General features: G+C 37.2%; 1 protein-coding gene across 1 annotated transcript; it reads left to right on the top strand.

Annotated features, from left to right (window-relative positions):
• The first annotated feature begins 25,964 nt into the window (after positions 1 to 25,964).
• Positions 25,965 to 58,053, top strand: LOC121967091 (probable serine/threonine-protein kinase PBL11). Its single transcript, XM_042517107.1, has 8 exons — positions 25,965 to 26,021; positions 26,235 to 26,656; positions 40,104 to 40,185; positions 42,196 to 42,503; positions 42,871 to 43,006; positions 56,124 to 56,257; positions 56,334 to 56,457; positions 56,744 to 58,053. Exons 2-8 carry the CDS (start codon positions 26,243 to 26,245, stop codon positions 57,085 to 57,087), a joined length of 1,542 nt encoding a protein of 513 aa, XP_042373041.1. The 5' UTR covers positions 25,965 to 26,021; positions 26,235 to 26,242; the 3' UTR covers positions 57,088 to 58,053.
• The last annotated feature ends 14,036 nt before the right edge of the window (positions 58,054 to 72,089 follow it).

Genomic DNA, 72,089 nt, shown 5'->3' with positions numbered 1-72,089 from the left:
GTGGACGAACCCTTGATCTTTCGGTGGATCAATCCCCGGCAATCTTCGGCTAGATCTTACTCCTTCTCAATGGAGTACAACCTCTCACAAAGCTCTCTTCCTCTTACAAGATGGAACTTAGGTTTGGAGAGGAATAGTGGACTTGGAAGCTTTGGACAATAACAAAGGAGTGATTCAACAATGATCAGTAACCTCCTTTATGCCCCCAAAGCTCCTCTTTTATAAGTGGAGATAGTTGATCAACAAATCAACTCAACCCGACACCAGTCAACTGATCCATGCATCAGTCGACCGGTGTGACCGTTGGACACAGCCAACGGCACTCCGTAGAATCCGTGATCCTACCAACGGTTATGTACCAGTCGACTGGTCTCGAGACCAGTCTGTTGGAGCAATCCCAATGGTCCGCGGGACCATGTGTTTTGGTGTTTGGGCAAAGGGTTTAAGTTAGGTTCACCCTTGTATTTGATATGTGTATTTGAGTTGTGCAGGTTTGCAGGATACACATGTGACCCAGGTTGATGGCTTCGGGTCCGGTGAAGGATGGAGCATCCGAGGGACCGTGGACAAGACAGCGAGGACAAGGGCCGATGGAAGCGACTTCGAGGCATACGCGAAGGATGGCATTGGGGATGAGCCGCGGGCTTGAATGCATCCGAGGGACGAGAGCCAAAGGAAGTAGGCTTGAAGGCAAAATGTCAAAGCTGCAAAGGAAGCGTCAAATGAGTCATAAGGGTGAGGGTACGAGTGCATGAGAGATTGTACTCGAAGTAAAATCCTAGTTTTAGGGGTTTACTGCAGCAGCACTGTAGCGCTACTGTAGCAGTCGACTGGGGCAGTCGACTGGCAGCGAACAGAATGTGTGGAATCGAGCCGTTGGGATGTAACGGTCGAATTTCCACTGAGGGCAGTCGACTGCATGTTTTAGCAGTCGACTGGTAGGCGGGATTTTCCAACCCGTGGCCTATAAAATCAAAGCTTGGGAGCTTGGTTTGAGTTGACGAAATAGAGGTGGTTAATCTCTATTAGTAGTCTACCTGTGCCCTAGCGTCAAAGGAGCTCTTGTGAGGGTTGTGGTGAGGTTTCTCCACCCACAAGGAGGTTTGAGCTAGCCGGAGATCTTCCGGGGAGTAATCCACCGACGGATAGGGATCGTCCACCTTACGGACACGCCGTGGAGTAGGAGCTTTATCTCCGAACCACGTAAATGATCGTGTAGCTTGGTTTGCATTCTTTCCTTTAGTATTTAGCTTTCTACTTGCTTTGTTTGCATTTCCGCTTGCGCACTAACGTTGTAGTAAGAAGCGAGTATTTGGGGGTGCCGTCTATCCAACCCCCCTTCAAGCCGGCCGTCCGATCCCCAACACAGTCGACTGGTCCCCGTAACCGACAAGAACAGAAGCATTTTGTGCTCTTCATGAATTTGGACCAGTCGACTGGTCCAAGTACCAGTCGACGGGTACCTTACATTCACTCACACTCATCCTCTCCAGAGTCGCCTTTAAAGTCCTTTTTATTGGCCTTCGTCCCTCAGATGCACCCGAGCTCGCGGCTCCTCTCCGTGTCATCCTTCACGTTGCCTTGAAGTCTGCTTCCTTTGGTTTCACTCTGTTGCTCCTCGTCCACGGTCCCTCGGATGCACCATCCTTCACCGATCTCATGGACCCGAGCCATAGGATGAGCTTCCCAAGCCTAGCCGCACCAAACTCCTCATGTGTGTTTCACCAAGTCCTGCAAGACTCAAACACATATCAAATACATATGAAAGTCTAACTTAAGCTCTTTAACACACACATCAAAACCATGATCATACCGATCAAACTTAGGTCAATTGCACCAACAATCTCCCCCTTTTTGATGTGCGGCAATATGTTTAAGTTAGGCACAAATAATAACTTTGAAGATTACAGGCAATATGTAAACATGAAGCATAAAACCAAGCTCCCCCTAAACATATGCTCTCAACCTTAATTTTCAAGTTTTGCACACAAGTATGGAAATAAAGGTTTCTAACTTAAACCTATCCATTTCTCCCTCTTTGACACCATCAAAAAGAAATGTACCAAACAATCATACATTCTATGGCATCAAGTCTGACCAAATTTTGACCAAAAATTTGATTTTAGAAAACAACAGTATGCTGGAAAGCTGGTACCAGTCGACTGGTAACTAATGCAATCGACTAGTACATTTTAAAATTGAATTTCAGCCTTCTGCAGCCAACTTCAGAAATGCATAAAAAATTTCAGAAAATTCAAAAAATCATGAAATTTGGACAACATATTTCTTGAAATGTCTTTTAACTAGGAAAAATATGCTTCATAAAAAGTCAAAGTATTTTTGAAATTTTGACCAAATCTCAAAAATCATAAAAAAAACATGCAAGTTTGTATCAAATTAAACCCTAGTTTTGAATTCATATGTTTCAAAATAACTGCTCACTGTAAATAAAGCACAGAATTATTTTCAAAACATTTGAAATGCCCAACTATGATCTATGGGCAAGAAGCTCATTAATTAAACATTTACTTTCCCCATAGTTGGTCTATGATTACTCAAAAATTTGATACATTTTATAACTCATCAAAATGTCATAAGCATAAGTGAATTATTAGTATTATCCTATTATCTCACATTTATATTTAGAAAATAATGCAAGTCATTGTAAGATGAGATAAAGGTAACCTCTACTTAGCCCTCTTTATCATGAATTTCTATCAAGGCTAAGTGCTCCCCCTTAAGGTCTCAAGTTAACCACAACAAATTGGAATTATGATTTCCATGGTTGACTTGACCTAAAATCCTCTAACCCTTGAGGATTGATTTTGGTACCCAATAGAGATTTTTTTTAATTGGGTTTACCAAATACTCCTTAGGAATTCATTTCATATCTATGGTCTTTGTCTTGGGTTGCCCCCTAGCAATTAGACAATGATAGACTTTTTCATTATTATATTCCTTATACCCTAAACCCTTTTTGTTGAAACTTGCCCTTTGACTCCCAATTATCATGTTAGGGTTTTGGATCCAATTTTAAATTTTTGAAGGGCATTGGTAAGGTATTCTACCTTTTCCCTTAAAACCTTATTTTCTTCTTCTAAACATGAATCATTTGAATTTGTAGAAGAAGCATACATATCATTGTCCTTAGAACATATGGATTCTAATTTTTCTTTAAGGCAAATAATATCATTTTTCAAGGACTTATTTTTTCTTTTTGCCTTGAACAAATCCTCATTTGTACTTTTAATAATCTTCATTAAAACATGAGAAGGAAGATTGTATACCTCACTTACTGAGACATCCGAATCCAATGTTTGGCCTCCCCCTTCACTTGAGCTCCTTTCTTCATCTTCACTTGAGCTCCTTCCTTCTTCTTGTTCGGATGAGGTGGAGGCTATATCGTCAATTCCCATCAAAGCAAAATGGGACACATGGTGCTCTTTTTCCTCCGATGATGATGGATCATCCCATGTTGCTTTTAGGTTTTTGACCTTCTTCCCCTTTTCTTTTGACTTCCTCTTCTCTTCCTTCTTCCTTTCTTCTTTCTTCTTCAAGAGAAGGCATTCATCCCTCATGTGACCTTCTCCTTGGCAATTGTAGCAAATAATCCTCCTTGTTCTACTTTTGCTTCTTAAGTTTTTCCTAGTATGAGATTTGTTAGTTGAAAACCTTTTAAACACCCTTCTCATTTTCCTTACCATATATGCCTCTTGATCGCTATCCATTGAGGCACTTGATTCTTCGGAGTCGGAGGATGGTGGGGATGAAGACTTCTTCTTCTTACCCTTTCCCTTGTTTGCCACAAGAGCTACTCCTCTTGATTTATTGGCTTCTCCATCTAATCCTTCAACTCGAGTCTCGTGAAGCTCCATGGTTGAAAAGAATTCATCTAGAGAGCTCTTCTCTAGATCCTTTGAAATGTAGAATGAATCTACAATGGAGCTCCAAGTTGTGGTTCTTGGGAAAACATTGATGGCTTTCATCAAGATATCTCGGTTTGAGAATTTCTCACCTATACTTGTTAGTCCATTCAAAATTTCTTTAATCCTAGCGTGAAGTATTGATACCTTTTCTCCTTTTTCGAGTTTGATATTGTTGAGTTGAGTTCGGAGAAGATCCCTTCTTGCTAGTTTTGCTTCCGATGTCCCCTCATAAAGTTCTACTAGTTTTTCACATAACTCCTTGGCGCTTGAGTAGTTCCCAACCCTTGTTACTTTTTTGGGGGGAAGGATATTTAGTAGATGATGTAAGGCCTTTGAGTTTGCTAGATGCTCTTCCCTTTGGTTCTTATTCCATCTTATTTTCTCTAATATCTCATTGTTTTGATACCTAGGCATTTCGAAACCATTTTCCATGATTAGAATAATGTCAAAATCGATTTCGAAAAATACCTCCATTCTCTTTTTCCACCAAGAGAATTCTCCTTCGAATTTGGGTGGATGAATGCTTGAACTGGCCATTTGATGATGTTGTTCTTCTTGGCGATTAGTCCGATGGAGAGCATCCTCACTCTAATACGACTTGTAGGGGATCGGTGGCCGGCTAGAAGGGGGGTTGGATAGATGACACACCCAACTTCAATTTCTTCTCTACAAAAGATTAGTGTGTAGCAGAAATACAAAACTAAAACAATGAAAGCAAACAAGAGAGAATACAAACGCTAACACGATTCCTTTACGTGGTTCGGAGATTGCTTTCTCCTACTCCACAGTGTGTCATTGAGGTGGACGAACCCTTGATCCTTCGGTGGATCAGTCCCCGGCAATCTCCGGCTAGATCTTACTCCTTCTCGATGGAGTACAACCTCTCACAAAGCTCTCTTCCTCTTACAAGATGGAACTTAGGTTTGGAGAAGAAGAGTGGACTTGGAAGCTTTGGACAATAACAAAGGAGTGATTCAACAATGATCAGTAACATCCTTTATTTCCCAAAGCTCCTCTTTTATAAGTGGAGATATTTGATCAACAAATCAACTCAATCCGACACCAGTCGACTGATCCATGCATTAGTCGACTGGTGTGACCGTTGGACACAACCAACGGCACTCCACAGAATCTGCAATCCTGCCAACGGCTATGTACCAGTCAATTGGTCTCGAGACCAATCGATTGATCCCCGTAGCTGACAAGCACAGAAGCATTCTATGCTCTTCATGAATTTAGACCAGTCGACTGGTCCAAGTACAGCCTACTGGTACATTACATTCACTCACACTCATCCTCTCTGGAGTCGCCTTTGAAGCCCTCTTCCTCGGCCTTCGTCCCTCAGATGCACCCGAGCCCGTGGCTCCTCTCCGTGTCATCCTTCACGTTGCCTTAAAGTCTGCTTCCTTTGGTTTCACTCTGTTGCTCCTCATCCGCGGTTCCTCGGATGCACCATCCTTCACCGATCTCATGAACCCGAGCCATAGGATGAGCTTCCCAAGCTTAGCCGCACCAAGCTCCTCATGTGTGTTTCACCAAGTCCTGAAGACTCAAACACATATCAAATATATATATATGAAAGTCTAACTTAAACTCTTTAACACACACATCAAAACCATGATCATACCGATCAAACTTGGGTCGATTGCACCAACAGGGACCTCATGGAGTTTAGCCAATTTGCTCCATAGCTCCTTGGCATCTTCAAATTCTCCTATTTGCTTCAAAATGTTACTCAGCAATATGTTGACCAATACTTTGGTCACTTTGTCATTGGCCTCGCTTTTTTGAATTTTCTCTTGGCTCCACTTGCTCTTTTTGAGAATTTTGCCTTTTGAATTTATTGGAGCTTGGAAATCTTCCATTAGAGTAAACCATTGCTCTATGTTCGCCATGAAGAAATTTTTGATCCTTGATTTCCAAATATCAAAACTTGTTGATGTTTATAGTAGAGGCACCCTCGTGTCGAATCCGAATCCATCTCGAAATTCCATCTGAAGTTGAGCCTTGAGGAAATCTTTGACTTGTTAAATTTGGTGCTTCAACCTCTTCTCCCTCTAGCTTGTTGCCCTTTCTGGCAGTGATTCCGGTGAAGAGTGACCTCGCTCTGATACCACTTGTTAGGGTAGATTGATGCTAGAGAGGGGGGGTGAATAGCTCGTCGGGCTTCGTTTGCTTACTTCAGTGTTGTTGATATGCAGCGGAAAGAACTCAAAATAAGACTCACAACGCTAACACATAGATTTACTTGGTATCCACCTTAAGAAGAGGTGACTAATCCAAGGATCCACACGCAACCACTGCGACGAAAGAAAGAAAAGAAATATAAAATGCTACCACTGCGACGAAAAAGGGTAATGTGGGATGAAACGTCGTTCGAGTCGGAGATCGAAGCCCTCGCCTGACTTGCGCTAATAGCAAGTCACCAAGAAAAAAAAGAAGAAGTAAGCTCATTCGAAATGAGCATCAAGAGCATCGATGAAGGGGGAGCAACATCAAAAGGAAGCAACACTACAGGGGGAGCTTCAGACAAAAGAGAGGTAAGTCAGGTACGGTCTCTACCTCATGACCAATTATTTAAATTTATTAAAATTTTATCAAAGAATTCTTGTCAATTAGAATTAGAGAATAAGAAGTTATTAAAAGAAAATAATGAATTAAAAGGAACATTATCAACATCTTGTCAATTGGAAGATTTCGACAAGATAAAAATAGAAAATGAAAATTTTAAATTAGAAATAGAAGGTTTGAAAAATTGTGTGGGCTCACAGGTTCAATAAGTTAGAAAATATAATGGACTAAATTGGCACTTTAAATATCATAAGGGTCAAATTAGAAAAATATTATAAAAATATATTCTGAGGAAATTTTTGATAAATTCGGTAGGAATGAACCTTTATTGGATTACAAAAGCATGCCTAAAGTAAATTTTTATGCATATCTTACTTTTCTGATTTAACATTTTTTTCTAACAATTATCTAATTCCTTTTAATTGTCTCGTATAATTTCTAGTTGAAATTAATTTGATCTTAATTTTCTGAGAAAGAAATTTTCATTACTCATCTATAGAAAAATTTTAAATTTTTTGACCTTTGTATTATTTTTCTATAAAATATTTAACAAAATTCATATTTTTTGATTTAAAAAATATCTTGTAGTGCTATTTTTTGTAAAATTTATTTTTCTATGAAACTTTATTCTTTGAAAATTTTCCTGAAATATTTTAACCGTTGTGAATTTTTTATGAATTATTTATCTAAATATAAATTTTTAATATTAAAATTTTTCAAAAATGTAATGCTTGAAAATTTATTTTTTCTGTAAAAATGCATGCTCTGTTACATTTTCAGAAAATATTTCAAGATTTGTTAAGCTTAATAACTATTTGTAAGCATTTTTTAAAAATATATATATATTTTTATGTAGAAAAGAATTTATTTATGCTTAAAATAATATACCTTTTTAAAAAAAAATTATATCTACTTTATATATGACTGTTTAAATATTATAAAAAAATTTCAAAATTTTTTCCAAGTCTAATTTTATTTTCCAAATATAGTTTATAAATTACAAAATCCAGATTAGTGAAACTTAAACTTCCTAATCTCTTCTAGATAATAGTTAGTTTTTTTAACCCTTAGACTCTATTTCATTTAAAGTTATTTTTCTTGAACAACCCTATTTTTAATGTGATCAATGGGAGAGAAGTGGAGATTAAGTCTAAGGGGAGGGTAATTATCTAGTTTTTACACATTTTGTACTTGCAAAATTCATTACCTTACTGTTATTTGTTTCTTGATTTACCCTAACTTAACTTGACTTGCTTACATCAAAAAGGGAGACATTGTAAGTACCCCGTGGTAGTTTTGATATGATCAACCAAGTTAAGTTAGGTCCTGTTATGTTTTAATGCCCTGTGTCTAAGTGTGCAGGAACTTAGGAGCACAGGAAGTCAAGCGAAAGACACAGCTAGTGAAAAGGATGGCACAGGAGAGAGTCGACAGGCTCGGTGCGTTCGAGGGACGAGGTGCTACGGAAGAGCACACTAGCGGATGAGAAGGAGACGTGATGTTTCCAAGGGGTGAGAAGCAAGAGCAGAAGTTTACTCAAGAAGATCGGAAAATGGGTTTGGGTGAGCCCTATTCCGGATGACCGAAATCACCCAAGCGAGCGGAACTGGAGCGGAAAATCGAGAGAAAATGTCAACTAGAAGTTGACTATGCTCCAGGCGCCCAAAGCTATTATGAGTGCCCGAACTGGGTCTGGGCGCCCGGATCGCTCGGACCTAGAGGGCCCCGCGAGTGCCCTGGTCGTGGGCTAAACTAACCCGGTCTGGCGCTCAGACCAGAAAAGTTATCAAAATGCCAACTGTCATGATCCATTGCGACGGAGATAAAATTTTATCCCCCTCCAGATGCCTATAATCCTTCCAGGCGCCCCGATCAGAGCTATAAATACAGCCCTGATCCTAGAAGCTAAAAATAACACTTGTAATTGATTCCATTCAAGTTTAGCTTTGTAATTGTGAGCTTTGACTACTGTAAGAGGCTTCTTCGCCCTAAGGAGACTTTTGTGAGCCTTAATTTCCTTGGATTAGCAATCTGCTGATTGCAAACCAAGCTACTCTTTTTGTACCTTTTACTTTTAATTAGCTTCTTAATTTTTTTTATGCAAGTGTTAATTTTAATCGAGCTGTAAAGATCAAGAAAGGTGTTTTGTTCATTTTTATTTGCAGGGCTATTCACCTACCCCCTCTAGCCGATCGCCAAGGGTCTTATAGTTACCTCATTAGAACTTTCGAAAACGAGTACGAACTAATGGTTTGACTTGTACTCAAACTCACTTTCTGATTTTGACTCACTTTTTGATTCTGGTCTGGTTGCCATCAGTGCAAAGTAGTTATTCTGTCTCAATTCATCATTGTTCGATTCTTCTGAAGATGACTCGTCCCAAGTTGCTTTGAGGGTCTTCTTCTTCTTCCACTTCTTTGACTTGTCTTATTTGAGATTCGGACATTCATGTTTATAGTGCTCATTTTTGTTGCATCCATTGCAAGTGATGCTTGATTTGTTGAAGTTGGGCTTTATAATCTTCTAAATGTCCTTCTTGCTGAAGTCCTTCTTCCTAGTGAATATCTTCCTTACCATGTTCACAAGTTGCTCTTCTTCATTTGAGTCAGACTCAGTCTTTGGTTCAAGTTGGGTTCTGGTCTTTACTTCTTTTAAGAACATTTGGAGTTGTTGTTCACAGAATAATTTGTATAATTTTAACTATGGATAAATTTCTCGAAACTTATAAGCATCTACTATCGATGCCTACAATGCGTTTCACGGAAATGAGTTTAGGTCGTACCTTATGATGTCTCAATTCTCCATCTAGTGGCCGATTATGTGGAGTCCGTTGAGGATTTCCTTGATCCTCGCTGTAGCTGGTTCGTCATCTCTCCATCCTGTATTTTAATATTAAATAAATTATTTAAGAGGAGGTTGTGTTTCGTTACCTTAGCCTCATTTGCTCCTTCGTATAATTCGACGAGTTTGTCCCATAGCTCTTTTGCATTCTCGTATGGACCGACGCGGTTTAGTTCTTTCTTTGTGAGTCTGCACTGGATTGTGTTCATTACCTTCGAGTCGACTTGCACTTTTTTCTTCATTTTGGATTCCACTTTTCCATTCAAGTGGAATTCCGATGTTGTTATCAATCGGGGCCATATATCCTCTTCGGATGTTAAACTATTGGTCGATGTCAGTCTTTAGGTACACTTCCATTCACTTTTTTCAATACGAGAAGTCATCCCTATTGAAGAACGTGGGCAAGTGGTGTTATATCCTTCGGTTTGGGCCATTTAGAAAGAGAACCTTCCACCAAAAGGAACAACAAAAAAAATTCCAAGACTAAGTCTTGATTTAGTAATGTGAAAGATAAAGAAAGATAAGGCTCGAATGGTGTTGTACCAGTTTCGAGCAGTCAAAAAATTCATAACAAAAAAAATTATCTGAAGAGGTAATTGTACCAATTCAAATATATTCAAAAAACTTAAAATTGAAATGAAAAGTGAAATGAAAGAAAGCAAAAAAAAAAGAAACCCCCTACTCAATTGGTGGTTGCACTAATTCAGAGCGAACAGGGCTCTGATACTACTTATAAGATCGAGGCACGTGAGAGGAGATGAATCACGTGTATTTTAAGAAACTTGTTCTTTGTCGATACTTAAAAGAAAAAGTGAGTGTGCAGTAGAATAAAGCACAAGAAAATAGAATGTGATAAGAAAAGAGGGCATAATCGATTTACTTGGTTCAGAGCTTTTGACAACTCCTACTCCAAAACCCAAGTCTTGTAAACCTATCGATGGATAATTCATTAATATTCTCTATTGGTAAATTCCCAGTAGAGTAATTGAGTATAAGAATAAAGAAGGACAGTGTAACAAACCTACACTGCCTTAGCAATAAAGTAGATCATTTAAATTAATCATTACCAACTTAGGAGATGTCAACGTTGAATGCTCGTGTGTTGGTGTTGGTCTGTCGGCAGCAGTTGGACGTCAAAGAGTAGTACGGCAATAGCACAGCAAAATCAAAGCAGCAGAACGGTCGTGTGAGCGCGTGAATCAACGTAGAAGTTGATCTCTAATGCATTGTTCGATAGCTTCTTTTATAGATAATCCGAGGTGCCTCCTTCCCTTGCAGGCGCCTCCGGTCGATCTGATCCTCATCGAAGACAACAGCTCTTATCCATGCGGAGGCATCTCCTTCCCACTATAGGCGCCACGGTTCACCGAGCCTTTATCCTTCGTGGCCTCAATCCTTATCCGCACAGGGAGGCACCTCCTTCCACCTAAGGTGCCTCCACACCTTCTGCACTGAGGCGCCTCCTTACCACTGAGACGCCTCCATACCTCCAGCGCAGAGGTTTCGGCCAGCTACTCCGAGACACCTCCAATCCATCTGAGGCGCCTCAGGTGAACAGTATCCGAGGCTTCTTTTGCTTCTAATTCCTGCAAAAAAAAAAAAACCTACAAAATAGAGTTCATACAATTTATAAGCATTATTAATTATATCATGTCCTCTAGACTATGATCTAATTTTGGTCTCAACTTAAACTTTTAAAATGGATCTAAGTTGAACCAGCACCTAAAGTCCATAACTGGGACTATTTCTCACTGGATTACTCTCCTCGAGTGACTTACCTCACTTACCATACAGAATCGTTTGACTCTCCTTTTACCCACCAGGTTTTATTGACAGTTGTCAGATTCGCAAACTCAACTAGACTTTGGCCAGCTATTAAGTCTCACATACCTAGTTAGACTTCATGCTAGATATCAGATCCTCTAGACCTATCTGGACTTCCCACCAGCTATCAGGCCTAACAGACCTAGCTAGATTTCAGCCTAATGTCAGGTCCTCCAGACCCGTCAAGTCCTGCACACTTGATAACAATATTAGATAACACAACATCTAACTTTAATCCATTTTATCATCCATCAAAACCTAAGTTTGGTCATTGGTGCTAATTACATCAACACATACATCTAGTATGAAAATAATCTTCCTTTAGGTCAATTATTCTTAGTGTAGATATACTTCTACTAACACAAAATGTATTAAATTTACCTAAGGTATTCTATTTAGTAGTACTTATGTAGATAGACTTAAGAAAATATTATAAACTTAAATTGAATAAATAGTTACTTAATTAATTTTAATAATTTTAAATTAGATTTATCAATGAATTAATACAATAATCGATTGATTTTATCTAATCGATTTGAAAATCTTACGATATATACGACGATCATATATAGAACTCACACCTAGAGAGCTAAATCAACCTTTAAATCCTATAATTCTGGTAGAAAAAGTTTAACCGATTAGAAAGAAATTCTAATCTATTAGAAAACTTTTAACCGATTACTTAATTCTTTTAATCGATGGGAAACATTCTGTCTTATTAATTGATTGTAAAAAAATCTTAATTTTAATTGATTGATTGTTCGATTTCAATTATTTTTGTCATGATATCATCCAATTAATCGATTAGGAAAATTTTTTAATTAATTCATAGTAAGATTTTATTGTGACTCAAGATTGAAAAAATTGTCAATCAATTGATAGCCTGAATTGATTGATATAATAGATCAAAAATCAATCTTTTATTCGATCTCATCATCCTAATCGATTGGTAAAATTCATCAATCGATTAGTATCAACTGAATCGATTGATTCCCATCGATTCTATTCGTTATTTTAGGCTTTAATCAATTGGTCAATCAAACCAATTGATTAAGTCATCACGATTTGACCTAAAAATTAAGTTAAACGTGACGATTCTTCCGCCATTCTTTGTGCTTTTTACATAAATTGTGCTTTTTACATAAATGTGAAAAGCTTGGAAAACAAACCTTTCCTATGTTTTTTTATATGATTTTCGATGATAAAAATTATATTATATTAGAAAAACTTGATCTAGATACAAATAATAAATCGACGAAAAACTTAAACTATATTATCATGAAATTGAAGAAACATAGTCTTGGCTTTGATACCACATGTTAGTTTTTGTAAAACCTAAGCCGCATGAATTCTAAAATAGGAAGAACTTACGTATAGGAAATACAAGAACAAGAAGATCTAATTTCATCAATTAAATATGACATAAGAAAGTAAAACACAAATATAAAGGCAAGGAACCTAATTCAAGAGTCACTGTCCTTGTCATAACATCATCGGTTTGATTCCTATGGAAGAAGATGCAGCGGAAAGAAAAGAAAAGTCTTCTAAGGTGTTTGGTAGTGACTATGGTGAAAAACTTTAGGTCAATGGAGAACTAGGAGCTCTGTCAAGACTATCGTAAATTCTAAGGGACCTCCTCTTTATATAGAAATTTAATTTGTTATCAGTTCATAAATGATAACAAATTGAGCTAAAGGATTTTACATATTAAATCCACATCGAATAATCCAAAATCTAATAAATATAAATTAGATCATTTTAAAGGATTCAAATTGTATCCACATATTAACTTATAAATAAATTCAGGGGGTGTTTGGTTTAAGGGAATAAGAATGGGGAATGGGAATAGCAATCATTGATTGTTTGATGTTTAGATTATAGGAATGGAAATACAAATAAGGGAATAAATCCTTATAATTGGGTAATGACTCATTCTCATGTCTCCCCCCTTCAATGAGTCATTACTCTATTTTCAACAATCAAAATATTCTCTTATTCCAAAAATACCCTTACCCAAAATTAAAATTTTCCCTCTTAATATTAAATATCAAAATATATTTATTTAATTTTTCTTTCATATCACTTTCTCTCTCCTTGTTCTCTCTCATCATATTTTCTCTCTCCTTATTTTACCACCCACTTTCTCTCTCCTTAATTTCTCTCATCACATTTTCTTTCCTCTTTTTTTCTGATCATACTTTCCTCTCATCACACTTTCTCTCTCCTTAATATCTTTCATCACACTCTCTTCCCTCTTTTTTTTCTTATTACACTTTCTCTCTCATCATACTTCTGTTGGTGCAATTAACCTCTAGGGTTTCGATGTTTGACAATATGACCGAGGGTTGACCCAAACAGGACTTGATGTTTGGGAGAGAGAAGTCTAGTCAGGACAAGATGACTAGCAATGGTAAGTCCTAACTAAAGGTTAGGCAAAGTGGAAGTCCCGGTGAGTGAAGCAGGGCCCTAGTGAGTGAAGCTAGGCGATGGAAGTCCCGGTGAGTGAAGTCGGGCCCTAGTGAGTGAAGCTAGGTGGTGGAAGTCTCGGTGAGTGAAGTCGGGCCCTAGTGAGTGAAGTTAGGTGGTGGAAGTCCCGGTGAGTGAAGACGGGCCCTAGTGAGTGGAGCTAGGTGAAAGAAGTCCTGGTGAGTGAAGTCAGACCCTAGTGAGTGAAGCCAGGTGGAGGAAGTCCTGGTGAGTGAAGCCAGACAATGGAAGTTCTAGTGAGTGAAGTTAGGCAACCCTAGGAGATAATGTAGGACCGTTAGATTCGATAGAGGGGGGGTGAATATCGATTCGAAAAAGACGAGTATAATCGCAGCGGAAAAATAAAATAGACACAGATATTTTTACTTCGTTCGGAGCCTGTGACGACTCCTACTCGAAGGCCCGTGGTCCTTGACCACTTTCGTTGGGCAATCACTAACAAGTCGAAATATGATTACAGAATAAGTACAGGAAATGCTAGTAATAAAGCAATACCGACAAAGAAAAATTAAATAAAACCGGAAGAGCACTTTTGTCGGAGCGTAGTTGACGTCGCACTTGAACGTCGAGCAGCAAGATCAGCAGTAGAAGAGTTCTCAGTAAAAGTTGATTCTGAAGCTCCTGCCTGGGGCTTCTTTTATATGCTGTTCCGGGCGCCTGGATCCCTTCCGGGCGCCTGGAGTGTGACGTAACTGCTCAAACCAAGATGCTCCACGTGGCGACGACTTGTCTGGATAAAATTCGCCTTCCGGGCGCCCGGATCCCTTCCGGGCACCCGGACCACCTTGTTCCGGAAAGACTCCTTTTTCCTGCAAAACAAGGTTAGTCCGAGGTAAATATACATCCTGTAAAACAAATTGTTAGCACAGTTAAAGTTCAACAGATGGATAAAAAGAGTATGACTTAGATTCTGTCTTTCCGAGACCGGAATCTAGTCACGATCTCGACTTAGACATCCGAAATGGATCTAAGCCGGATCGACGCCTAATGTCCTCTTCCCGGGAACGCGTCCTCACAGTCACTCCCCTCCAGTGACTTACCTCACTTACCTGCCAGACGTCCGGTCAGCCCGTCTGGACTTCTCGCCAAGCGTCCGGTCAGCCCGTCGACCCGCTTGGACTTCTCGCCAGCTATCCGGTCAGCCCGTCGACCTAGCTGGACTTCTCGCCAAGCGTCCGGTCAGCCCGTCGACCCGCTTGGACTTCTCGCCAGCTATCCGGTCAGCCCGTCGACCTAGCTGGACTTCGTGCCAGACATCCGGTCAGCCCGTCGACCTGTCTGGACTTCTCCTGCACACTCGATCAAAGTGTCAGACAACAACAAGACTAACTTAACCTATTTGTCATTCATCAAAACCTGGGTTAAATCGTTAGTGCTAGCCGCACCAACAATCTCCCCCTTTTTGATGGAATGATAACCTGGTTAAGTTAGTGAAAGCATATGCAAGAAACAACGCATTTGTGTGGTTTAAAGTTAGTTTGTGTTTTCAAATTGGTTTAGCTAATTTAACCACCTAACCCTCCTCCCCCTTTGGCATTCATCAAAAAAAATGAACAAAGGTAAAAAATCATAGTGAAGAGTTACTGTAACAGGTAATCAAATTTTGAAAGATATCTAAGTTTGGTTCAAAATTTGAAAGATAAGAGTGCAACACCAAGTTAAAAAATAGTCAAGTTGACTTGGGGGAGACAGGTTGAGTTTTGAAAAGTATAGATTTAAAGTTAATCAAGTTTAACTCTCAAGCGTGTGGAAATTTTCAAAATAGGTTTTTCAAATTTACTTTTTATGTTTAAGTAACATTTACTTTTCAACAAGGTAAATTTTTTTTTTCAACTTTGATTTTTCAAATAAAAAAAAATTAAGTAATTTTTTAAAAAAATTTTGTCAAAAATTAATTTTTAAGGCTAATTTGATAAAAGCTAAATTTGGAAATAGTTAACTTTTCAAATCAGGTTTGAAAATTAGGTGAGATTAAAGTTTCACATTTTTTCAAATACTTAGTTAAACTTAACTTTTTGTAAATCAATGTTCAAACATAGGTTAGGTTTTAAAAAGCATTTTTCAAACATACAAAATTTTGAGTTAATTCTCCCCCTGAACTTGATACTTAACTCTAACCAGCTGTCTAACCAATTAGGTACTAACTAACTATCAGAAGATAGTAGCTTTCACTTGGTTAGTCAGATTAAATTATAACCAGTCAGTGTTTGACTTGACTGATGAACTTTAATCTGATTAATATCTGAATTGTATTTAACGTCCAGACTTATGTTGATGCACTGAAATAAGCATCTTAAGTCCAGACAGTTGGCCTATGCATCTCACCCCTTTCTATGTTTGTCAAACACAAGCAAGGTAAACCTAAGGTGTTGGTGAGATGCTCAACAACTAGTCCTATGGGTACATGCTTTCTAAGGATTCAAGAACTAGTCTAAGGCCAAAACTGTTTTTGAAAATCTAAAAATGGAAAGTTTTAAAAACAAACAAGTTTAACCTATAATTTGATAAAAACTATTTTGAAAGTATTTTTGAAAGATCCTAGTCTATTGAGCACATCCCTAATTTTCGTCGTAAGTTGCTAAATTCACTTTCAGGGAGTGGTTTTGTGAAAATGTCAGCTAAATTTGATTTGGACTCAATGTACTTGAGTTCAATATCACCTTTAGTAACATGATCCCTGATGAAGTGGTGTCTAATTTCAATATGTTTGGTTCTTGAATGATGCACAGGATTCTTGGTTAAGTTAATTGAACTTATATTATCAATTAATACTTTTACATTTGTGATATTTAAGTTGAAGTCTTTTAGAGTATGCATCATCCATAATAATTGTGCAACACATTCGCCTATAGCTATGTATTCTGACTCAGTTGTAGACAGAGCAACACAATGTTGCTTTCTACTAAACCAGCTAACAAGTGATGAACCTAATAATTGGCATCCACCACTTGTGCTTTTGCGGTCTAATTTGCATCCAGCATAATCTGAGTCAGAATACCCTATTAGTTCAAAATTATTTGTCCTAGGATACCAGATTCCTACATTTGTTGTTCCTTTAAGATATCTAAAAATTCTTTTAACCTGTGTCAAATGGGATTCCTTAGCACAAGTTTGGTATCTAGCACACATACTAACTGCAAATAAAATATCAGGTCGGCTTGCAGTTAAGTACAGTAGGCTACCTATTGCACTTCTATAATGTTTTAAATCAATTGGTTTTCCATTTGGGTCACTATCTAAGATTGTGTTTACTGCCATCGGGGTTTTTATTTCTTTTGTATTTTCCATTCCGAATTTTTTAAGTAATTCTTTGGTGTATTTATGTTGAGAAATATAGTTTCCTTCATTTGTCTGTTTGATTTGTAATCCTAAGAAATAGGTTAGTTTTCCCACTAAGCTCATTTCAAATTCTTTTTCCATTAGATTAATAAATTCTTCTAAAAATTTTGAATTTGTTGAGCCAAATATTATGTCATCCACGTATATTTGTGCAATAAATATGTTTGTATTTAATGATTTAACAAACAAGGTTGGGTCAATTTGACCTTGTTTGAATCCTTTAGATGTTAGGTAAGATGTTAGCCTCTCATACCACGCCCTGGGTGCTTGTTTAAGTCCATATAGGGCTTTCTTTAATTTAAACACATAATCAGGGTGTTCTAGACTTTCAAACCCAGGAGGCTGACCTACATAAACCTCTTCTTTGATTAGTCCATTAAGAAAGGCAGACTTAACATCCATTTGGTATAGTTTGAATCCCTTATGGGCTGCATAACTTAGTAACATTCTAATGGATTCTAATCTGGCTACTGGGGCATATGTTTCATCATAATCAAGTCCTTCAACTTGACTAAATCCTTTGGCAACCAACCTAGCCTTATTTCTAGTAATTTCCCCAGTTTCACTTAGTTTGTTTCTGAATACCCATTTTGTTTCTATTATTTTCTTATTCTTAGGTGGTGGGACTAGGTCCCAGACCTCATTACGCTCAAATTGGGCTAGTTCTTCTTGCATGGCTATAATCCAATCTAGGTCTAGTAGGGATTCTTCCACAGTTCTGGGTTCAATTTTTGAAATTAATGAAATTTGACTTAGGTTTCTAAAAGATGATCTGGTTTGAACTCTTAAGTCTGGGTCACCAATTATTTGATCAGTTGGATGGTTTGGGTTTACCCTTATTGTTTTAGGAGGTTGATTCTCTTGATGTTGTTCCTCATCTTCATGACTTAGAGTTTGGTTGGTTTCTGGAACAAACTCAGTTGGTTGTGTAGGTTCTATGTCTTGTGTAGTTTCTTTAAATTTTACATTAGTAGTTTCTTCAATTTTTAAGGTAACCTTATTATAAATTCTGTAGCCTCTACTATTTAAGGAATATCCTAAAAAAATTCCATTTTCAATTTTAGAGGTGAATTTTCCTAAGTGTTCTCTTGTATTTAAGATAAAAACTGGGCACCCAAATACCTTAAAGTATTTTATGTTTGGTTGTTTATTATAGAACATTTCGAAGAAGGTTTTGTTATGAGTTTTGTTTATTGTTGTTCTGTTCTCTACATAGCAGGCTGTACTAACGGCTTCTGCCCAAAAATATTTAGGTAGGTTATACTCATTTAACATTGTCCTAGAAGCTTCAAGTAAGGTTCTATTTTTTCTTTCTACAACTCCATTTTGTTGGGGGGTTTTAGGACATGAGAACTCATGATGGTAACCATTTTCTAGACAAAAACTGTTAAAGTTGTGATTTTTAAACTCTCCCCCATTGTCACTCCTAATTCTTTTAATTTTAATATCTTTTTCGTTTTCAATCTGTTTGCAAAAGTTTGTAAGAATTTCAAAAGTTTCATCTTTATGTTTTAAGAATTTTACCCAAGTAAACCTAGAGTAATCGTCTATAATTACTAAACAATATAAGTTTCCATTAATGGATTTGACTCCATGGGAGTCAAAAAGATCTAAATGTAGAAGTTCTAAGATTGAGTTAGTTTGTGGTTGATTTGTTTGTTTGTGGGTTGATTTAGTTTGTTTTCCTTGTTGACAAGCATTACATATAGTTGAATCTAAGTTAGGTAACTTTGGTAAGCCTTTTACAAGTCCATTTAGTTTACTTATATTTCTAAAGTTGGTGTGAGACATTCTCCTATGCCATAACCAAGTTTCTTCTTTTTGTGTTAAATAACACTTAATGGCAGAAATGGTTAAGTTGATGACATAGATGTTGTCTTTTCTAAAACCTTTTAGGCTTATGGTAGGATTATCTAGATGTTTGATTGAGCATTCTGTAGATAGAAATTTGACCTTATACCTAGTATCACACAATTGACTTATACTTAGAAGATTATATTTAAAGTTTTCAACAAGTAAGACATTTGTAATTATAAAGTCTAATTTTAATTCAATATTACCTATACCAATTACCTTGAGTTTGCCGTTGTTTCCAAAGGCAACTGTTCCTAGGCTTTTGTAAGTGAGTTGAGTGAACTTGGTGTGATCTCCAGTCATATGTTTGGAGCAACCACTGTCCAAAATCCACTTGGTTTCCTACAGTAAGTAGGATTTCAAGTTAGTCTTTTGAGCATGCATTAATTTAGGTTTAAAATTAAAATTTGGAAATAATTTTTAAGTTTAAAGTAAAATTTTGATAATAGTTATTAAGTTTAAAATTTTGAAAATAATTTTTAAGTTTAAAATTAAAATTTTGAAAATAATTTTTAAGTTTAAAATTAAAATTTTGAAATTAATTTTTAAGTTTAAAATTAAAATTTTGAAATTAATTTTTAAATTTAAAATTAAAATTTTGAAATTAATTTTTAAGTTTAAAATTAAAATTTTGAAATTAATTTTTAAGTTTTAAAATTAAAATTTTGAAATTAATTTTTTAAGTTTAAAATTAAAATTTTGAAATTAATTTTTAAGTTTAAAATTAAAATTTTGAAATTAATTTTTAAGTTTAAAATTAAAATTTTGAAATTAATTTTTAAGTTTATAATTAAAATTTTGAACTTAATTTTTAAGTTTAAAATTAAAATTTTGAAATTAATTTTTAAATTTAAAATTAAAATTTTGAAATTAATTTTTTAAGTTTTAAAATTAAAACCTTATTCATCTCACCCGATCTATATTTTCAATCAGGGAATCCTATGATTTCGTGAGATGAAATTGGATTTTTAATTATAGAGTTTTGGTTTAATGTGTGTTAGATTCAGATTTAGTTTTGGTTTCCACAAATAGGCATTCTTCGGATAAACTTCTAAGCTTGGTGAGTCACATGGACATCATTAGAAGTAACCAACCTTTCGAGGTTTTCCGAATAGTCCTATCCACGGAACTTAGAACTAAATCTTGGTCTAACTGGTTAGGATTCATTTAAGGGTAGCTTCGGTCAATTCCACTTGGCCAAATGCACCAGATCGAAGCCATATCTTTCTAGACATGCGATGCCCAAGCTTCCCTAACGTACTATCATCCAAAAATTTCACCAGTACCATGATTCAAGTTAAACTTGGTCTCTTTTTAACTAATTCTAATTACCCTGCCGGGTTAATTTGTTTTGGGTTACCATGTCGGGTAGGTTAGTTTTGGAGGTGCCAGCTATTCTGGAGCCTCCCCCTGAATTATTGGCCATTAGTTTAAGTTTTGATTTTTAGGCTTGTGTAGATTCTTTTTATAGTTATAGTTAACTTGGTGATAATTTTGTTGATTTTTAAACTGTTTAGATTTTGAATTTGATTTAGTTTTGTATTTTAGATTTTGGTTTGGTTTATTCAATTTTATATAATGTATTTTTTCTTTAGGTATATAATATTGATTGAGTCCTACTTGCGTGGTCAGACACGCTTTTGGAACCCAAGCTAGATTGGTTGACTTGTATTGGGTTATTAAAGATTTGAAGGTTTTATTTGAATTCGACTTATATCCTAGTCCGGTTTTATTATAACATGCTTTTTGATTATTTAGGATTAAGTCTAAATTTTTTGATCTGGTTGTGAATTTTTCTAACATCTCCTTTAAATTGTTTATTTCATTTTTTAATGATAAATTCTCCTCCTCAAGTGTTAGATCTTGAGTTGGATTCGAATTTTTTAATTGTTCCTTGAGGTTCTGATTTTCCTCAAGAAGTAATTTGTTCTCATTTTCTACTTTGGTTAATTTACTATTTAAACAAGAAATGATTCTAAAAAATTTTTTGTTTAAATTAAAATATACCTCATTCGAGCCTTCGGAAACGAGTACGGACTCGTGGCTTGTTTCGGGTTCGGACCCGTCTTCATCTTCCGACTCATTTTCAGTTTCGGCTTCGCGGGCCATCAGTGCGAGGTGGCTCTGATGTTTCTGCTCTTCTTCCTCTTATGCGTCCGAGGAGTCGTCCCACGTTGCTTTGAGTGCTTTCTTTTTTATTGGCTTTGGTTTGTCGAACTTTAGTTTTGGGCATTCGTTCTTGTAATGTCCCTTTTTGTTGCAGCCGTAGCAAGTCACGTTCTTTTGTTCTGAGGGAGAGCTGATCTTTTGAAGATCCTTTTTTGCTGAAGCTCCTCTTTCTCCTGGTGAACATTTTTTTTACCAAGTTCACCAGGTGTTCTTCGTTTTCGGAGTCTTGGTCAGATTCTTCTTCAAATTCAGGCTTGCTTTTCTTTTCTTTGGAGGACCCTGCAAATAGAGCTATACCTTTCTCGGCTCTAGCATTAGTTTGTTTGTGTAATTCTAATTCACAGAAAAGCTCATCTAATTTTAAATTAGAAAGATCCTTAGAAATTTTGTAGGCATCCACTATTGATGCCCATAAACTATTACGTGGAAAGGCGTTTAATGCGTACCTTATTAAGTCTCTGTTCTCCATCTGGTGGCCTATCGCATGAAGCCCGTTAAGGATGTCCTTGATCCTCGCGTGTAGTTGATTCGCTGCTTCTCTTTCCTGCATTTTTATATTAAAAATTTTATTTAAAAACAGGTCTCGTTTTGTTACCTTAGCGTCGCTCGTTCCCTCGTGCAGTTCGATCAACTTGTCCCATAGCTCTTTAGCGTTCTTGTGTGGACCGACTCTGTTCAGTTCTTCTCTTGTCAATCCGCACTGTAGAGTGTTGATTGCTTTATTTTCTGTTGATGCTTTTTTCTTGAGATCTGCTGTCCAGTCTTCTGGATCCACTAGATTCCCGGCGTTGTCCACTGGAATTTTGTAGGGTCTCGTGATGCTCATCCACTGGTCGAAGTCTGTTTTGAGGTAGACCTCCATGCGCTTCTTCCAGTAAGGGAAGTCGTCCCCGTTGAAGAGTGGAGGTCGCACTGTGCTGAATCCTTCTTGTTGGGACATTCTGTGCACAGGTAAATAACCAGAAAAAATCTCAAGACTTGGTCTTGGATTAGTAGTGCGGGAAGAGAAAAAATAGAAAAGAATCTAGATTCGTGTTGCACTAATTTAAATTGTTTAGAGAAATATTAAGTTAACGAAACAAAAGTTAATTATAAAAAAACAAAAAAAAATTCACCCCCTGTCTGATTGGTGGTTGCACCAAATCAGAGCGGTACCTGCTCTGATACCACTTGTAGGACCGTTAGATTCGATAAAGGGGGGGTGAATATCGATTCGAAAAAGACGAGTATAATCGCAGCGGAAAAATAAAATAGACACAGATATTTTTACTTCGTTCGGAGCCTGTGACGACTCCTACTCGAAGGCCCATGGTCCTTGACCACTTTCGTTGGGCAATCACTAACAAGTCGAAATATGATTACAGAATAAGTACAGGAAATGCTAGTAATAAAGCAATACCGACAAAGAAAAATTAAATAAAACCGGAAGAGCACTTTTGTCGGAGCGTAGTTGACGTCGCACTTGAACGTCGAGCAGCAAGATCAGCAGTAGAAGAGTTCTCAGTAAAAGTTGATTTTGAAGCTCCTGCCTGGGGCTTCTTTTATATGCTGTTCCGGGCGCCTGGATCCCTTCCGGGCGCCTGGAGTGTGACGTAACTGCTCAAACCAAGATGCTCCACGTGGCGACGACTTGTCTGGATAAAATTCGCCTTCCGGGCGCCCGGACCACCTTGTTCCAGAAAGACTCATTTTTCCTGCAAAACAAGGTTAGTCCGAGGCAAATATACATCCTGTAAAACAAATTGTTAGCACAGTTAAAGTTCAACATATGGATAAAAAGAGTATGACTTAGATTCCGTCTTTCCGAGACCGGAATCTAGTCACGATCTCGACTTAGACATCCGAAATGGATCTAAGCCGGATCGACGCCTAATGTCCCCTTCCCGGGAACGCGTCCTCACAGTCACTCCCCTCCAGTGACTTACCTCACTTACCTGTCAGACGTCCGGTCAGCCCGTCGACCTGTCTGGACTTCTCGCCAAACGTCCGGTCAGCCCGTCGACCCGCTTGGACTTCTCGCCAGCTATCCGGTCAGCCCGTCGACCTAGCTGGACTTCTCGCCAAGCGTCCAGTCAGCCCGTCGACCCGCTTGGACTTCTCGCCAGCTATCCGGTCAGCCCGTCAACCTAGCTGGACTTCGTGCCAGACATCCGGTCAGCCCGTCGACCTGTCTGGACTTCTCCTGCACACTCGATCAAAGTGTCAGACAACAACAAGACTAACTTAACATATTTGTCATTCATCAAAACCTGGGTTAAATCGTTAGTGCTAGCCGCACCAACAGATAACCCTAGGTTATACTTGAATTCTGTTAATACTGTGCTAACTTAGTGTTGCAGGGAAGCTCAGCTAGGTCGACGGGCTGACCAGGTAGCTGACACAAAGTCCAGACGGGTCGAAGGGATGACCGAACGTCTGGTAGGTAAGTTATTGGAGGAGAGTGACTGTGAGGACGCGCTCCCGGGAAGGGAGCATTAGGCGTTGATCCGACTTAGATCCATTTCGGAACTCTAAGTCGAGATCCTGACTAGATTCCAGTCTCGGTGAGACGGAATTTAATTAATATTCTGCTTAATTTTAAACTGTGCTAATACTCTGTGTTGCAGGATATATCTTATATTTACCTCCAGACTAATGTTTTCTTGTAGGAAGGATTCTGCTGGAAAATGAGGGTCTGGGCGCCCGGAGGTCAGGGCGCCTGGGAGGGGTCCCGGCGCCCGAAGGTGAACTTTTATCCACAACGTCATCTCGCCACCCGGAGCGCCCCTGCTTGGCTCAGCTAAGTCATATTCAGGGCGCCCTGGAGGTTCCAGGCGCCCCGAACCTCCTATATAAGGAGGGTCAAGGGTGGAGTCAGAACAACAACTCACGATTTGCTCTCTGGTGCTCCTGCAACGCTACGAAGACAGTCTGACAACGCTCTTTTCATTTTTCTTCTTTATTGTCAGTATCTTTTTTATTAGCTTTCGTGTACTTTAAGTTGTAAACAATTTCGAATTGCTAGTGAATTGTCCATCGAAAGCACCCTTGCGTGCGTGTCTTGGAGTAGAGTCGACACAGGCTCCGAACCAAGTAAAAAATTACTTGTGTCATTTCTTTTTGTTTTACTTTTTCCGCTACGTATTCTCGATAATTTTTTTAATCGATATTCACCCTCCTCTATCTAACGCTTACGATCCAACAACTTCCTCTTTCATCATACTTTCTCTCTCCTCAATCTCTCATATCACTCTCTCTTTTCTCTTTCTTCTCATCACACTTTCTCTTTTATCATGTTTTCTATCTCATCACACTTTCTCTCTTCTCAATCTCTTCCATCACACTATCTCATTTTTTTCTCAACACACTTTCTCTCTCATCATACTTTCTCTCTTCTCAATCTCTCTCATCATATTCACTTTCTTATTTTTTTTTTCTCATCACACTTTTTCTCTTATCATGCTTTCTCTCTCATCATACTTTATCTCTCCTCAATCTCTCCCATCACACTTTCTCTCCTCATTTTTTCTTATTATATTTTCTCTCTCATCATCCTCTCTCATCATATTTTTTCTCTCATCATATTTTCTCTCTTATCTTCTATCATCATGCTCTCTCCCATCACACTATGTTTCCTCATTTTCTCTCATCATACTTTCTCTCTCTTCATTCTTTCTTATCACATTTTCTCTCTCATCATATTTTTTTTTCATCATTATCTCTCATCATATTTGTTTCTCTCACATTCAACTTTCTCTCACATCTAATTTTTTTCTTTTATTTTCCTTTAAGGATAAAAAAGAAAATTTTAATTTATTCCGATAGAAAATATTCAATTAATCAAATATTATTTTTAAGAGTGATATTCATTCTCATTCTCATTCTCATTCCTAGAAAAAAAACCAAACACCTTCTCACTTAATACAGATAATAAAATTTAATGTCCTGTGCACACTAGAGGGCATGAGAATCGTTCAACAAACCCATGCTCAAGTCATTAGGGTACAGTGGAAGCAACAGCAAGATAGAAAAATATGAGAATGATAGAGCCGGAGATCCCCCAAGATGATGGGCATACCTAGTTATTTTATAGGTGTGAGAAGACAGAGAAACTTATGAAGATCATGACCATGATGTCAAGGGAAATAGTCGCGTTGTTTTCTCCGTTGATTTCGGTGTAGTGGCTCTTTTGTTGCAGTGACTTCAACCGCTTCGGCCGTTACTAGCTTGCAGAAATTATCATGGAAGATTGTTACTAATTAAACAGGGAGATCGAGCTTGATGTAAAGGTTTGGAGACAGCTTTGTGAGTGGAGCGCTCATGAAATCAAGATGGAACTTTCTGCAGATCTGGATCGAGTAGGGCTACATAAGCCTGACTTGTAGTATCGTAACCACGGGTTCGGCTTCACTACAACTGACTTGTTAGTAAACCATGTTTAGTAATTATTGAATCATGTCTCCCTTCATAGAATTCAATTAGATTTTTCATAACTCCCTTGCGCTTTTGAATGATTTTCATAACTATTAGTTGTTCCGAAGAGACTCATATTGCAAAGTTACCAGGGCTTTAACATTAATTAACTTGCCCTCTCTTTATCACTTTGCTGCTCCACTTATCGAAGTCAATCGTATCTCCAAAATCATCTATGGTAAATTTGCACAAAGTCTTCCATACAAGATTTCCAACAATTTAAAAGAACCTTACCGCATCAAAATAATTAAGGAGGTCATGTTGTGCTAAGTCCTCCTTCCATCACCGTACTTTGGAGAGTAGTCTTGCTCTAAATCTCATTTTCTTATTTTAATTAACTTTAAGATGGATACTAAATATGGAATATAAAACCATGGAGTAGTTATGGTGTATCATTCATTCTCTTAACAGAGTTCTGTTAATTCATCATTTTTATAATGAAGTCAACGCTAAGAGGTCGTCTTCTTGGACATCTCATTGTATTTGTACAGATCCTTTGTCCTGAAGTTTTAGAATCATTCGGAGCCGCCACCGTCAGAATTTTGCCGATAATCCCAGGTACCACGAACTATATTCTATTCAAAGCTTTTCTCTATTCTGTTCTCAAAGGAAAGCAGAGGATTCAATTTCACTTGATTCCTCTATTTTTGTTTGTCTTCTGTTGGGTGAAAATAAGAAAAAAGTGATGAGAAACAAGCAAAACCTGATGAATAAAATTGGATGACTAAAGATAATGAGTTTTCCCCCCCTTTTCCCTGCTTCTCAATCAAGGCACGTTTATGGCGTCGCCATGGGGACCGATAGGGGATGCTGCTAGCGTTGCGCAGCTACTGGGACTCGATGCCGTGAGCCTCATCTCCCTGATTGTGACAGCCGCCGCCAAGGCACGAATGCACAAAACCAAGTGCAAGGCCTTCTCGGATTATGCGCAGATGGTTTGCGCCCTCATAGAGCCGCTCAATCTGTCGGAGTTCAATGCAACCCCCGTGACGAGGGCGCCATTGCAACGGCTGGAGGATGCACTAAAGAAGTCGTACCTCCTCGTCAGGAGTTGCCAAGACCGCAGCTTTCCTTATCTTTTTATAATGGGGTGGAAGATTGAGCGTCAGTTCAGGACTGCAGAGTTGGAGATCGATCGCTACCTGAAGCTTATTCCACTTGTCAATCTTGCAGAACTCCATAAACTGAGGAGGGTATGTATGTCTGCTTTGTCGTTTGTTATGTTGGAACTTTAGTTCGTTATTATGGAGAAAATAGGAGAACATAAATTAGTTCAAATATACATGCTCCCAAGTATAATACTAATTTTTTAAAATCTTTGGGCAAAATGTCATCCCATCCACTGGTCCTCTCTCTAAAATGACATAGTTGTCCTGAAAAATATAGTTGTCCTAAAATATTTGGAATTGGTGTGTTATAATAATTATAGTTTAGTAGTTGTTATAATACATATTTAATCTATTTAAAAATATTCAAGTTATATTAGTTACTGTTTCATAGCGCTATAATACGGATTTAACTTATTTATCTAATATTATATTTTAGTAGTTATGAAATCATAGTTTTACAATGTGAATTCAAACTCTTCATCTAAAATTTATGTAGATGTTATAACTCAAGCTTGTTCTGTTTAATAATATTTAAATGTGTAGTAATTATAATGCATTCGACTAGTTTAAAATTTAATATATATAACAAGGGATAATAATATCAAATAGTGTATCTAGGGATAACTGCGTCATTTTATGAGGATAATAGAGTGGAGAGCCTTTTGATATATATATCTTAAAAAAAATAGACGTGTATATGATGATTTGAAAATTAAGTGGGCTCTATGGATGTTTGCCCTAAATGTTATGATTACGTATGAAGACCACTTTTCTAGGTGCTATGGCTATCTTCTTCCCTTATATTATGGCTTTTAGGGATTGGATTAGTGATAATTCTATTAGGACATGTCTAAGTGTTCATTCTACCATAATTCAATTAATTTTCACTATACATAAATTTAATCTTAGTGATCACTAATAAAATCTATCATGTGATGTATGCCCCCTTTTATCACGAATGATACATGCTTTGTGGATTACTCATTCACTATTTTAACGATCTAATTCACAAATATAATTCACAAACATTTAAGTATGTTGATTCTCTTATGAGTTGATACTGGCTAGTAATCTTGTTTACGAACTAGTTGCACTTATCTTATGAGTTAATACTACCTTACCAAATCGAATGTTCATAAAGAAGCTTGATGTTCGATTTGGTAAAAATTTATTTATATTCATTTAATACACATGATATGGTAATATGTCGGGGATCCCTTCCCTGTTCAGACACTAACATTTCTTATGTTATAGAGCGGAGCGGAGTCTACACGTGGTCAATCCAGAAGTCACATCCCTAGCTAGCCTTCTCACGATTTTCGGGCAGGATCATATTGGCGATGTCTGTAAAAACGTAGCCTGTATCTGAGATGTAGAGATGGAGGACGTCAGACGACTCACAACGGTAACACTGACAAAGGAAAAAATTAGATATGTTGATACAAGCTTGACTAGCAAAAATGGTAGAGCAACAACAATAGTAGGCGCTGGTCGAGCGCCAGGTACATGAGTCCACTACAGCAGCAACGGGGCAACATGCCGAATATAGAGACTGAGCAAAGCATGTCTCTGTTCCGGGGCAAAATAAGACGTCGACTGGCACCTATCGGGATGCGCCTAATGTACCTATCCGCTTCCAACGGACACTGTTCCACACCCCCTCAGAGGAACAAGGCCGAGCGGATAAAGAACCAGGGTCATCCTCGGACGACATGCTTGTTTGGGACACGCCAAAAGGAAAAGCACCAAGAAACGATGATTCGCTCGAACGGATCAACCGACAGTTCTCTCAGGGGATTCTGGACGACCCCCTACCCCGACATTACACCCCTATTGACGATGAGGGAATTCAATGGAACGACTAATCCGGATGACCACCTGACCAAATTTGATAATGCGGTCACACTCCATCAATACACCGACAGAGTGAAGTGCCGGGTCTTCCTCACCACCCTTTCAGGATCAGCACAACGCTAGTTCAGGCAACTGCCGATCGGATCAATTCACAGCTTCAAAGACTTCTGAGTGACATTCTTGCACCACTTCGCTAGCAGTTACCGCTACTAGAAGATAAGTGTTAATCTATTCGCAATGAAGCAGGGGCCCAAGGAGGCACTGAGGGCCTACACCAAGCGGTTTAATCAAGTGGTCATGGATATTTCATCGGTCTCCTCGAAGATATCGGTAAGTGCCTTCTCCCAGGGGCTTACCGAAGGGAAATTCTTCCGCTCACTCATCCGGAGGTCGCCAAACGACTTTGACCACTTACTCAGGTGTGCCACTGAATACATAAATGTGAAGGAAGCTCAAACAGTGCGAAGGAAGGAAGAAGCACCTATTGAGCATACTGCTCCCTCGGAACAGCGGTCGGCCACCAATCATCAACCACCAAAAGGCCCCCGATCGAGAGTAGCATAGACATACTATGAGCCAAGAACACATGTCGTGCAACATGTAGCAGCAGGTCGACCCAAAGCTGTAAAAGGAAAGACTTGGGCGTCGTTGTTTTGCTTGTTCTATCAATCAGCGCCGTATAACACTTAGGACTACTGCGACTTGAGGATGATTTCCAGCCAATCGGCTCCTCCAAGATACCATCGTCGCTCACCGACTCCTGATCGACGACATCGACGCCGGTCAGAAGAGCGAAGAGAAGAAGAAAGATGGGCATGTGAACAACGCTAACATCAGCTTCAACAGAGAAATAACACAAGTCTCGCCCGAGTTTCTGCTGAACGGAACAGACCTTCGGCTCAGGAGGAGGAAAACCAAAGAAATGCCGCTCGGGGTGAAATCAGAATGATCGTCAGTGGACCAACCGACAGTGATTCTAACTGAGCAAGGAAGTCGCATGCCCGACGACTGGAGATACATGCTATAGGATGCAGCAAAGAGAAGGACGAGGAACCAGAGATCAGTTCCGACCCTCGAGATCTAGATAGAGTGAAGATCCCTCACAACGACGCATTGATCATCTGATCGGTAATAACTAACTATACTATTCACCAAATTTTTATTGATACAGGCAGCTCGGTGAATATAATCTTTAAAAAGGCGTTCGACCAACTACAAATCGACCGGAGCAAATTGTAGCAAATGATGACCCCGCTCTATAGGTTCATAGGCAATGAAGTATTGTCGATCGGCCAGGCTCGGCTAGCCATATCGCTCTGAGAGGAGCCTCTCAAGAGGACCAGGACTATAAATTTTATTATGGTGGATGCACCGACCGCCTACAATGTCATATTGGGCCGACCGACCCTAAATGAGTTTCAAGCAGTGGTGTCTACCTTCTGCCAAAAAATAAAGTTCTCGGTAGATAATGAGGTAGGCGAAGTTAAGGGAGACCAGTTGGTCGCTCGGCGGTGCTACGTCAAGATCGTCAAAATGGAGATGAGGGTTGTGCGAAAGATCCAACGTTTGGAAGTGAACATCATCATAGAGGAACCTTTGATCTATGATGAAAAGGAGGAGGTTCAGATTCATCCCAGCTGGTCGGAAGCCACTACATTTGTTGCCGCCAACTTGACAGAGGAGAAGAAGGCAGAGTTGGTCGCCGCCTTAGGTGAAACCATGATATGTTCGCCTGGTCGACACATGAGCTCCTAGGCATCTCACCAAGCATGGATCAACACGAGCTTCATGTCTAACCGGATGCTCAGCCAATGAAGCAAAGGAAGAGGGACTTCAGCTCGAAGCAAAATCAGATTATCCGAGCGGAGATAGAAAAGTTGCTGGAGGATGGTCACATTCGTGAGATATAATTTCTGAGTTGGTTGGCTAACGTCGTGCTGGTCTCCAAGCCAAGCAACAAGTGGCGAGTCTGCATTAACTTTCGCGATCTGAATAAGGCATGCACAAAGGATTTCTATCCCCTGCCCCGGATAGACCAAATGGTGGATTTCGTGGCAGATTGTGAGCTAATCTACATGTTCAATGCATACCAAGGTTACCACCAAGTGGCGCTCACCTGTGAAGATCAAGAGAAGGTTAGTTTCATTACGGCCAATGAGACTTACTGCTACAATATCATGTCGTTCAGACTAAAGAATGTCAGCGTCACTTATCAAAGATTGATGGACAAGGTGATCTGACGGTAGATCAGTCATAGCATGGAGGTATATGTCAATGACATCTTGATAAAATCTCTCTGAGTCGTTGACTTTTGTGCAAATATCGAAAAAACCTGCCAAACTCTGAGGGTATATGGAATCAAGCTGAATCTGAACAAGTACCTGTTTGGAGTAAGGAGTGGCCGCTTCTTGGGCTATATCATCACTGAACGAGAGATCGAGGCAAATCCAAATAAGGTGAAGGCTTTGCAAGACATGCCCCCGCCTCGAAACTTGAATGAGGCTTAACGACTGATCGGACGAATCACCCGACTATTAAGATTCATCTCCAAATCGTCTGATTGGAGTCACTCGTTCTTCAAGGTACTATGCCACGCGATGAAGTTCTAGTGGGACGCTTAGTGCGACAAGGCACTGAAGGAATTTAAGGAGTACCTTACCTTCCTACTTGTATTGGCAAAACCCAACGCTGGCGAACCACTTTGGATTTATTTGTCATCCATGGAGCATGCGGTTGGCTCGGCGTTGGTGCGGTAGAACGGCTCTGAGCAACAGCCAGTGTATTTTCTAAGTCATATGTTAAAAGATGTAGAATTTCGCTACACAATCTCGAAAAATTAGCGTACGCGCTAGTACTCGCCGCTCGAAGACTTCCTCCATATTTTCTCTCACATTCGATTGTGGTGATGACCAACAACGCATTGGGAAGAGTTCTCCTTAACCCAGAAGCGTCCAAATGGCTGCTCAAATGGACCACCGAGTTGAGTGAGTTTGACATATAATATCAACCACGGACAACGATCAAAGCCCATATCTTAGCTGATTTTGTCACCAAGGTCCAAAACACCGAGACGAACGCGACTTGGAAGATATATATAGATGGTTCATCCACTCGGCAAGGCAGCAGGATCGACATCCTCTTGATTTCGTCGTGGGAGGATAGGATGCAATTGTCCATGCGACTAAATTATCGGGCTACAAATAACGAAGCCGAATATGAGACCCTGATAGCTGGTTTGCAGGTAGCTTGGCATGTAGGAGCCACAAGAGTCCTCATCAACTTGGATTCTCAATTAGTAGCTTAACAGCTATTGGGCAACTTCGAGATAAGTAACGCCCGGCTCAGGCTATACGTCGAAGCTTTCGAGAAGTTAAAGGCAAGTTTTCAAGAAGTGGTTATAGAGAAGATCCTCCGATTAGACAACTAGGACGCTGATGAGCTAGCTAAGTTAGCCAGTTCGTTATCACCGATTGTCATTGATAAGCCGATCAAACAAGTCTCACTAGTGTCACACATCGATAGGACATATGGAATAACCTTCCCGAGTGACTGGAGAACGCCACTGATATAGTTCCTCCGATCGAGCGTCACACCAGCCGATCAGGAGGAAGCTCATTTGTTAAAAAGAGGGTTGGGTGGTTCACTTTGATTAGAGACTAGTTATATAAAAGAGTTTTCTTAAGGTCGTTGCTCAAGTGCGTCAGATCAGAGGACATTGAGTACATCTTGCAAAAGGTTCACTAAGGCTCATGTGGTAGTCATCCGGGTTGTAGATTATTGGCCTGAAAGATCCTGCTGGCGAGGTGCTTTGGGTCCACATTACAAGACGACACCGCTCGAACGGTGGCCACTTGCTTGTCATGCCAGAAGTATCATAACATCCTACACCAACCGACCGAGGAGATAAAGGCATCCATAGTGTCCTATCCATTTGACCAATGGGGCATGAATATCGTTGGACTGTTTCCCATGACGACCGATCAATGAAGATTTCTACTCATAACAGTAGATTATTTCCCGAAATAGGTAGAGGTCGAGCTACTAGCTAAGATAACCGAGCATATGGTTATCAAATTTATATGGCAAAATATCCTGTGTCAGTTTAGCATCCCTTATCGGCTTGTCTCAGACAGCGAAAGATAGTCCGTAGGATGGAGGCTCAAGGAGTGGTGTGAAGGCTATGATATTGTACAAGCTTTCACCTCAGTAGCTTATCCCAAGAGTAATGGTCAGGTGAAAGTCACCAATAGAGAAATCCTCATAGGGTTACAAACTCGACTCGACCACGCTGGAGGTAGCTAGGTCGATGAACTCCCCAACGTATTGTGTGTTTATCACACCACACCAAGAGAGGCGACCGACATAACCCAATTTCATCTGATATACGGGGGTGAAGCAGTAGTTCGAGTGGAAGTTGAAGTAGAGTCCGACCGTGTGCAGCTCTACGACGATGGAAACGCTGACCGGAGACTCATGGAGCTTGACCTGGTAGATGAAGTCCAGGATAAGGCCGCCGTCCGGATCATGACGTACAAGCAGCATATGAAGCATAACTACAACTAGAGGGTAATCCCGAGATTGTTCCAAGTCGGCGACCTGATATGAAAAAGAGTGAAGCCAATCTGCGACGTCACCAAATTAGAAGCCCCGTGGGGAGGACCCTACAAGATCATTCAGAAGCTCCGCTCGGGAGCTTACTATCTACAAGATGAAGACGGGAGAAAGCTTGAGCGACCCTAGAGCGCAAACCATCTCCAGCCCTATAGGGTCGGGTGAGAGATGTGTAATTAAATTCAGGTAAAATTGTATAAATGTATGTCCTGTAACTACAAGGGAACAATGAATAAAAATCTCAAGTGTTCCAGACTCTTGTGTCGTTTGACCATGTTAAAAGTCTAGCGGCAACTATAAACCCTTGATATGAAACTATTCAAGAAAAGTACAATAGTCAAGCGACGATTATAAACCATTGTCAACGAATTTAACAGTCAAACGACGACTATAAATCCTTGTCGATAAATTCAACAGTCGAGAGCCGACTATAAACCCTTGTAGATGAATTCAACAATCGAGCGGCGACTATAAACCTTTGAGTTTACAATACAACAGTCGAGCGACGACTATAAACCCCGGATCAACAGTCGAGCAACGACTTTAAATCCATCACTCGACAAGAACAAAAGTTTGGCGACGGTCGAGCGGCGACTATAAACTCAAGAATAAAGTTAGCGAAGAGTCGAGCGACGATTATAAACACCGGTTCAACATATGATTCGTGGATAAGATTTTCATTTACAAAGGCTAAAAGGCCCTTTGGTCTACATTGAAATGGGCAGTCGAACGTCTCATCGACTAATTACATAGACGAGCAGAAGCGTAGAGATTTATACTTAGAAAATTTTCACATAGCGTAATCTAATGGTTAAAACATCAGACAGCCTCATGGGAACCAAACGACGATGCATGGAAGGACACTTGCAAAATTCAACAAAAGTGGAGAAGCGTTGAACAAGCGTGCATCCTTTGTCGCTTAGAATTTTTTTACAAAAAGTGGCTTGCAAAACAGGGAGGGTTACTCGAGATAGTCGAGCACATCATCCGGCAAAGACTCGGTAAGCTTCTCCCGGATTATGATCTTGTTGGTCATCGCAAGAGGGAGATAGTCACTGTCCTTTAGTTGTTAGAGGGTCCCATCGATGCCAAAATTGAAGAGGTGGAGCATCCGATCTGTGAGTCGGTCATTGAAGGGGTCTAACTAGAGATAATCGCATTTAAAAACTTCAAATCGGTCAGGCTCTTCCTCTTGGTAAGCTCTGAAGTCCGCTTGGGATGCCTCCAACTCGGCCTTCAGTGAAGTCAGCTCGGCATCCTTGGCGTCAAGTTGAAGTTTAGTAGCCACTTACTCCTCCGATCGGTTCTCCCATTCAGTCACTAGAGCAGCATCTGCCTCCTTGAGATTTTGGGCCAAAACCTGAGCCTCCTTATTCTTGATATCCAAGTCTTCGATGGCTTGGAGCTTCCTTACATTGGCAGAGTTGATCTTCACCTCAAAGGAATTAGTCTACTTGGTGAGCCGCTCGAGTTGTGAGGCTTGCTCGGCATTCTTGTTTCTCTCTATATTAAACTCCTTGGAGCTCCTTTCCAGGTTGGTTTTCAGTTGAGTCACCTCGGCAGTCAACTGTTCAAAATAGGCTCGGGAGGCCTCAGAGGAGCCGCTCAGGGTGTGTAGTTGTTGGACTTCATGCTCTAAAAAGGCAAACCTCTAGCACATGGACAGACTCTCGACCCAGAACTGCAAAAAAAATAAGTTAATGAGTGCTTATCAAGAATGAAACAAATTAACATGAGGGTGATGTACCTACCCCAGTGGCCTTCTAAATATGGTTGTCTGCGAGCTCCCCTGGTGAAATGGTTGCCGCACGAGCCCAAGCATCGGTCCAAACTTGTGCTAGCAGTCCTTGAATCCTGATTTGATGTTCAAGGGAGCGGGGCTCGGCGTCGTCCAGGTGGCGCTACTCATTAGTTAACAAATAGATGATGGTCGTTATGTGTTTCTAGCCGCTCAGACCAAAATGCTCGGACGTCACTTGGCCGATGGACTTGGGCAGGGGAGAGACCAGATTATGGATACCTGGGCAGCCGGTAGGGAGGAGTGCGAAGGCATATACGTGATGGGTGGCATGCATATGATCCTCGATGGCAACCCGGACAGCGAAGGTGTCCGGTCAGATGACACGGAAGTGGGAATCGCAACGGTCCCCTACTTGGGAAGGGTAGGTGATGAAGTCTCACCTCGCTCAGAGGGAGGACGCGAGCCGGTACGGGCGGGGTCTGTAAGGCAGAAGTTGTCAAATGGGATGAGGCTTCCCCTCGGTGCCTCTTGCATCATTGTATTAGAGGCTTGCTTGAGGTGGCCGACTTCAAAGGAACCGAGATCGATAGCATTGAAGGCCGATCAGGAGGGAGTTCAGCTGTGGCGGCCGCGACATTGCTAGCCATCGTCTGACTTACCGCGGCCTCGCTGGCCGCCATGTGGCTCCCTCCCAATTCACCGGTCAGATAGTCGGATTAGTCGACCGACTGTAGGCCACGACTCGGCGCGCAGCTCAGCAACGCTAATGGCGTTAATCTCTACGTTTGTGAGCTTGCTCTTGTCGCTCAGATGTGCCCTCAACATGATTCGAGCTATAAAAAAGGAGGAAAAATAAGTTAGATTCAAAAATTGAGAGAAGAAAGAGTATACCTAGGGTGAGAGGCAGCCACGTTCGAATTGGGATCAACCTGAACACATAAAGGATACTCTCTAATAATAGCCGGTGTATATGATACTTCTGACCGACCAAGCTGGAAGTTGCTTGAAGGTAGTCTGATCGGCTTTGATATTTGCTGAGCGACGGAGGCTTCATCACTTCTATCTATCAGCTGGTCGACAAGTCAGGCCGATCGGGGAAGCAAACAAAGAAATAATGCTCCCTTCAGTGCTTATTGGATGATGATATTTTTTTAAAAGACAGAGCCTACTCGGGCTTGGAATAGAAAGGTCCTTGGCTCAAACAACTTGGGATAATAAAAATAGTGGAATACCTGAGGCAGTAAGGGGATGTCGTGCAGACGAAACAACATGACTATCCCGCACAGCAACCTAAAGGAGTTCGACACTAATTGGTGTAAAGAGATACAAAAGTATTTACATACAACTGAGAAGAAAGGACGGATGGAAAATCGAAGACTGACATAGAATTGCTCCTTAAAGAAGGGCAAGAAGCCGGTGGGAGGTTGATGGAGTCAATTGTAGGCAAAGGGGATGGTGATTTGATAGTCGGAAGGGAAATGGTAGGTGAGTTCCATCTAATTATTCTCATCCCTGTTGAACTTGGACCCCGTGGAAGTATACCAAGGCCTAGGGACAGACGGAGGAGGTTGAGGGGAAACAACCATAGAAAATCGAGAATGAAGTGGATCACGAACTCAATAAAAGAAAGAAAGGAAAGGCTTACTGAGAAAGGTCGTCGGTGAAGATGAGGAGAAGGAGAAGCGTCATAGAGCGTGCTCGAGAACGAAGGTGCGAGGAAATATGAAGATGACGTTGTGTAAATAATGGCTTATAAAGCCCAGCGAACGATCACTCCGAGCCGTTCGATCAAGGGTTGCAGAAACGAAGCTAAAATCTGATTGTGGAATTCAAAAAGGCTCCTGTCACATCAACTACGGATATCCGCCTATCATATCAAGCATGCAACGACAGAGATAGGAACACATAGCGGCTGGTGACGGGAAGCATTAATGGGGCTTAATTAAAAAGCATAGATGGTGTGCTTAGCTATATAGTCAAAGATTTGCACAGTCTTCCAGAAATTGGAAGGACGTCAGCAACCAATAAAGGGCGCTCATCCCAGAAAGCGATGAGATGTGAAAATTTGCTAAGTATTGTCGCCGACCATCCCAATTGGCATAGAGCTTTGACTAAGATATAGCCGAACGACGACTCTAAACCCAAGTGCCTAATTAGTCGTTGAACGACGACTCTAAACCCAGGTCATCAAAAAGCTTCAATGTTCACCAAATCCAAGTTGCGGTTTTGAGCTCCGGTCAATAAGATATAATAGAGCGGTGACTATGAAGATATGAGCCGATCGGAAGCTCAGAAATAGATAATGTCTGACCATGGAAAGGTCACTGAAGACACTACTTGTTCAGTCAGTCAGACTTAGAACCTCCTTCGACTAGACTTAATGGGAAGACTTGTGATATGACGATAAAGGGGGCCCACCAAGTGTGGATCAAAGGCGGGGATGATAGTCAACGTGGAAGTCAAAGTCAAGGTGGTCAACAATGGTCAGTAGTGGTTAAGGGCACCACCAAAGATGCCCGAGAAGAAATTGACTCCAACCGTCGATTGGGCATGATATGCCCGATCGGGCATGTGGCTTGTCTGAGCGGATCGCCCATCTAGTCAGGAACACCACGACAAGAACATCAGACGCTCATTAAGGATCAGAGGAACGTTAAGGCAACCAGAGCGCTTGTCCGATCAAGCGGAGATAATCTACTGAATCAAGTCACTATGGGGGAGAGCAGCAGAGGTCGACTGAGTGGAGGAGTCCCAACCGAGCGGCTATCCTCGCTCGGCCGAACAGTGGGACCCCTCGCATATCTCTTAATATCCCTTTAGGAGGTAATGCCGCTGACAATAGAGCATGGTCAATAGGTGAAATCATATGATTAAAACTTCTACTGTCTTGTTAGGGATTTGTAGGCCCTATTAAGGTATGATGTCAGAGATATTTTTCTGACATGTCCTTTCATAAGATAGTTTGGAGAATGTGCCCGTGTCTTGAGGAGCATGCACGTCGCCCACTAGGGTACTATATAAGGGGAAGTCCATGCACTTGTGGAGGTAAGCGTTATTCACTATTCATGTCTGTGCTTATTGTTGCTCCATTTTCTTCTATCTCGATGACTGACTTGAGAGTCGGAGGGCCAACGTCGGGGACCCCCTTCCTTGGCCTGACACTGACATTTCTTGTGTTACATAAGGGAGCAGAGTCTACACGCGATCAACCCAGAAGCCACATCCCCAGCTAGCCTTCTTCATGATTTTCGGATAGGATCAACACACATGATTAATTAAATGAACAAACTTGAATAACTTATTAAACTAAATGAAAAAGTTTGAATACATATATGTTTAGCTTGTTAATATTCGTGAACAATATTTGTAAATAATATTTATGAACCATATTCATCATTAAAACTCGACCGCTGAGTTCTTTAACTCAAACTAGTGTCTTGAACACTCTAAATGAGCTTAGTATCTTGTGAGCTCTGTGACTCATTTTTATCTATCATGCACCCTAACTTGATTTAGTGCCCTCCAATACTCATGTTCAACAAAGGTCTGACTTGACCCCTCTAGCTAAGGTTATACACGAGCTAAGTCAAATTAAATTTTATGGTGTTCAAGCTTGTTTGATAAGATAATCAAATCAAACTATGCTAAGCTTAAAATGAACCAAGTTATTGAAATAATTATTCAACTTAACTTGATTTTTTTTTATGAACTTGCGCTGCTTGATTCGTTTAAATGTTTTTAAACTCTTAATTCAATTTGTTTGATTGTTCGAAACTTTTTTATTTTAAACTTGTTGGTTATTGAGCTTATGTATTTGTTCATTTTAAAAGTTTCTTTATTTATTTAGTATATTTATAAAAATTTTATTGATTAACATAATTCACAAATATTATTCACGAATATTATTCACGAATATTATTTATGAACATTAATAAATTAAATATTATTTAAATTTATTTATTTAATTTAATAAATTATTTAAATTTATTTATTTAATTAATTTTATATATTAAATAAATATAAATAAACTTTTATAAAGTCAATATCAAACATATTCATAAATGTTCCATTCATTTAAAAGACTAGAGAGGTTAATGAATCACGTAGGAGTTCTAATTTTAATAATAATAAATAAAATTTTTTATTACGATTATATCGTGTGTCTATACCATATTAATATTTATAATCCAAATTTAGTACAATACATCAATTACTGGTATTTTATAAATAATTATTGAAGCAAAGAGAAGGGAAGTTTGGAATAAGCTTGCATATTCAAAGCTGACACCAGAATATTCGTCCCGTAAATCAAAAGGAATATATTCGTCCCGTAGCGAAGCCTGCTCGTAATAATCTTTTGGTCTTCTCGGGCAACGTTCACTCTTCAATGATCCCCTAGGTCAAGGCTTTGTGGAGGGCAGAGGCCAACTTCATCCCGATTTTTCAAGAAGGGTACTTCCTTTCGATTCTACTCACTATTCTGCAGTTTCTTTGTCGTGATTCCTCATCTGATTTGTTCTAGCTCTTACAAATCTGCCTTTGCCTCACTGCGATTCTTGTTCTGCAGTATTGCAATGAATTCTTCGTCCATGTTCGGCAGATCAGTTCCAAGTTTGTTCTTGAGGCGAGTTTCTTCTTCATGTCAGACTGCTTCGGTTTCATCTACTTCATTATCGCCACCAGCTTTGCCTCCGTTTCTTCTGCATCTTCTGTTCTGCACAAATTTATTTTTCATGTTAGACTTCCCAGACTCCTTGAGATTGATTCTTTCAATTGCCGTGTCAGATTTTACAGTGTGAATACTTTGGTTTGTGATCAATAGAAATCTTGGGTCTCCGCTAGGACTATCAGGGTCCAAGTGTCGGTACCTAGTGTATTGATGTCTCTTTCTTTACCTCATTACATAAGTTCTTTATGAAAGATGCAACATGTTCATTTGGAATTATTCCTAATTTTTTCTTAATTATCTTTAGATAAGGATCAAAACAATGTTTTTTTTTGCCTTTCTTTTTTGTTTTCTCGTAATCTCAATATTCCTATTGCATGCTCAATGATTTATTTTAAAATTTTCAAGATTTGCATGTGATTCTAGAGGATTTCATCAGACAGTATAGCTGTACTATTAGTAGAAATTTTCAAATTCATAATACTTGTAATTAAAAATTCAGAACACATTAACTTGTCAAGACTCATTGTTTTTACCTTCCATGTCATTTTATTTAAATTCTAGTCTCCATCATAACATTATTCCATCACGTTGATTGCAGTATCCTTTAAATGTAATCTTCTGTGTTTATAATATTTCCAACTTGTGTGGTTTCTCAGGAAAGAAGAGAGTCGACTAGAAACGATCAACCTCAACATTCTACTTATGGAGACTCTGTGCAAAATGCTCCATCAAGTTCTGGTAGTCAACTAATTCTTTCTCTTATCAGAGTGTCATTTGTAGACATCATAAAGACAATGAGATTCTCCCAGGAAATTTCATAAGCCACTCTAAGCTGGATAATAGGGGTGCAAGTGTAATGGTTCTGGTTCCATTCAGCTTTATGAGAATTGAACATGAGTAAAATTATAAAAATCTGAATCCAAGGACAGTTCCAAATCCATAAATTTTTAAGCTTACATGTTTAAATAAGAAAAAGCTAAGCAGTAACCATAACATTAATTGAGGTGCTGAGCAGTGTAGAAGTGGAAATTGGACCAAAATGAGCCCGACCTAGTTGCAGGTTGGGGCGGGCGGGGCAACTCGACCTGTAGGTAAGCCACAACCTACATGTTGAGCCGGCTCAATTCAGTTCTGAGGGCAGATTAAATGCTAGAATCTTAGTGTGTTTGGGTTAAGTTTCACCTAAAATTAAAATTCCTAAAATTTTCCTTTAAGTATTCTCAATCCCACTCCTCCATCCTTCATACAAACAACTTTGATTCTCATACTCTCAACTCATTCTCTCATTCTCATACTCTCAACTTACTCTCTTATCTCTCATTTACTAAACTCACATTCATTCTAATTTTCTCACTAATCTCTATAATTTTATTACTTTATTATCTATTTTATAATAATCTCTCTCTTTAATCTTTATAATTCCTCTCGGGGGTGCCGACAACGTTGTAAGCATATCACCACTCCAACAATGCATTTCTTTGCATTGAGGTAAGCTTTAATTTTTAATTTTTATTAATGCATTTTTTATTTGATCAATTATTTTTTTATCATTAAATAATTACTAATACTTTAAAAATATTTAATAGGATATAATATAATGGAAAGTTGTGGTCGTGGTTCTAATGGCCATAGGCCTCATGGTTCTAGTGCTGGATCCTCTTGGGTCCACATGTTTGGACCTTGACCTATTTTGTATCCATGCCTTTAGCATATCCATGTGTCTTAGATTAACCCATATCCTTGAATGATATATGATAAATGAATTCAAGAAGGAAATTGTGGTCTTGAAAAAGTAGATGAAAAAAATCTAATGCTTTTCAAATGATGAGTTAAAATCTATCAAGTGAAACAATCAAGAAAGAATTACCTCCTTAGAATTCATGGACCAGGAAACTTGCTTAAAACATGAGCAGTATATGATTAATTAAGAAAAAAAATCATAGGAAAAATATTATGTTAAAGATGAATTACTTATAAGGTTCTTCTAGTAAATAAGTAGTGGTGTAATGGCTCATGATGGCTTGGAATGCATTTCTGGTTTGTAAAAAGCTACAAAACAAAGATGAAGTCCAAATGGTTACAAAATCATGCAATTTTTAATTTTCATTGTTATAATAACTGTTTTATTTTCTAGTTTCTAATCAATAAGTGGATTAAGTGTTATTGATCATATAGTTATAAATCTTTTATATCTATTGCTCTTAAATGTTTATGTAAATACATTTTTAATTTATATATGCTTATATTCTGAATTATATAGAGTCTCAAATCCGTATCAACGTGGTATGGTCTTATACCCAAACTGTACTATTTTAGTTGGCCACTGAAACTCTGGCATAACACTTGAGATTTTAACCTTATCTTAAATCTTGATCTTGAGAATATACTTGGCTTCTTCGACACATATCTCAAGATAAATTGACTTCTTACTTTTGAGTCTATTCTGTCCCCAGTTTAATGAGAAAGAAGATAGAAAGTATTGAAAGAGGATAAAACGTATTGAGTAATTAATATTAGTAGAATAAATTAGAGGTTGAAAGTACTACTACTAAATACACATACCATATACAAAAATTTATTTCTCACAACTAGTTAATTAATTTCTAAAACAATGATATCTTTGTCTCAAATATTTATGATTAACTGTGTAAATCTTATCCGGTGATTGAGTTTTATGTTAGGATATACCGCTATGATGTTTGACTAAATTAAATTTTTTTTAGTACATTGACACTAATATTTCTTCAGGAAGATCAGGGAGGGAAACAAATAGAAATTATATGCATGTGGTTAAAGATGCACTCTATCGAATCTTCAAATCTAGAAAAAGTCTCAAAGATCAAATAAGAGTTGAATCTGAACAGGCTGAAGTTAGTCAGGAAGGACAACTCCGGATCTTCAGACTCAACGAATTGAGGGAGGCTACAAATTGCTTTGCATATCAGAACATTATTGGGAGTGGAGAATTCACCACTGTGTACAGAGGCATAGTGGACAATATTCCTGTCGCTATTAAGAAATGGGATTCCTATGCAGACGGTTTACAGGAGTGGGAGGTGATTACTTATGCAATCCTGACTATTATAGTTTGCTCACTGTTTTTCTTTATGGCTATTGTGATTTTGCTTCTTACAGTACAGTGCTGAGGGTTTCCCAGAAGTTTGTATGCAATCTCAACCTGATAACAATTATCAAATTTTTGGTTAATGACTATTCTGCTTATGTTACTTATAACTGGTCCTTGATGGGCTAAGAGGAGCCTGGTTGTTGTATCATGTGCTCTAAGGAAAATCAATAGCAAGATTGTCCTTGTTCTTTTATTAAATTAGAACTTTGGTCATTCATATTATTAAAATTGTTTGATGTGTGTTTAAGAAATATTGAGATTAAATATCAGGTTGTTTGCTTTCTTCTTTTGCACAGAATGAGATGAATGTGCTATGCAATATGAGACATCCTAATCTTATCAAGCTCTTGGGCTGCTGTAATGGACACAATGAGATTATTCTTGTCTATGAGTTGATGAATAATGGAGACTTGGAACAATTCCTTAGTAGAGGTGAGTATTATTTCAAACCTAGTACTCGTTTGTTTGCTATTACTGCATAAGACTAAATTAAAATTATTAAGATGTAACTTGCTATATATTGCTATGATCTGTTGCCAATATCTATTTATTTAGACAAGTAGTTAACGGTAGTGTGGGCAACTCGTGGTTTGGGTTTTTGTGCCTTTTCAGGAGGATCTATTTGGTAAGACATGTATCTCCAATTAGAATTTTTCCTTAGACCCTTTACCAGTACTGAATTATGAAAGAGTTTCTTTGGATGGATTAGAGAAGTTGGATTTTCCAAAGGATAGGCTATTTTTTGAAGGAAAAAAAACTTGGATACTCCAAAGAATAGGTTTTGTCAAGCTTTGACCTACAAGATCAGGTTCAAAACTTGTAATGGGACAGGTCATGGTATTGTTGGGCCGATATATAAAATAGGACCAAGGAGTTGTATTTACTTTTTCGTGCTCAATCAAATTTATTTTCTGATTTTCTTGAAACTAAGTTCCTATGTGAAAAAGATCTAATTCCATTTATAAAAGAATATATAAGAATCATACTCCAATTCTTAGATATAATTTCGTGTAAAAATGAAAATTTTCATTTCTCAAGGTTTGAATCATAGGGAGTAGGGATGTACTTTGGATTGTATAATAGAATTTGCTGGTTGCTTAATTCGCAGGTCTTCTCCACACAAATTTAATAAACATGGATCATATTTTCAAATCCTTAACTTTTGTAATGTTAGTATTCTAATTTCCACTTGGTTTTCAAAACTAGGAAAGTGATAGAATGTTGTGATTAGAAATTCAATTTCATAAGATTTTGTTATTCCAATTTCAAAATAAGCTGCAAAGGGCTTCCTGATTATACTTATTTGGTCTTTTCATTTGCACATGATTGCACTTTTGAAAACTCAACTATGGAGGTTGCATCACATCTCTTTATGCAATTTGATGAAGACATATTATGCACATTTTGTGCTACCCATGCTAGTAGCTTACCTTAGAAAATCAAACCTTCATATTAGGCTGTTCAGCTCTAGGGAGTTTAATAGGATGTGTGGATAAAATTTTACTTTTCGATGAAGATTCTCCAAATAAACTTAATCAAATAGGTGGATACAATATTTTGGTAAATTAATTGACAGAAAGAAGGATAATAGTAGAGAATTTAATGTTGTTATGTATGGTGATATTGAACCTTATTATGTTTGACTTTTTTTTCTTTGTTGGTTCCTCAAGATATAACACTCTAGAGTCCACAGGAAGTTAGCTAAGGTTTAATATTTGTGAACTATAGATATAACTTTTAATAAGAATCGTGATCATCTTGTTAATACCAAAAGGAGTATTGCGCATTCGATGAAGATTCTCCAAATAAACTTAATCAAATAGGTGGATACAATATTTTGGTAATACTAATTGACAGAAAGAAGGATAATAGTAGAGAATTTAATGTTGTTATGTATGGTGATATTGAACCTTATTATGTTTGACTTTTTTTTTCTTTGTTTGTTCCTCAAGATATAACACTCTAGAGTCCACAGGAAGTTAGCTAAGGTTTAGTATTTGTGAACTATAGATATAACTTTTAATAAGAATCGTGATCATCTTGTTAATACCAAAAGGAGTATCGCGCATTGGATGAAAACATTAGTCATGCAACATGCTTGTGCGATCAACTGTACATAGTTTTCTACGACTCAAATTAAGAATTCTCTAGGCATGGTTTAAAGTGTTGAAGATTGATGTAATTGTGACCAGATGACTTGTTGGGGGACTATTGACTTGAAAAATATCTTTCTTTTGCAAAGTAAAGATTAACTCCTAGCAGATATATGATATACTTTAGCAAATATAAAGAAAGGACAAGAGTAAAATATAAGTGCTAACAATAAGGTATACTCGGGTCAGCTCCTACTTCACGGCTTATGGATTCTTAAAGTGAGTCCCCTCTCAAAAATGAAGTCTACTTCCTCCTTGGATCTTTTCAGAGGTGGAGAATCTTTATATAAAAAAATTACAATATATAGAATCAACATCAGTAGATGAGCTTGAAGGTATAGACCATAAGTTCTAAACATTCAAAACTGTAAAAGACATAAAACAAAGCAATGTGGAGCTGTGGAATGCCTATGAATAATAGTTTTTTGTTGTCTTTTCAAGCACCCTATGCCCCTCCTTTTATAACCCTTCAAATGACCATGAATAAGTTTCCATAGCTGCTATCTATTAATGTCAGTTAACTTACTTAAGCCATCGGTCAACTGAAATTTGAATGGGATTGTTATCTTCCAGTTGTTGTCTCTAGTCAATTGTTAATCCATCGAGTCGAGTCAAATCCAACCCAATTGACTCAAAGGTCACCAGTCGACTCCTTTGGATAAGATCTTCAAACGACCTTCTTTTTCAAATTGAGCACTAAGTCGACTGCTCAGTTGACCAAAGTTACATCAGTCAATTGCCTAGTAAATTAAGTTATAACAGAGCTTGAAGAGAAATGTTTTTCCCAGTTAATTCAGCCTTGGTTAACTCAATCCATTAGTCGACTGAAGTTAACTTCCAACCAACTGGTTAAAGCATTGACTACAACCTCAAAACACATTGTTTTTTGGGGGAATCTTACGCCCACCTAAGAATCTGCCTAAACCCCGAAGTAACTAGAACTAGGTCCAAGGCAGTGGTGTTTTGACCAAAACTGGGTCAAAAAACAACTCCAAGATGGAGCTGCCTTAGAGCAATTTTGACCAAAGCTAGGTCAAAACAACTCTAAGATGGAGCTGTCCTCGGAACTATTTTGACCAACACAACTTCACCTTGGAGTTGCTTTGCACAAAATAATATCACCTTGGAGTTGCTTTGTAGAAAGCAGCTCCAAGGTGGTGTTGTTTTCATCAAAACTGGATCAAAACAGCTCCAAGATGTATCTGCCTTGGAGCAATTTTGACCAAAGATAGGTCAAAACAACTCCAAGGTGGAGTACAAAATAGTATCATCTTGGAGTTGCTTTATACAAAGCGACTCTAAAGTGGTGTTGTTTTGTACAATGCAGCTCAAGGTGGAGCGCAAAAGTGTGTTTCGGAAATCAAATAATGAGTGGGGTGCTGGTTTAATAAATTTTAAAAGAGTGGGCCCTTTTAATGATATTGATAAAAGAGAGCGCCCTTTTGATTTTATAGCCAAAAGGATTTACAAGAAACCTTTATATTTTCTTCTTCATTGGCTTGCTTTCACTTGCTATTACTTTGTTTCCATCTCTTTTTAAAGCTTATGAATGCTACTAAATTCTCCCCTTCAACAACTTGTTATAGAGTTGTTGCTACCAACAATTACTTGCTGTAATCCACAGATGATTGGGGACTTACTTTAATCGACTGAATGCATTAGTTGAGTTGATTGAACTTGCATGTAGTCAATCTCCCAATATCTACTTGAGTCAACTGGTCTTTCATCCATTGATCTTGTCTAATTTGGGTCGTCTTGCTAGATCAATGGTTGTCTTCTTATATTCTTGTTGTTCCAATAGTTAAAGTCATCCCTATGAGTCAACTAACCCCTAAATAGAAAAATTTTATTTGTTGGCAATCCCGCATGAGTCGACTAACTTGCTCGACTCAATAATTAGTCGATTGAATCCTTGACTCCAACCAACTGTAAGATTGAGTTCTTGTTTAAGTCAAGTCTATTTGAATCCTAAACTAAGGTCACTTATAGACTCTTGTCTTAGGCTTCCTTGATAGGATACCCATTCCTCCTACCTCCTTGACTTCCTCATCTTACTAAAATGTCTCTCCTTTGGGACTTGCCTAGAGACTATCTCTGAGTCTTTCTCATTCTGCCTAGTATTAGTTGACCTTAACCACTAGGATTTTCATTGCCTAGAGGACTAGCTTCTTTGACTTCTAACCGTCAAATATCTAGTCAACCTTTGCTTGCCTAGACTTTTGTCACTTGTTAAATTTCTAGTCAATTTAACCTATTAGACTTTCCAAAAGTCAACACATGTTACACTTTCCTGTTCAATCAACCTTGACCCCTAAAACTAATGTCAAGGATCTGGTAACCTTGACCTACTTGACATATGCCTAACTTTGGTGTCAAGTCGGGATCCTCTGTGTTTGCTTTTCTGTTGTTGTATCATGGTTACCAACCTATAAGGTGTTTCTCCTAGGTAAGCATTTGGTCTTTAGGCTCTAATCTCCCCCATAGAAAAAGGAATTTGGAAAAAAAATCTAGCATGAGTAGCTAATACCTAAATTGATTAATGTCAGACATATGAAATAGTTGATTATTGCTGTGTTGATGGAATCCAGGCATGCAACTATAAGATCATAGGATACCCAAATTCGTCTTGATAAAGTATCACATTTACATGTTGAAAAGTGACTTGACTTTTATCCCTAGATGGAGCCTTCAGGAATCCACCTGACCTGCCCCATACCTTTCCCTTGTAGGTGTTGGTCGTGTAGGTAGTCTTGTTAAGTAGGCAAATGTTCTTTCTTTTTTGTTACATATCATATAAATAAAAATAGGAAATACAAGGATATGATTTACCTTATAGGGATATGAATTACCTAGGGGTTTGATTAAGACTAAATACTCTTTATATATATGTATAAGATTGATAATAAAAATAATATAACATATTCTAATTCCTTCAAAATTTCGTAACATAGTATCAAAGCATACCTTAGCTGTCATTTCAAACCCTAGCCTCTTCTTCTCTTCCATTATTGATTAATGCCGATAATTCTTCTCTTTCATTAGCTGTCTTTGATTTAAGAGGAACTGCCAATTGTCGATCTGTCATCACCCAAATTTCAGTCATCAAAATATTTGTGCATGAGCCACACGCCGCTATTAGTTTCCTGGTCAGTCCCATGCGTCAGCTTGTGAAAGCTCATTTATTGTTTAAAATCTCTTCAGTTGTCACTATTTTGTTCACCCTACTTCATGGTTGAGTTAGCATCTGTTAAGGTGTTTGACTCTTTTTGTGCAACAACTTCATTGGTATTTCATATTTAGTTTTCTGTTTTTTTGTGTTATAGCTGCTTTTTGGTGATAATGGCCGAGAAGAAGTTTGTCATGATTCCTATTGAAGAATATGCCAAATTCTCTGAGTACTGAGGATCATTGATCTTCATCCACACTAGTTATTATCATCACCGAGTCAAGTAAACCAATATTTCTACATCCTCCAAATGGGTCATTGGTGTCATAGATCATATGACAGATAATTCTAATATGTTCTTTAACTTTCAGTCACATACCTCTACTCCTGTTACTTTAGTAGATGGGTCAACCACTTCTGTTCTTGGATCTTGCACAGTTACTATAACTCCTTCAATTCCATTACACTCTGTCTTAAGCTTACCTCAGTTGTCTTTTAATTTAATTTCCGTAAACAAACTCACCAATACTCTTACCTACCTATTTTGTCTAATTTTTTCTTGATTATTGTGTTTTTCAAAATCTTATAACAAAGAAGATAATTGGTAAAGGACATGAGTCTAGGGTCCACTAAATCCTTGTCGCACAAGTATCAAAGTCCATCGCCTAATCCGAAACAATCACCTCATTCGAAGTATATTGTCAGTTAGGTCATCCTTCTCTCCCAATATTGAAGAAACTATCTGCATTATCGGTTGGGTCATCCTTCTCTCCCAGTATTGAAGAAACTTTATCCTCAATTTTATAGTCTATCCTTATTAGATCGAGTCATGTCAATTTAATAAACACAATCGTCTTAGTTCAAGTCCAAGAGTCAATAAACGAGCTAGTGCTCCTTTTGAATTAGTTCGACCTTGTCCTATTATGTCTCAAGTTGGATTTAAGTATTTTTGTTACTTCTGTTGATGATTATTCTCGTATGATATGGTTATATTTGATGAAAAATCGTTCCAAAGTATTCTTTCATGTCTCTGTCTTTTATGCTCAGATTAAAACTCAATTTAATGTTCCTGTACAAATATTGTGAAGTGATGAAGCTAAGGAACACTTATTAGAATCTTTTCAAACTTACACGACTTAACATGACATTCTTCACCAGATCTCGTGTAGACACCATCTCAAAATAGGATTGCTGAGAGAAAGAATATACATCTTCTTTGAACTGGAAGAGCTTTGTTATTTCAAATGCAGGTTTCTAAACGGTTTGGGGCAGATGTAGTTTCCACAGTATGCTTTCTAATTAATCGTATGCCATTATTTGTTCTTTATAGTGAGACTCTTTATTATGTTATCTTTCCAAGTAACTCTTTGTTTCCTAGTGAACCTAGAATATTTAGTTGTACCCGCTTTGTTCAGGATATTTGCCCACGGCTTACAAAACTTGATCCAAAATCTTTGAAGTGTGTTTTTCTTGGGTTCGTGTTCAAAAAGGAAATAGATGTTAATGTCCTAATCTTAGTAAGATTTGGTATCCACTGATGTCAACTACACCTTTCTTTCCCTCTATCGATTGTCCTAGTTTGGGGGAGAAAGATGATTTGATATTGTATACTGTCACATCTTCTATTTCTGATCTTTGATCTTACTGAATTTGTTCTTGCTAAATCTCCTATACAACATGTTTATTCTCGGTGACATATTCATCTGATCCATGTCCTGCCCTGTGCTAACTTCTTCGTGATGATTTACCAGTTCTTTGCAAGATAAACGCTAATGTGCTTATCCAATGTCTTCTTTTGTGTCTTATAATCACTTAACCATCATCTTTCTGGTACTTTATTGTATCTCTTGATTTTATGTCTCTTCCTAACACTGTTCATGAAGCTCTATCTCATCTTGATTAGTGTATTGCTATGATCGAATAGATGAATGTTCTAGATGACAGTGGTACTTGGACCCTAGTCAAATTACTTGCTGAGAAGGAGACAATTGGATGCAAATAAGTGTTTAGAATTAAAGTTAACCTTAATGGGTCTATTGCTCAGCTCCCGTCTTGGTGTTTTAGCCTTATAGGTTATGTCTAAACTTATGGAGTGGATTATTTAGATATCCTTTACTTTTTTCCAGTTATTTATTTCCATGGTGGCCACTCTAATGAGCCCTTACATTAGTTAGACATCAAAAATGCTTTTCTCCATGATGATCTTCAGGAAGAAGTCTATATGGAGCAACCGTTAGACTTTATTGTTCAAGGAGAGTATAACAAAATGGACATCTTTGTAAATCCTTATATGGTTTTGAAAATAAAGAAATGTAAGTTTGATCATTCTATGTGCTAGACATCATCTATATGTGGACGATATTGTCATTACTAGAATGATATTTTAAGAAGTTCGTCTCTTCATTCTTTTCTTCACAATCTGTTTCAAACAAAGGATTTACGAATTTTAAAATAATTCTTCGGTGTTGAGGTAATAAGAAGTAAGAAAAGTAATCTTCTTATATAAGAAGAGATATGTACTTGATTTATTGTCTGAGATAGAAAAATTAGGGGCTAAACCAAGTAGCATTCCGATGACTCCTAATTTGCAACTCACGCAAATGATGAATTATTTGAGAATCCGAATTATAGAAGATTGGTTGGAAAGGTAAATTATCTCACTATGACTTGTTTAGATGTTACATATTCAGTAGTATTGTGAGTCAGTATATGTCTTCTCCAATAGTTAATCATTGAGCAATTGTAAAACAAATTTTGTACTGTTTAAAAGGAGCATCTAGGCAAGGTATCTTGTATAACAAACATAACCTTACTAAGATTAGGTGTTTTTCAGATGCTGATTGAGCAAGATCCAAGGATGATTGAAGATCCACATTTGATTATTGAAAAGTAATAAGTAAAATGTTATCTCACGTTCGAGTGTAGAATCAGAATATGGAACTATGGCAGAAGCTACTTGTGAGATAATGTGGATATATCAACTTCTCATTGAAGTGGGTCTTAAAACCTCAATACTAGTCAAATTGTGGTGTGAAAACCAAGCGGCTTTATATATTGCTTCCAATCTCGTATTTCATGAGCAAATTAGACATACTAAAATTGATTATCATTTTGTTTGTGAAAAGATTGAGTAAGGTTTAATCTCTACACGATATGTGAAGATAGGAGAACAATTGAGAGATATTTTGCAAAAATTTTAAATGAGATTCAGGTATAAGTTTGGCATGATCAATAATTATGTTCTAGCTGGAGCGAGTGTTACAGACATATAAATAAAAATAAAAATATAGGGATATGATTAAGTTTAGATACTTTATATAGATTTATGAGATTGATGAATAAAAATAATATAACATATGTTAATTCTTCCAATTTTTTTTAAACATTTTCATTAATCAATGTGGCAATCTGTTAGCAATTCTTCACATGCAAGTGCTTTGTGAAATTTACCCAGATTAAATGTCAAGATGCATACACTTAATGTGCAAAACCATTATCTAAAAAAGTTTTCATATAAATTGCTTATGCGGTCACTGGATTGATGAAGTGGATGATGACATTGTATTCACTTACGACTACATGAAGACTACAAAATAAACCAATCCATACCTTAGTTGCTATTTTAGAACATGTCGAGTTAATATAAATTTTATTTAATTATTTTGCCAAATACTCAACTAGGACTTTGTGTTGCTTAAGGCAATGGTATAAAGTGATGCAAGAGGGCTCCGAATAATCTTTGTTATTATTTCAGGATTAATTTTTTTTTTTTTTTTTTGCATTATTAGGATGTGTAGTCTATTTAAACAATTGTTTGGTTCATGTTGAGGGGACTTTTGATTTTGAATCTATTATATTTGTTTAACCTAGAGGCGAAAGGCTTGTTTCCTCAAAGAAAGACACAAGAAATCGATAAACTTAAAGAAGTCGTCTTAGGTTAAATGAATAGAATATATTCAAAATCAAAAGTCCCCTCAACATGAACCTAACAATTGTTTAAATAGACTCCAAACCCTAATAATGCAAAAGACAAAATTATTCCTAAAATAATAACAAAATTAGCGATTATCTGTAGGCTTGTTTTCTCATAGGAGTTTCAGAGAAAGACATAAGAAATCGATAAACATAAGAAGTCGTCTCTAGGCTAAATGAATAGAATATATTCAAAATCAAAAATACCCTCAACATGAACCAAACAATTGTTTAAATAGACTCCAAACCCTAATAATGAAAAAGACAAAATTAATCCTAAAATAATAACAAAAAGTATTCTGAGCCTCTTGCATCAGTCACCCGGGTTGAAAAGAACTCGTCCTCAAGTTTAGAGTAGTGTCATTAAAATCCACAAAACAAGGGCTAAGTGCTTCACATTAAAGGCTATATGCACTTTTGCTGGTAAATTAACTCTGGTGGTACCCCCGGAGGAAGATCCTTTTGCTTCAACTCGGCAAAATCTGCTAGCAGCTGTTGGACTTTCGCCTTAGTGCTAGATAACAAAGACTCTTCACTCACGAAGATACGCCTAGTGTTCTACATCAGATAACGTCTAGGTCTTTTGAGTAAGACAAGCCCTAAGCTTGCAGCAGTTCTGTAAGACATGGTCGGATGAGTTGTAGCCTTAATGATACCCTCTTTGATCTTCGCCACTGCCATTTCTTTAGCAGCAGCATAATAATCTCTTGCCACTTGAATCTTGTTTTTGGCTATGTCGAGGGTTTTCGAGTAGGCCAAGAAAGCCCATAACGGGGGCAATCTGGCCAACTACATGGTGGAGAGCGCGAACGAGGTGACAATTTTGGTTATCTCATCAGTGGAGTCCATCTCTATTTGGGTGGTCGAGGAGAGAGTTTGCTTCGCCCTTTCACAAGTTGTTCTGAGCCATCAAAGAGCTCTAGGGTTGGATGTCCTTCTTGTGCTTCCTCTTGAACTCTTGCACGAAGTGGTTTACCATCCTGTTGTCGAAGTCCTCAGTGTCGAGATGTGTATCGTCGACAGTCACCTTCACCTCAAAGATGCCCTCTTCAATGATGAGAAGAGAAACATTGAAGGTCCCGCCTTTTAGATGAAAGATCAACACGCTCTTCTAACCGGAGCTGCTCCCCTTCTTGTCGAGGTCATAGGCTATGGCTGCTGCCATGGGCTCGTTGATGATTCACAGTACATTAAAGTTGGCAATGACTTCAGCGTCCTTGGTGGCTTGTCACTGCCAGCCGTTGAAGTAGGCAGGGATCGTGACCATGACATTCTTCACTGTGGTTCCGAGATAGGCTTCAATGATCTCCTTCAACTTGGTGAGCACCATAGAGTAGATCTTCTCGGCGGAGAACTGCTTCTCCTTGCCTTTGTACTGGATGACGATCATGGGCTGTTCGCCGGGGCTAGCAATCCCTTTGAAAGGCCATAGCTTAATGTCTGTTTGAGTTAACGAGGACAATTTCCTCTTAGCCTGTTTGGTTGTTTCAGTTAATCTTTGAAGGGTTTGTTTGTCTTTCAAAAGGATAATTCCTTCATTTCTCTTGAAGTCAACAATAAGCTAGTCAACAACTCTCTTGTCAAAGTCATCACCACCAAGATGTGTCCCCAGATGTTGAGAGCATCTCAAAATCACCATCTCCAACTTTATCATCGTCATACACCAATTCATTAGTCGCCTCGGTCTCGTCTCCCACATCTTCCTCAATCAACAGATTGTTGTCCTGTGGTGATTGTGGGATAAAACGCGAATCCTGAGGGTGAGTTGGCCAACGGTTTTGGCCGCCCCTAATCATTGATTTCGATTCTATGGCTTTTCACCAACCAGGGTACGTTGGGAACTTACATCCTGCCTGAATGTATGTAGCCGCTAAAGTAAGGTTTGAGGGTAATCGAAAGGAAAAAAGTGACTTCTTATTTATTTATTTTTTATAATCTCCTAATTAGTGATTTTGGCTTTGCCTTGTTTGTCTCGTGAGCGTCACAATTGCTCCCACCACGCTGATGCTCAATCCTTGAATTTGATGGCAATTAACTTTACTTTCACACGATCGGGTACTTCCTTATAGTAAAAAATCCTCTCTACTTCGTAAAGCCAATCAACGAATTCCTCAGTCTACAACGTACTAGAAAATTCGGGAAGATCAACTGGAATCTGATATCTCCGTACTGTTCCTCTTGACCATAACTTTCGCGATTGTGATAGGATCTTTCAAAAGTGGAATCAGAATTAAGATAAGGGAACTTATGATCTTCAAGATCTCACGCTACGAAACGTTGAGTTAATTTTGCAACTTGTTTATGTAGATCTTCAAATCTCTCATCTTGAATGCTACGATCACGATGCAAAGCTTCCTTAATCGGAATCTGCATGTTGCAACCATGACCACGATGACCATCCATCAGATGTAATATGCTCTAATATCAATTGACGTCGGGCAAAATAACGATTATTCTGTAGGCTCATTTCCTCATAGGAGTTTCAGAGAAAAACATGAAAAATTGATAAACGTAGAGAAGTTGTCCCTAGGTTAAACAAATAGAATAGATTCAAAATCAAAAGTCCCCTCAACATGAACCAAACTATTGTTTAAATAGACTCCGAACCTTAATAATGCAAAAGACAAAATTAATCTTAAAATAATAACAAAAAATATTCGAAGCCTCCTGTATAGGCTTCATAAACGGTGTGGAAAGTTAACATGCATTGATATGTGCCCTTATGTTATACTTATTCAAGATATCTTATATGAAATTATAAATTTTTTAGAATCACTATAAGTTAATTGTTAAAATTTATGGTGTAAATCTTATTTTATTGATTGTATTAAAGTGATATATTATATAGGAGATAAAAGCATAATTTTGATGTGATGGTACACATTATTGTCAATTTTATCAATTCATTTTAAAAAAATGATTACATATGCACTCATGTTTATGTCCACATAGTCCCTACGGGTTGGCACAAGGCAAAAGGCCATTGTGGCATAGCAAAATATCTCCTATGATTTATCTGCTTGTATCTTATCGTGGGACCGACGATACTGGCCGCTTGAGATAAGTGATATCACCTTTTTTTGCTCCAATGTTTATGTCCACATAGGCGCATGGTACATGCATTATGGAGTAATGCTACCACATATTGTGTTAATTTTTTGAAACTTTTAACATGTCCTATAATACATCGAAAATCCGCCTCCATATTGGACATTGAAGCATATGTCCCTGTCGTAGATGGAGATTGTCATGCACGAGACATGTTAGTGGGCGTTGGAGTTGTCTCACAAAGCTCCTTTGATGCTTAAAGTCACCCTTCGATCGTGAAGGCAAATGAAACAATAAAAAATTGTAGAAGTAGAACAGTGAGATTAGGTTTTTTCCTTATATGTATATTGTTGCCAGCTTTAGCACTTACAGGGGGGTCCGTACCCTCAACCATAGGGCCCATGGGCTGCAGCCGTGCAGATCATGAAGGGGCCGTGTCCCATTGGCCCATCCCTGTAAGGTCTAGTCCAGAATGTCCCATTCCTGCAAAGACCATGTCTGGTTATGGCTTGTCCTTATGATTTATCAAGAGGTCACACCCAACATGGGGGACTCAGGGGAGTCTAGAATGCTCGAAGGGGAGAATTAAGTACGGAGCTCAATAACAACCCCTAGTGGAGTACATTAGGGACTCGAGTACCGAGTGACACACGGTATTCTGGAGGTGGAGCTACAGGAAGGACTCGGGTGGCTGAGTCACATGAGGAATTCGGGATGCCGAGTTGTATGGGCAACTCCGAGTGTCAGTTGTATAGGGGGGCCTAAGAGTTTGAGCCGAGTTGGGAATTGGAGCTGAGCTATGTGTCATGTATCTGCTCACGTGTAGCAGATCCATGTAGGCTGGATTGCAAACCTAGAAGGAAATGTGTTGGTGGATTTTTGATGCAATATTATGGAAAGTCAATTAAAAAGTCAATGGTAGGTCCTCGTCGTCCTCCAATTAAATATGTACCCAATGTGCTTTGAAATGTTTTAATTGGCATTACTTATGTGGTATATGCCTTTTTTATGCATTTAGAAATGATTTTGGAGGGGGTAGAAGTGCCAAGGAAAAAAATTTCTTTTTTTGTCTAAACCTAAATGCCACATTAAATCTTAGATTTTATGCAAGAATGTATATTGATTTTCTTAGCATAATAATGGCCCTATAGACGTGAGGAATTAGAGGCGATAAGGAAAGCAAACTGATTGGTGTTGTATGCTTTGACAGGTGATAAGCCACTGTCGTGGGAGCAAAGGATTAAAATAGCAACTGGTGTTGCTAGAGCTCTTGCATTTCTGCATACACCAGAGAACAACATCATTCATCGCGTCATCAAACCGGCCGTCATCCTTCTTGGCCGGGTGTGTAAGCCTTAGCCTCCAACCCAGCTAATTACTTCAAGTGGCACAAATAAGATGTTTTCATTTCTCTACCTAGGAGTTCAATGTAAAGCTTTCTGGCTTGGGGTGTTCGAGGGGAGGCCCAACCGATGGAGCAACTAGAGTGTCAACTCAACTCATGGGCACGGCTGGATATATAGATCCTGTGTATGCCATGACTGGTTCGTTATGTTATTTTACAATCTTCTTTTTTCATAAGATCAAACTGTATACTACTTGATTGATAACACTCTTCAGCTTGATTAATAGTCTTCAAAGTAATAGCTTCTTATCCTAATGCTTATATTGATCCTTCATTGTACACATCAAAAGGCATGCTTTATATAAGTGAACACGTTTGGGGTTTTAATTATTCACTAGAATGCTATTCCTTGTTTGTTGAGTACGTTTTTTTTTTTTTTTCTAAACTGTTGATTATATATGTATATTTATAATCTTCTTGATCAGGTCATCTGGATGCAAAAGCTGATGTGTATGCATTTGGGATAGTAATGCTTCAACTGCTTTCTGGCCTGAAGGTGTTTGATCATAGCCGACCACGTCAGAAACAACACTTGGTCTCATTCGCTTCTGGCTTCATAACTGATGAGAATAACTTGCGTGGATTCATGGATCCAAAACTTGGCAACCAATATCAATTGAACCATGCTTTTAAATTAGCGAAACTATGTCAAATGTGTGTTAGCCATGAAGGCTATCTTCGACCTCACATGCAAACTGTATTGGAGGTCCTTGAGAGGATTGCCCCAGTACAAGTTGAAGCTTGCTCTGTATCTTCAGCTTCTGAGTGATGATCAGGTGCAAAATTCCTAGTAACTACTAGAAGTTCCAAGTTGATGATCACTTTGATTAAAGTAACTTGTCATCATTCAAATATGTGTATTAGGATTCTATGATGATGCATGTTCTGTATAAGATGTATCCAAGGAACAGTAGAAAATTGTTATCTCAGAATTGTCTACTTTTTAGCTTCCTTAATTTCAACACTTTTTCATAGTTAAAAAACTAGCACAAATATGGTACCAAAGCAATATCTTATCTTCATATGGTAAGTATTCTGAGATAGTTTTGATGTGGTCAATCGAGTTAAATTATGTTATGTTTATGTTTGATGTTTTGTGTTTAAGTGTGCAGGAACTTAAGAGCACAAGAAGTCGAGCAGAAGATGCAGCGGATGACAAAGATGACACAGGAAGGGAGTCGACGGGCTCGGTGCATTCAAGGGATGAAAAGCTGCGAAAGAGTGCACTGGTGGACGAGAAGGATGTGCACGATATTCAAGGGACGAGAAGTCAGGAAGGAAGTCTGCTTGAGGAGAATGTTGGAGTTGTGTTCGAGTGAGCTCAATTTCAGATAGTCGGAGCATTACCCAAGTGAGCTCGAAGAAAAGGCAACTCTAAAGTTAACTTTAGAGTCTACCAGAAGCTGCTGAAGGCGCTTCAAGGAGTTGAGAGACGCCTTCAACTCCAGCTCATGGAAGACGTCTTTTATCGTGCTGAAGGCGCTTTCGAGCCCTTATGGAACCGTTAGCTGAAGATAAAGTTTTATCTTTGGTGGTTAAAACTTATCTTATTGAAGATGCCTTGGACCATCTTGAAGCGCTTTCGAGCAACGAATATGTTTTTTCAAAGTTATAAAAAGACCATTGGAGCTAGGAGTTCAGTAACTTTTGTATTAACTTCCTAGTTACTTTCTGAGTATCAAATAGTGTAAGAGGTTTCTCTGCCTTCAACGAAAGAATTTTAGTACGTTTTCAACTGTCTTGGATTAACAATCTCCTTAGTTGTAACCAAGTAATCTCTAGTGTCTCTTACTCATTTCCCTAAGTTGTTAATTTCTTTTTAATGCTAATTGTTTATGCTTAACTAACTTGTATCCTTGTTAAGTTCAAGCAAGAGAAAATTCTAACTTTGGTTTTAGGGCTATGCACCCCCTCTAGTTGGTTTAATATGAACCAACAATTGGTATCAGAGCGAGGATGTTTCAGAAAAACTAATCGTCATCCGAAGTATAAGAATGGTCGGATCTAGCATCTATCCATCAAAATTTGAAGGGGATTTCATGAACTGGAAAAGAAAAATGAATGTATTTTTTAAAATTGACTTTGATATTTTTATTAATGATTAAGTATAGTTTTGTAGCACCCCGTGATTAAAATGGCGACGAGAAAGAAGAAAATCACTGGACCAAGAAGGTGCAAGTAGACTTTGTGACAAATGGTAAAGTAGAGTTTCATCTGCTAAGTGTTTTGCCACCAAAAGAAGTTAATCGCATCAGAGCCTACGAGTCAATAAAAGAACTCTGGGAAAAATTCCTAGAGTTATTTCAAGGAATCTAGAAGGCGAAGTTGGCAAAACGGGATTTTGCTCTGGAATCAGCTAATCAACTTATGAAGGCATTGAATGCATTTCTGAGAACTAATGAATGGATGTTGATCGTAGACGTCTATTATATATTCAATGATCTAGAGGTAAGTAATTTAGAAAATATGTTTTTTATTTTTGAACTACACGAATCTAGATATGCAGGAATCAAAAAGGACAAGGACCCAAACAACGTCGCCCTAAACAGAAGAGGGTTGAGTCAAACACTGACACTTCTTTCGACGAAGACGAAAAGACTTATGTGGTAAGAAAATTCTCAAAAAATTTTAAAACTAATAAATTCAATAAGTCTCCGGTTAAGAAGTCTACATAGAATAAAAGACGAGTTGGATGCTACAACTGTAATGAAAAAGGACAATGATTGCTCAAAGCTAAAGACAAAGGAGAAGAAGAAAAAGTCAATCAAAATGAAGCACAAAACCTTAAAGACATCATGGGACGAGTCGTCATCAGAGTATGAAGTTGACGAGTATGTCAGACTCTGACTGATGGCAAGTCATCAAAAGAAGAATATTAACAAAGAGGAAGATATTTCAGAGGAAAGTAGTAGTGAAGGGGGAGTCAAATCCTAAAACTGACATGGTAAGTAAAGTATGTCTACTGTCTCCCAATCAACTTTACGAAGGTACTAAGTCTATGTCTAAATCGTTATACAAATTAAAATAAAAAATAATAATTTTAAAAAACAAATTTTAGAATTAAAAGTAATTTTAGCACATCCATGTCCAATAGAAATGTATGAAAAATTAAAAATAAAAAATAAAACCTCGAACGATCAAATTGAAAGATTGAAAATAATTTTGCATATTTTAATCCAAATATTTCAAGAAATTATACATATCTAAATTGATATTTTAAATTTTATAAGGATCAAATTAAAAAAAGTATTACAAAAATATGTTTTAAAGAAATTTTTTATTAATTCAGTAAGTAAAAATTTATTTTGAATCCCTAAATATATTTAATTTAAATAAATAATTATACATATATTTTAAGTTTGTTTGTAAAATTAATTTTGTATACTTACGGTCTAGATTTTTTGTTAATTTTTTTTTATTATATTGTAACAATAAATAATCTATTTGTATAAAATTTTTAGAGATTTTTCATCGATTAAATAACTTTTGGTCAATTTTTTAATGGAAAATTATAATTTTAAATTTTAAATTTTTCGAAGATTTATTTTGAAAAACCTGATTTTTTTTTTTTTTTTTTTTGTATAACTACCGTTATATTTTGAAAAATTAGCCCGATTTGTAGATAGAAAAATTGTTTTTAAACATTCATTTTTAAACTTAATGTTATCTGTTTGAAATATTTTTTTTGCGAGTTTCTTTTTAAAATTTCTTATTCAAATTTTTTTTTAATGAAAAAGATAATTCTCTGTCTAGAATTTTTTTTCTCTTTAATAAAATTTCTATGAATTATTTACACAAAAATTAATTTTTAAACATAAAAATTTAGTTTTTTACCGTTATTCATTCAATCTTTCCTACTTAAAATTTCAGGAGATTTTTTTTTGAATCATTTTGTAATTTTTTTTAAAAAACCATGTATTTGTATAAAATAAATTATTTCTGTTAAATTACTTGGATTTCTTTATGAATATTTTTATTTTAATCCATATCCTTCTATTGAATTAAGAATTTTTTTTTAGAAGTTTTGGAAGCTTTAAACTAATTTTTAAATTAATTTAGATAAATATGATTATTAATCTTAGAAATTCAGATGTTTAAAAATTAAATTTTGGATAAAATTTCTATATCTGGGTAATTGTTTTCTTAACCCCTAAGAAAAGTTTTAATAATTTTTCTCTTCCATGCACTTAACGCCTATGACGCCTATGTATCGTATTCGTGGGGCCGACACTCAAAGATCAGTAGCGGATCTATATTTTTTAATAATTTCTGTCTCTTTATTATTTTTTTTCTACTTTATTTTGATGTGATCATAAGGGATAATTGAACTTAAGTCTAGGGGAGGTTAATATTGTAATTTTACAATTTACAAAATTTTAATTTTATTATCAATTTATTAGTAAATTTTATGTTTTTACCTAACTCTAACTTGGATTGATGCACATAAAAAAGGGATAGATTATAAGTACTCTAAGGTAGTTTTGATGTGGTCAACCGAGTTAAGTTATATTTTGTTTGTGTTTGATAACTTGTGTCTAAGTATGCAGGAACTTAAGAGTATAAAAAGTCGAACAGAAGATGCAGCGAATGAAAAGGATGGCACGGGAAGGGAGCTGTAAAATATCGAAAAAAGGTGAATAACCATAAGGGAATTTTCCGAAATTTTTAGAAATTTTCTCAGAATTTTTCAGAGACCGTATGGACGAGTTTACGGGGATAAATATTGGGCCTGGGAAAACCTTGTTAGGCTACTCTATTTTAACGAGGAAAAGTTTGATTTTTTAATTTTTTTTTCCTTTTTTCTTTTCCCCTCACCCGTTGCCGTTCCGTGCCCTACTGCTCCCCCGGCCGAACCTATCTCCCTCCGGAGTCTCAGCCGACGTCACTCTCCCATCTGCTTAGATCCGTCGACCACCAGTCGTCGGCAACGATGCCGACGAGCCCGAAGAGCAGGGAGCAACGCTAAGCGCAGGTTTCCTCCCCTTCGCTGGAGACCAGGTCGGTGACGCAACCGACCCCTCATTCAGCCGCCGTGCCCTAGCATCAGTTGCCGATTCTTATTTTTCTTACTCTCTGGTCGTGGGGATCTTGAGTAAGTACTCTTCCTAGTTTGTTCTTTGGGGATCTAATCTCTAAGTGGTACTGATCAGGGGTGATTATTGAGGAAATAGTGCTGCGGTTGGCTCTGGTCAACATTATCGTAGACAGAAGATAGCTTCCTTCGTCAGATCCTTGATCACCACCGTTAATTGGAGAGTAATATGTAGATCTAGATTTGGGCAGGTAAAAAGGAATAGGGCAGCAATAAACCTCTGTTGACAGCTGCGTATTACCATTAACCACCTTCGAATTGGGGTAAGGAATTGCATTCTATTTGGGTAACATTACCTAAGTAGATCCTTCCGTTCAATTTAAGTAATTATAAGTAGTTGAGGTAAGGTGTGGATAATTAAATGGAATTAAAACATAGTTTCCTAATTGGATTAGGATTTACTTTAGCTATTTTGTTTTTAGCTAAACTGTATGATTTATTACAGGATTCGGATTCGGGACGAGCACATCGACATAGAGGTTGATTAGCTCGATCTACATTGGAGGCGGGTACCTTGACCTATCTATTTTGATATGTCTTGTTGATATGTTCAGTAGGTTTTAGCAAGTAGCAATAATTATGTTTATATCTGCATCGGCATGTCATTATTTGTTTCCGAGCATGATTTGCTTGTTACTTGTTTAGCGTTCATGCCCTGTTTATTATTTATGTTATGGAGGTAGTGACATGTCATGCTTTATGATATACCGGACTGGTTAGATACCATACCTGATATGTGTACCTAGATCATATTATTTGATCCACGTATATGGTACATATTTTTATGGAGGTAGATAGGATCAGGATGTTTCTATGCTTAGTGTCATGCACCATCTCGCATGATTGCATGCTGTGCGATAGTCGGCTCAATTATTGTTGAGCGCATCGCCAGTTACATGGGTCTGCACACACAATTACTCATGGGTTAGTGGTTTTTATTCAGGCAGGGTGTGTGCAGCAAGTTGCTCTGTTTGGCTCTATTGGTCCGCTCATGGGTAGTGTGACGCAACGTGGTACCCGAGAAGGATTCCTCCTCTGGATTGTCTCAGGGAGATGAGAGCATTACGCTCCTCCACTTATGATTTGGGGTAGGAGGATAGGTGTACTCCGACAACATCCCGTCCACTCGGTCACTCATCAGGAGCAGTGACGACAGAGCGCACAGTTGTCACAGCTCTACCCACTCGGTCTCACCATCGTGTGTGAGATGGCTGACTGACGTCAGGGGTGACCAGGACATGTCATTGGCATCATACGCATTGATGCATTTATTGCTTGTGTTTGCTGCACTTTGTTTGCTGCATATTGGATGGATGTATTTGATTGACATGCATACAGGATTATGATATTCTTCGGTCTAACGACCTTGCTCTTCCTTATATCCAGGTCCTGGTTAGTACAGATATTCCTTTACCTTACAGTTTTTCATATGATATTTATTCAGGAGACTGTACGCATACTTATTTCTGCTGGTTATTATTTACTATGCATGTCAACTAGGTATCCGCTGAGTGTTGGACTCACACCCCGTTATTACTATTTACAGGTTGACGCTGTTCAGGAGATTCCAGTCGCTAGTCCCCCACCACTGCGCGTCGCGATGAGTTCGCACATTTTGGTTTATGTTATTGTCTATGTTATTTAGACTATGTTTTCAAACTTGTAGCTTTTAACATTTGGATCTTATACGTTTTGTTATGTGTTGATGAGTTTTTATTTGAATGTATACTGGAGTTTTGTGTTTTATGGGTGTAGTTGAGTAGGATATCGGATTTGTGTTTTATGGGTGTAGTTGAGTAGGAATTTTCCGATGATTTCCTTATCTTTGCTTTAGTTTAGTTGTTACTATTAAACTGCGTGGATGTTTGCTTATTGTACTTTTATTTTTATTGTTATTGTTCCGGCCGTGTTGGCCGATGTATATGTGGCCCTGAGAGCATTGTAGAAAGTTCCAGATTGTCACCCGTACATGGGAGATGTTGTCAAAATTTCTTCTGGCAGGGACTACCTGGGGCGTGACAGGAGCTGACAGGCTCGGAGCATCCGAGGGAGGAGAAGCTGCGGAAGAGTACACCGGTGGATAAGAAGGACGTGCGCGATGTTCGAGGGATGAGAAGTCAGGGAGGAAGTCTACTCGAGAAGAAGGCTGGAGTTGAATTCGTGTGAGCTCAATTCCAGATAGCCGGTGCATCACCCAAGTGAGCACGAAGAAAAGTTAACTCTGAAGTTGACTTTAGAGTCTGCCAGAAGCTGCTGGAGGCGCCTTTAAAGTGCTGGAAGACGCCTTCAACTTCAGCTCATGGAAGGCGCCTTTGAACCCTCATGGAAGACGCCTTCAATAACCGTTAGTCGAAGATAAAACTTTATTTTCAGCGGATAAAGCTTATCTTATTGAAGGTACCTTAGATTATCTTGAAGGCACCTATGAGCAACAGATAAGTTTTTCCAGGGGCTATAAAATGACTCCTGGAATTTGAAATTCAACAACTTTTATATTAACTTCCTAGTTACTTTCTAAGATATCAAAGAGTATAAGAGGCTTCTCCGCCTTCAACGAAGGAGAATTTTAGTATGCTTTCAACTGTCTTTGATTAAGAACTTTCCTAGTTGTATCCAAGTAATCTATAGTGTCTCTTACTCTTTTCCCTAAGATATTATTTCTTTTTAATGCTAATTTTTATGTTTAACTAACTTGTATCCTTACTAAGTTTAAGTAAAAGAAAATTATAACTTTAATTTCAAGATTATTCACTCCTCCTCTAGCTGATCTAATGCAGACCAACACATGTTCCTTCTGGAAGAATTAGTTTTCTAAACACTTGCAAAGAATGTATTAGACATCTCACTGCTAGAATTTTTACTAATAATGATTATAGTGGATTTGTTCCTTTGCTTTTTGTAAATGCTCTTATGAATATTTAGTCTTAACCTATCAGGCCAGTCAGTTAGGTTGTCTAGTTGGACTTTCGAATCTATTAGTCTTGTCGAGCGGATAAATTGGTTTGGCCAAGCTGATCATTCTGGACGACCCGATGGATCTACACAAACCAAACCTCTCTGAGAAATAAATTCAAAGTCTTCTTTTACTTGATACACATTCAAGCTCATTTGCTAAAACCTAAAAGCTAAAAGCTTACATCTGCTTTCTATCTTCACATTCATTACACATAGAGCACAAATTCAAGATTACATCAATTGATCACGATTTGGGTTAAAATATCTTCCTCCAACCTCGATCGCAACACAGGTTGATTTTCCTACACGCTCGACATTGCTCCTCTCTTCAAGTTGGTGTTCGATGCCCCTCTTCCTCACAGGTCCAATGCCTCTCTCCTTCGACAAACATAGATCTACACCTTTACTCATTGTCGCAAGTTAGATGGGACCAATCAATTATGATCAATGGTTTTATCTAAATACTTTTAAAAAGCAAACGTTTATGGAAAATATATAACTAGTGGTATTAGAAAACTTAACGAAGATGATAATGATTAGACAATAGCCAAGAACAAATGTTCGCAAAGTTAGAGAAGGGATGAATAGCAATGGACCAACAAATATGTTTGTCTACTATTGCTAAGGTCGTAGGAAGGTCAAACAAATACGGTTAGTCGTAATGGAAATAAAAAATATATATAAATTGCAACGCTAACGAATTGATGTGACGTGATTTAAAATTTTCATTCTTATGTTACGATTATTTTTCCTTGAATTGGAATACTTTCGGAGGTGGAGAAATGTGAGTCTTACAATTAAACGAAATACGAGTTGAAGTAAGAAAGCTACAAGTTTGTGGTTATTAAATGGAATGAGAAAGCACATGGAATATCAAAATTTAGGTCAATTTTTATATCCCAAGTTTTTTGTGATTGACTCAGTTAATTTGCCAACAAATCTTTGGATTTACTTTGCTGACACCATTCACTGTTTGTTTTCCTACGCAAGGAGTACTAGTATTTAGTCATCTGTCCTAAGGGTTGTAAACAAGCTGTAGTCATCTATCTTAAGGGCGATAAATGAGTCGAGCCGAGTTGAACTTTAGGGTGTTCAAGGTTATTTGATAATATAATCGAATCGAGTCAAGTCGAGTTTAAAATGAACCAAGCTTTTCAAATGATTATTCAAGCTTGACTTGGTTTATTTTTTATGAGCTTGAGTTTGTTTAAAGCTTGACTTGAGCTTAGTTCGTTTAGATGTTATCGATCTCTCAATTCAAGCTTGGCTGGAGCTTGGTTCGTTTAGATATTATCGAGCTCTCAATTCAAGCTTGGTTGGAGCTTGGTTCGTTTAGATATTATCGAGCTCTCAATTCAAGTTTGTTTGATTATTTGAAATTTTTAATTATTTAATTGGTTATTGAGTTTGATAATTCAAACTTATTTTTTTATTATTTTTTTATTTTTTTCTTTACATAAAAAATAAGATGTAAGAAATGAGAGACACGTTTAAGATGATACGGACATATACTTAGACGACCAATAAATGCACCAGTTAGGCGATGTGAAACTATGATAAACATACATATCAAACGAGGAAGAGGAAGACCAAAAAAGACTTGGTTAGCAACAATAAAATAAGATAAAATTTATTTAAATATAGATGATGATATAATAGGAAATAGAGCTCAATGACGTAAAAGGATTCATACAGCCGACCCCATCTAGTGGGAAAATGCTTGGTTGTTGTTGTATATTGATAAGAGTTTTATTAATGAACATGAGTTTTATTAATGAACATTGTTCACGAACGTTAACGAGTTGAATATATATATATATATATATATATATATATATATATATATATATATATATATATATATATATAGATATATATATATATATATATATATATAAAAGCTTGTTTGTTTGATTTAACGAACTGTTCAAAGTTGTTTATTTAATTAATCTTATGTATATTGAACGAACATAAACAAACTTTTACCAAGCTGAACACTAAACTTATTTATGAATGCTTGATTTATTTATAGCCCTATCTGTCTAATCAATTAATTTTTGAATAGAAATATACTATTTGTGAAGCATAGATACTAATTTAGCTTTTTGATATCTGGGGTACAGTGCAGTGGAAATGTGTTAAGTTATCACCTAGGTACCAATAGTTTGATCCCCGATTATAATACATTTGTAGGGATTTTTCCTTCAAATGGGGCGTGCTACCATATGATGCTAAGCTTCTGGGTCGTCTGCCATGAGCATTTTTCGATTTATTCTAGCGGCTGGTAGAAAATTTTTATAGAACTAGACCGATCACTTTAGGTTCGATGTTACTAGATTTAATATTTTTTTTTTTTTAGCTTTTTAGTCGATTTAGGGTTTAATAGAACACTAGAAAATTTTGATTCAGTTTTGTTGCTATTCTATTAGTTGGAAAAAAAAATGCTTATGTGGAATCTCTAGTTCTTTCTTTAATTGCAATAATTTTATTCCAATGCTGGCTATATTCTGAAATTTTATTTAATTTAAATAGATGCAAATAGAGATTAATTGGGACTCAAGGCGACCCGTGGTATAATTAAATTATTTTAAAAATGCCCTAGTGAATTTTATGGTTGTATAAAGGTTAGTTTAAAAAAATTATTTGGGCGGTAGATGAATCAACTATTTGTCCTTAGTGTTCAATTTGATAAGAATTTTTTTATATTGGTTCAATATAATTAAATATACAATTTTAAATAACTCTTTAAACTAAATATTAATGTTTATGAATATACATAATATCAAACCCACTAATCAGTATATATATATATATATATAACAAATTTAGTTGGAGAGTTCAATAATATCCTAATAAATGAAGTTCAAACTAAAATAAACTCAGATTAAAAAATATTAAAAATTTTTTGGATAATAATGAATTAAGAAAATATTATGTTGATCTAAAATTTATTTTAAGTCATAACTTATGAGATGTTGAATTAAATGATTTATTTATCGAATTAAAAATATTACAAATGACTTTAATGTCTATAACTGATATTCTTGAATTTGTTCAAAGTGTAGATTGTTATCCAAATGTTACAATTATTTATAGAATCTTGTTAACTATGTCTATTAGTCCCTAGGGCATAGCACAGCTGGGGTACATGGTTTCATGGTCGAGAGGTCCAAGGTTCGATCCTCGAGGTGTCATTACCTGCGGTTAGCGTCCCGGTCATGCGCTTTCAGCTGTGTCATTACATTATTTTTTTTTGTTGTCTATACCTATTATAGTAGCACAGTTGAAAGGAGTTTTTCAAATTTAAATTATTGAAAACATATATGAAATCATCAATGTCACAAAAAAGATTAAATGGATTGACAATTTTATGTATTGAAAAAGATATTTTGAAAAATCTTGAAATTGATATTGCAAATAGAAATGCTATAAGTAGTTGTAGATAAATTGTACATTGTTAAAAATAGAAATGGATTGACAATTTTAGGACCTCATTTTATTGTTTCGCCTGGGGCCTCCTGAGTCGAAGGACCAGTGCTGGCTAAGCTCAAGCTTTTAAATAAATTTGAACAATATTTTTAAAAGTTTAATTCATTTTAACCTTGAAGTCCATCAATTTCAATCCTAAGTTTGGATGAAAAAAAAATGAGGATTACACGATAGATTGTCGATCGCTTTAAAACAACTGCTCAATTAGTTCAAGATAACTTGATTTGATTTGATTTAATTATTTTATCAAAAAAAAATGAACAATATAAATTTTAATTAGATTTGACTTTTAATTAAAGAATTCAATAGACCTCTTAAAATGCTATTAGTGCAGTTTAATTTAATTTGGCATTATGTTTTTGAACGAGTTAAATAAGATTTAAATTGGAAGTTGTATGCGATGATCGAACCGATACCTTTTTATTTTCAATTGTAACCGCGCACTTAACTTTTCCAATTATCCAATTCATGTACGTGATTTTACAAATTACCAAATCACATATGGGTACCAATTTTACCCTCGTCCTCGTCCTCGTCCTCGTCCTCGTCAAGGAAGAAAATTGAATCCTTCCCAAGCCATCCTGAACCTAACGACTTTTTCGTTTTCCTATAAAAAACTCAAAACCTCTTCATTGTCAAACTGCAAATCCCTAATCCCTAAGTTTCCATCGCATCGTCTTTCGGCCGAAGCTCCTACATCACCGACTTCTTCACCTCCACAGGGGTCTTCACCGACATCTTTGTTCTCCAGCAGCTTGGAAGTCTAATTCATATCCTTCTCTGACTGCTATGTTCCCGAAAGTTTCGAGGTCCTTCTCGTCTTGCTGCATCACCACATTAGATCATCCTTCACTGCATTAGTTCCTTCCCTTCTCGCCACATTAGCTCGTTCCGCCGCATGACCTCTGTTAAAAAAGCTTCCATATCACCCATTTAGGACAATTTCAAAGCGTTCCTCATCATCTACAAAAGTAATAATTTTTATATTATAGCTTTTTTTCTAGCAATTTATGTATTTTTAAAATTTTTATTTATTTGAATACCCTGGTTATAATTAAATTTAACTTAGTTTTACTAAACTTATATGATTGAATTGTCTTAAGCGCCGTCATTAGCTATTTCATCGAGCTTTTTATTTAATGAGAACACACTATTTTAGGGTTTAGGTTGGATTTGTACAATCATCTTACATATGCATATTCAATTATGATATATTATATTTAACTATGTTAATACTATTTAGATGAATTGCCTAAAACAAAGTTAATCTAAATAGTGTATTGTGTTTTCTTTTATGTTATACTTCCTATCTACAATGTGATAATGATCTCTTAATTTAAATAAGTTATATCATTGCTAACCTACTACTTATGTGCATATAGATCTCATAGTATTGTTTTACTTAGTTCATCAACTTAATTAGCTTATCTCCAAATTTAATGTTATTTATTTTTTACATTAATTGTAATTTCCTAATTGTTCTAGTGAGTAAATATAGTTTAACTTAGGTTTATTAAAGATATTTGATTGAATTTTACAAAGCTTGATTGTTTTGTTGTTACACGGTTGGAAATTAAATGAATTACATTTAGTTCTACAACTGAGATCCAATTATCAACTTTAGAGGAAAAGTTATATTGAATGAGTAAGTTAGGACATTTTATATAATTGTGTTTAGAAACTTCAACAAAGAAAAAAATAAGGAGAGGAAAGGGTCATTTAGGAGTTATTCTCTATAAAAACACTTTAGTGTCATAAGACGTAGCCCATTTGAGTCATTGCGCACCATACCAGAAATTCTACATCTTAAGGGATTATTATTGGTGAACATATTTGAAAATTGAGATTTAGAAGCAAAAAAATCAAATTCTCCAACATGGTTATGCCCTTCACAACCAAAGATGTAACATTATTGTTTGGAATCCTAGATAGAGGTAGACATGTCCAGATGAATTCCAATGTTGCTTCTGGTACATTATTTGAAACATTTTTTGCAAGGAAAGAACTAAATCAATCTATATTGAAAAATCTATTGAGGACATATTGTCTCCGAGTGGATTCAGATATGGATGTTTTCCTATTTTATAAATTTTATATTTTGTATATTTTTTTTGTTTTGTTTGCTTCTAGTACATATAAGCTACCTTTAAGGATTATAGATATTGTCGATGATTTCGACAACTTAAGAAATTATAATTGGGTTGAGATAATATATAATTATATAGCTCCTTAACTCTCAATATTTAGGGATATTTTTGCATCGAATACTCCTAGCCCTATCCTCTCACTACCTTATATAAAGGGATTTGCTGATCTACTTATGGTAAGTTTTGATTAGTTAGTTAATTTATTTCATAAATATGTAATAATATCTAATTGTCAAATTATGAGACAGACTTGGTTTGTTGAGCATGTTCCTATTCAATTGGCAGGCAACATGGTAACAACAAGGATAAGTAAGTAAAGGTCTACTTATTCTCATAAAAATAAAACAAAGGCTTAGTTAGTAGGAGTCTTATCTACCAGATAATCATTATGTATATTTCCACCTATCTAAATGCATGTTAGTTAAAGGTTTTTAATTAGTTATGTAATGTTATTAATTTGGTAGATTATTGTTGATATTCTTCATACCCCCAAGGAATTTCATTTACTTGGGCCCCCCTTCCTCCTTATTGAACGTAAGGTGACGTTTGGTTTGGGGAGCAGGAATAGGAATGGATTTGATAGTAGACTGGAATGAGAATGAATTTATCCATTCGTATGCTACTGCTTGGTTTATAAGTTGGGATAAGATATATTTGTCAATACTGTTATTTGATTTGCTAGAGGTTTGGGAATATAAATGCAGAAAATATCATATTTACCTTTAAAACAAATATTTCTATTAGGTTTCTATACATTTTGTCTCCAAAATTGCTTTTATGGTATTTTGTAATTATTTTATTTTTTTTACTATTCATAATAACTGGAAACATATTTTATTATTATTATTTTGAAATAAAATTAGTTTTAGTAATTCTGCTCTACTAACTCCTATATAAATTGAAAGAAAATCAATTGGAGTGGACCAGATTCTTCTAAAATAGAACTTGGGATTGGGCAATTGAGCTAAATCGTGAGTAATGGAATTTAGCATCCTACTAACTCATTACAAATGAGCTTTAGCATAATATTAATTCTGGATCAATGACACTAGCTAAGAAAAATTATATCAATAAAAGGTAAAACAACTAAGGAGAAGAATTACTACTATCACAAAATCTAGAATAATATTGTTCCCTAAAGATGTTTCCACAAAACATAGTAATACAATAAAAATACCAGCACTGCTATCACAAAATCTAGTATAATAGATATCCCCAAGATAGTTCCCACAAAATCGAGCAAGACCATCACAAAACTCAGCACTGCTATCAGAAAATAAAGCATAATAGCCATCCCCAATGTAGTTTTCACAAAATCTAGCAACACCATAAATAAACAGTATTGCTATCACAAAAATCAGCATAACAACCATCCCCAAAGTAGTTTCCACAAAATCCAACACCATTACATACATATTTGAGGAGGGGATGAGTTGGCTAACCACGTAATTCCTTCGTAACTCTGAAGGAAGATTGAATAGCATATCAATCTTGACCTTATCTGTAGTGAATATATTAGTTGCTTTGAATATATCACCACTAGGAAGGCTAAGGTTCATTAGCTCATCAATCACATCTTTCATTCTTTTTAAAGCCATTTATTCCCACAAATTCTCTTCTACCATGGTATTTGCAATGGTTGCAAAATTTATATTAAAACCATCCACAAAAGTGTGAAATCCATTGTTTATGTTGTGTAGTTGTGTACTAATATCCAAGCGTACTGTTGTTGGTTTTTTTCTTTTGCAACTTTATCTCCAGTTGTTAATGGTTTTCGTTTTGTAGCTAACTTTGTCGCATTAGTGTTCTGTGAAGCAATAGGGCTTGATTCTGATTTAAAATAAACATTATTGTCTTCTTCGTACTCATTTGAAGAATGGTAGAATGTGCCTAGATTTTTACCTCCACTTTTATCATTTTGATCAATTTTCAAATTGTGAATAACATCTATATGCCCTTGAACAATAGTGCCAGTAGCTCTATCCCTTCCATAGACTAATTCAAATTGATTCAAATATAGAAATTTGAAATACCCATTCCTTTTTCCTCTTTGTGAGTCTGTAAAACAAAAACTATACATGATTGAAA

This window comes from Zingiber officinale, chromosome 3B, assembly GCF_018446385.1.
Source record: "Zingiber officinale cultivar Zhangliang chromosome 3B, Zo_v1.1, whole genome shotgun sequence".
NCBI lineage: Eukaryota > Viridiplantae > Streptophyta > Magnoliopsida > Zingiberales > Zingiberaceae > Zingiber > Zingiber officinale.
This window is presented reverse-complemented; position numbering and strand designations above follow the sequence as displayed.

Coding starts and splice junctions, on each gene's coding strand:
- LOC121967091 (XM_042517107.1), top strand. CDS start 26,243: ATGGCGTCGCCATGGGGACCGATAGGGGATGCTGCTAGCGTTGCGCAG. Junction 26,657..40,103: donor AACTCCATAAACTGAGGAGG/GTATGTATGTCT, acceptor GTGGTTTCTCAG/GAAAGAAGAGAGTCGACTAG. Junction 42,504..42,870: donor ACGGTTTACAGGAGTGGGAG/GTGATTACTTAT, acceptor TCTTTTGCACAG/AATGAGATGAATGTGCTATG.